This window comes from Pezoporus wallicus, unplaced genomic scaffold (assembly GCF_028554395.1).
Source record: "Pezoporus wallicus isolate ANWC-B61680 ecotype Strahan unplaced genomic scaffold, APGP_CSIRO_Pwel_v1 contig_14703, whole genome shotgun sequence".
Lineage (NCBI taxonomy): Eukaryota > Metazoa > Chordata > Aves > Psittaciformes > Psittacidae > Pezoporus > Pezoporus wallicus.
Window position 1 is genome coordinate 584,044 of NW_026635616.1, and position 70,301 is coordinate 654,344.

General features: G+C 48.5%; 1 protein-coding gene across 3 annotated transcripts; it reads left to right on the plus strand.

Moving 5' to 3' along the window:
* Positions 1-3,518: 3,518 nt before the first annotated feature.
* Positions 3,519-57,772, plus strand: LOC130592598 (uncharacterized). 3 transcript variants are annotated; one of them, XM_057397029.1, is made up of 5 exons: positions 3,519-3,869; positions 20,975-21,050; positions 22,187-22,677; positions 43,499-43,552; positions 55,396-57,772. In XM_057397029.1, the coding sequence occupies exons 1-5, from the start codon at positions 3,801-3,803 to the stop codon at positions 55,522-55,524; spliced, it is 819 nt and encodes a 272-aa protein (XP_057253012.1). In that variant the 5' UTR covers positions 3,519-3,800; the 3' UTR covers positions 55,525-57,772. The 3 variants fall into 3 exon arrangements, with proteins under 3 accessions (XP_057253012.1, XP_057253013.1, XP_057253014.1); XM_057397030.1 differs by having other exon boundaries at positions 43,502-43,552; XM_057397031.1 differs by lacking the exon at positions 43,499-43,552.
* The last annotated feature ends 12,529 nt before the right edge of the window (positions 57,773-70,301 follow it).

The window sequence follows — 70,301 nt, forward strand, 5'->3', positions numbered from 1 at the left end:
GCGGTACCTGCCACAGGTGATCAGTGGCTGGCTGAGGGGCAGAGCTCAGTGCCCTTTGCTTGTTTTGTCAGTCACACTGTTCTGGGAACAATTAGCATTGTTTCTGTGGACTGTCCTTCTCCTCTGCTTTTATCCACTGGACTGTGGCCGAGGCAGCTGGTGGATGGCCTTGCTCCGTGGCACCATTCAAAGCATGCCATGCTTTGGGCCCACATCTCCCTCCAAAGCAAGCTCTAGGCTCAGCTTTCATCCTGCCTCTGCCTTGCTATTCTCTTTTAGCGTTGCCCTTGGCAGATAGATGCCGCTTCCGTGCCTGGCGCTTGCTGTAGCTCCAGTGTCTATCTCAGACATCACCCAGTCAGGGCCATAAGCGAGACCGGTCTGAGAGGGATTTTCCTTCCCCTTCTTTGCTTACTTTGGTGTAATGAGGGGAGATCCCCAATAGATGGCACTTGAGCCTCTGCCTTGGATGGGTTTTTAATTGCTTCCAACATCGGGATGTCCGGAGCAACGTCCGCCCAGATGCAGCATGATCCAGCTATGGCAGAGTGTGAGGGAAAAGAGGGCCGAAGGGGGTTCATTGTGCAAGGTGAGCCCCGGGTGACTTCAAAAGGTGAAAATAGCTTCTCTTTCCTTATGAGAAGGCTTGGCCAGGCCTGCCTAATGGGCCCTTCTGCACCCACACACATTCCTGTTTTTGTGTCTTGCAATGTTAATGGTACACCCTGGGCAGAATAAACTGCAGAAGGTATTAGATTGTCCTCCAAGCACAAGAAATACAGCTCAGGGGGAATCTGAGTATTAAAGTAGTCCTCGCTGCACTGTCTTCACACCTCCTGCCTGTCTCCTTTATTATGCTGTTTGGCCAGAATTCCCACAGAGGTATGTCTTGGAAGGAAAATAAGATGTGGCACGCCATCAGCTGAGGCAGTTCTCCAGCAATCTCTTCTCCATGGCAGCAGCAGGCAGGCACATGTGGGTATTGTGGAAGTGAACCAGGATCCTGGCTCAGCTCACAGCCCTCTGCCCTCTCCCTGTCTCTGTAATGCCATGTGCTCTTGCAGGGGAAACTTGTCACCTGCCTCTCTTCTGCTTCTGGTGTGGCCATGGGGAATTTAAAGAGATCTTCAAGCAATGCTGGAGCAGGGGTCTGGGCTTACCCTCATGTTATGCAATGTATTTTTCAGGTTTTTATTGTGTGACCAGAGGAAACTTGGACGAGGTTTGAGATTTGGATTGAACCCAGTAGGCAGATCAAAACTCCAGGGGTGAGAAACCCACAGCAACCAAAACCAAAGCAAAGTGATCACATGAGATGCTTGGGCAGTGAAACCACTGAATTTTGCATAGCTTCACCAGTGTGATCTAGTAACAGGCTAGATTACAGCCTGGAGCATGCGGCGAGGGGCCAGGAGATACCACTTCTATTCTTGGATCTTCCACGGCTTTCCTCAGTGACCTTTAGAAACTTAAGTAACCTTCCTCTATCTTAGTTTTCTCCTTTGGGAATAATAGTGTTACTTAGGCCTGGAAAGTATGTTGCTATCCTTGGATAGAAGTTATTTGGCAGTGTTCTGCAACCTGTATGTGTGTGGAGGAGCAGCACATCTAGACCTCACAGGAAGCTTGCTTTCCAGTACATGATGCAGCAGTGTGACTTGTCATCTACTGGGAGGCCATCTAGCATGTCAAGCTTCATCCTCGGGGCAGGGATCACACAAGACAGGAGTCGCAGCAGTACGCTGCAACTCTGCTTTCTGCAAGGGTTTGCTAAATTGCTGGTTGTTGGTTATAGCAGTGTGTCCCTGTGCCTCATTCAGAGCTGCTGCTGGATGTTGTGAACCAATGGAGAGCTTGTGATCTGTCAATCAATTCCTCCTGGCATTGAGTTTGTGGAGCAGGAGAGAGGTCACAGTACTTTACCAGGGAGAGGTACAAGGTTAGCTGGGGAGGAAACTTGAGAGTGTGAGTTTCTTCTGAGCCTACTGGAACAGAGATGCTCATGGCTATGCAGTCTGAGACAACACTGGAGCAGGTGTGTACAGCCTGACCCCCAAAAGCTCCAGGTGTACCTGAAGGCGGTGTTCCTGGCTATTCTGCTTATATGGAATACAGAGCAAGAAAGAAATAGCTGCTCTGCAGGTGTCTGCTGGAATACATGCAGGTAAAGGTGGGAGGAGCAGAGTTAACACAAGGAATTACAGTATTAGTCTCTCTCACATCACAGGTGCCTCATGGGCACATGCTTTTGCCACTTGTCTTAAGCAGTACTGGCCCCAGAGCAGGTCAGGCAGCTGAGCACCACACTGCTGCTCTTTGCCTTAGTGGGGCAGTAACAGTTTGGGTACAGGGCTGTGAGGCGATGCAAGGGGGATGGCAGGTTCTGCTCTTCTCTGTTCCAGGGAGCTTTTTCAGCTTCATCTGCCCTGAGACAAAAAAAAAAATGGGCCCTGACGTGTGCCTGTCCCATTGCTTGAACCTGGAGAGTTCAGATATGGGAAAGCAGCCACATGGTGGTGGTTTATGGGTGATATTTTACAGACCATCGCGGGGAAAGCCAACGGCTCCAGCGCCAGAATAAGGAAAGAATAAAGGCTGGGGAACTGGGCTTTGTATGGAAAATAAAACCAAATCTTGTTAAGTGACATTCACTGGGGTAAGAAAATTGTAATAAGAGATTCTCAGATGTTGGGCTTAGGGATATACCGTGATTACCAGTCAGGGATCAGGAGCAGTTCTTACCTAGCATTAGGTATACTATTGCGTATCTACAGGGAGGATTTCTGCTTTCACCTGGCGTTTTACTCTTCCCCGTTGGAGGCAGGGTGTTCAGCTAGCGATCTGCTCATGTGAGCTGTCCCTGAGTTTTCTGTATTCCTGCAATAAGGAAACCAGAAGTACCTAGAACAACGCACGGTGGCTTAGAGCCCTAAGTGTGGATGGTGATTTCAATTTGGTGTGAACTGGGGGAAATCAGTTCACAGCGTGAATGCAGACTTTACAGAGCCAGGATGCTTTAACAGACGAGGTACTGCAGGCACCTCTAGGAGGGCACTGCCTGAAGAGCAGAGCTGTTTTCTGGCTCAGGCTCTACCTGCTGCACGCCTTTAAGAGAAGTTACTTTGCCACCTGGAGCCGAACCGAGGCCTTTCCTTGCGGGAAGCCGCTCTCCATCCTGCAGTCAGCGTCCCATGGGTGCTCTTCCCTCTCTCCTCACACCGTCCCTAAGGACCCACCCCAGCGGCGCCGCCGGCGGGGTCCCTTTAAGCGGAGGCCCCGCCCGTCCCGGCCCGTGCCGCCAATGGGTGCCGCGCCGTTCGTTACAAGTTGCGCGTCGCGGTGCGGGCGCGGGGCCGCGCGGCGCCCGGGGCTTCAAGCGGAGCGCGATGCGGTGCGGGGCGGTGCGGGACCCGCCGGGGGCGAGCGGAGCCCGGGGCCTCGGCCCGCAGTGAGCGCTGCCGCCCCATGCCGCCTGTCCCCTTCTGCACGCTGCCAGCTGAACCTCCCTCCTCAGCCGGGGAGGGGGCTGAACGCGGAGGAAGTTTGGTGTCTATCTGTAGGCTTTGAAAAGGGGTTCCCTCTCCCTGCCGCCGCCGAGGGCTGTAGGACGGAGTGCGGGGCGGAAGAGAGAGGGGCACAGCTGGAGCGGGCTGTCCCGAGCCTCACCTCGCCGCCGCGTACCTGGGGTGCTGGATGCGAGCTCTGCGGAGCTCCTCCGAGCGCAGCAGCGGCGGCGGCTCGGCAGATGTAAGAGGCGTGCGTGTGTACTTAACCCTTTCTTGGCTCCTCGGATTTGTACCATGCTGAAAATCCTCACCAAAAAGCTCAGGAACCAGAGTTTGAACGAAATTCAGCCTTTCCAGCTAAAGGTAAGAGCAGCCTGTTTTGTCACTGTTGGTTTTTCGTACCCCTCGTGTAACTAATAACGGGGCTTTGGGAAGCTAGTAACTTGCAGTGTTTATTATGCCAGGTCAGTTTCCTCTCAGCCAGTGTGCTATTGAGCTGGCCTAGGCTGTGTTCCTCTTACCGAAGTCCTGTTTCTTTGCTCTGAGGGTTATTCTGCACAATCCGATAGGTAATACAGAAAGGTTGATAAAGGTAGATGTATTTGTCCTTTAGAAGTATTTGCTTTTAACAGGGTTCATGTTTAACTTTTTGCCTGTCTGTCTAGTTACCTCTGTATGTGTGCAGCCTCCCAGCCCTTGCCAGGCTACAACCCCACTGTGCCAGGTACTATACAAACATGGTTTGCCTAAAATGCCTTTTGGCTCATTATTTGCATTTCTCTCTTCTGGCCCTAAAGGACAGATTCTGAGCTGGAGTTTACAGGCCGGCACACTGCACTGACCCCTGGCTTTCTGCACTCTGCTTACATCCTTTCTTAGTGCTCAAAAGAAAAATGAGGATCACAAATTCAGGATAAGGAATATCTAAGCCTTTCCTACCAAATGCAAGGAGGAATTTTTGAGCCATATGCAATGGGATAAAATGGAGTCCTGGGGAGTGAGTTACAAAAAAATACCAGATCCTGACTTGGCAGAAGTGTTGTGAACTCGGGGATACCCCCTGTAATCAGCAGAGCTGCTCTGGATTGGCATCAGTACTGTGGGAAGTGCAGTGTCTGGCCACAAATCAAAGAAGGGATCTGGGGAAAGTAGCAGCCCTTGTTGCGTGAGTTGGGGGCTGGGGATTCCTATACCAGGCTCTAGTGGTCTTTTGTATGTGTTGCACAGGGCGGATTGCTGTGTGGCTGCACTTCTGCACATTCACTGGACTGGCTGATGGAAACTTGGTTAGAAACAGTGCTGATGCTTCCTCAAAGTTTGCTGTGACTGTGAACTTCTTCCGTTGGGGAGTGCACGTTCTATGGTTCTTGGAGGAGGCAGGATTAGACTTTATTTTTGGAAATAAAGCCTGCGCTTTAGGCTGTAGTGGACCTATTCAGTGCAGTGAATCTCTGCAGAGACTGGGGGGGATTTCTCTTGAACACTGTGATTCACGGCCTTGTTTGTCTCTTGGAACCTTAGGCTGAGAAACCAGAAGAATCTTTGGAAAGAGCTCTGGGGGTGTATACAGCCCTAAGGATGCTTGGAGGCATGCAGGAAGACCTGCAGGAGTGGGTATCTGCAGCCATTTTGTCCATACTGGTGCCAGGGGTTTGTGCTGCAAACAGGTTGTCTGCATTTTTGCTGGCTCAATAGAGAACAGAGGTTTAATCTTGCACTGGTTCTTGCAAGGCTGATGCACAGAGCATCAGAGGTATCATTGCGACCTGCTCTGGGGAGTGGTACAATGGCTGGTATACATGTGTATGGGCAGAAAGCCAGACTTTCAGACTCTGGGTTTATGTATGGTTTGTGGGCCTTTGGGGATCTTGTGCAGCTGCTTGGTCTTGGTGGAGCCTTGTGTCAGCATCTATAATCACTTTACATTAACACCGTGCAGTGCTCTATCTTAGGCACTGGGCCAGATCTCCTTGCAGGTGTGGGCAGTGGGTAGGTGTCACAAGCAGCAAGTGCTGTGGGAGCTTCCCATGGCTCGCTGCATGGGCCTTCTGACAAGGCCAGGTGTCCTGTACCTTCTCCCTCTATTGCCCTCAGATAGCATGGACCCCACTTCTGCCTTCTCAACTTCCTCATGCCGGTCTGTGTTTCTACAGGTTTATGTACTTGCTGGCACGTGTTACGTGCATTATTTAAAAGGCTCAGTTTGTTGTCTTGAAACCTAGTGAAAAGTTAGGTGTGAGCATAAAATCAGGTCTATAGTAGTGTAAGTGGAGAATGAGCATCTAGTTTGGGTAGAATAAAAACTGCTCTGCATCCACCACCCAAACCAAGAGCTTCAAGAACAGTGTGCTTAGCTGCTCTTCTCCTTCATTACACATTTGCTTTTCTACTTTATGACCTTTGTTGGAAGTTCCCGAATTCAAGGAAAAGCAAGCTGCTGTTTTGTTTCCAGCTTGCAACAGTATTACCATGAGGCAAAGTCCCAGGAGACTGTCCTTGGATAAAATGTCAACTCATTCTTGTAAGCTTAGGAGATTTGACCAGCCTTGGATTGTCAGCCAAGCTTTGGAAATCTTTTCAGGATGAAATCTCTGCCCACTCTAAGGGCTTCACTTTGGTACCATGTGTGCTGAACAGGTTTAATGTTGCTGTGACCGGTCTTCCTAGTCTTCCCCTCCTTGGAGGAGCTGAGAGGCTGCGTTGCCTCCTGTAAGTGAAACGAGGAAATACACAAGGTTTGGGTGTTGATACAATGAACTTTTCTTTTCGTTCCCTATTAAAGTCGGCCTTTAGGCAGTTGACAGCTAACAATGCTCAGAGGGCTTTGACTCAAGAGGCCTGATGATTGGTGTTGCTGAGGTTAGTGTCTCTTTTATTGCCCTTTCACCAGAAGTCACCATAAGGGGAAGGGAGGGATTGACAGACTGATGTTTCACCTGCTGTTGGGTTAGTGCTGCCGGCAGTTTGTGGTAGGGGTGGCTGGGCTGTGAACTGTGGTAGTTAGGGTTCAAATCTGAACCCTTGGAAGTCAGGTCCTGCTGACCTTGCTGCCTGCCCACTGGGCACTTGCACCACTGTAGCAGAGGTGGGTAAGTGGCAGCATGTCTGTTCCTGAGCTGTTACGGTTCATAGTCCAGCCAAGTGGCTTAGAGTCCTTCAGCTGCTGTGGCTAAAGCATGAATTGTTATAGAACAGTTTGGGTTGGAAGGGACCTTAGAGCTCATCTAGTTCCAGCCCCCTACCATGGGCAGTGACACTTTCCACTAGACCAGGTTGCTGTCCAGCGTGGCCTTCAGAACTGCCAGAGTTGGAGCAGCCACAGCTTCTTGTGGCAACCTGTGCCAGTGTCTTTCCACCCTCACAGGAAAGAACTTCCTAATACCTAAATCTCCCCTCTGTCAGTTTAAAGCCATTGCCCCTTGTCTTATCCCTACAGGCCCTGTAAAAAGTCCCTTTCAAAATATCTTGTAGGTCCCTTTAGCCCCTGGAAGCTGCTCTAAGGTCTCCTCAGAGCCTCCTCTTCTCCAGGCTGAACAAGCCCAACTCTCTCAGCCTGTTTCCATAGGAGAGGTGCTCCATCCTTCTGATCTTTTGTGGCCTCCTCTGGACTTGCTCGAGCAGGTCCACATCCCTCTTGTCTTGTTGCCCCCAGAGCTTAACACAGTACTGTAGGTGAGGTCTCAGGAGAGTGAAGTACAGGGGGAGAATCACCTCCCTTGACCTGCTGGTCACGCTGCTTTTGATGCAGCCCAGGATACGGTTGGTTTCTGGGCTGTGAGCACACACTGCCAGGTCATTTTGAGCTTCTTGCCAACCAGCACCTCCAAGTCCTTCTCCCCAGGGCTGCTCAATCCATTCTCCTCCCAGCCTGTATTTGTGCTTGGGATTGTCCCAGCCAAGATGCAGGATCTTGTACTTGGCCTTGTTGAACTTCGTTTGGTTTGCACTGGCCCTCCTCTCCTGCCAGGCCTGTCCAGGTCCCTCTGGATGGCTGTGTGTTGACCGCAACACACAGCTTGATGTAGTCAGTGAACTTGCTCGGGGTGCATTGCTGTTGAGTACCGAGTCCTTAAGGAGTATTCTCCTCTGACACAGTAAGCTTTCTACTAATGAAATGTCTTGTTCATCCCTGCACCTTGGGTTAGGGTTTTCTCATACAAATGCGTTTCTTCCAAATCCCTCTTCAGCTCTTGTGCCCTTGCACATTTGTGTAGTAGCTAAAGTGTAGGCGTCTATTTTCTAAGCTTTGCTTGCAAGCAGGCTCCTTGGGGCAGGGAGCATCTCGTTGGAACAAGTCTGTGCATTGCCAGTCAAACTAAGCCCTTAATTTGTGGCCCTAGGTGTTATCAGAATGAAGTACTTGGATTGTGGGGTGTTAAAAAAGTAGCTGGCTGGAACATGCAGCTGAAGAAAACTGAGCACTTTAAGGGTGGCAATTCCATTCCAACTTTGCTGTCGACACAGACAGCTTTGGAGGTGATACAATTGATGTTCTAATCCAGAAAAGCTGTTAAATTGCTTATGTGCTTAGCATGTTGCTTTTTGTCCTGGGCAGAGGTGAGACAGACATGTTTGTCATTTCGTTAATGTTCATCAATGAAATGAAGTCATAGGTGAGTCTGTTCTGGTGACATGGGAACTGTGGGTGACATGGAACATGGGTGTCTGTTGCACCAGGGGATTGTGGATGAGGCGTTAACAAAGCTCTGCGCGCATGTGTGCGTGCACAGCACTGGGGACCAGCAAGTCATGTTGGTTATTCTCTACTGGCACCTGTATCTGGAATCAGCTGCAAGACTCCAGTCTGGCCAGCCTGGGAATCATCCTGATCCTTCCTATATGAAAGGGTTTGCTTGGCTGTGGAAAGTGAACATCAGGCTTTTGCAGGCAGTGACTTGAGTCACTGTCCTGGTGGCAGCTGGTTATTCTGCAGAGCCAGGAGCGTGTGATTCAAGTTTTTTTCCTCCTCAGACCAAAGGAAGAGTGAAGTAGAGTCATTATTCTTGGTGCACAGTGGGTGTGCTTTCAAAGATCTGTGTAAGGGCTCATGCTTCGTATGAATGAGGACAGATTAATTTCCTTCTTTCTTTGGGCTGATTGCTTGTCACGTGCTCAGCCAGCCTCTGCTCTTCAGGCTTGCTGAAGACAGGCTGGCGCAGTGAAAATGTACCTTTGTCTGTCTCCTGTGGTGTATGAAGGTTTTGTCTCCTTCACGGGTTTTTCAGCACATCTCACCAAACAGGTTCATTCCTCCAGCTTTGCTTTTCCTCCTGTTAGCACCCGGTAACGTTAGAGCCTTCTGGTTTGTCTTGCTTTGCTCAGGAGGGACACAAGCACTTGCATAAACGTGTGTAAGTACAGTTTTGGCTATTGGAGTATCTGTGAATATGCCTAAAGTTAGGCTTGTGGTATTTTGAACTAGAATTATGTTAATGAGTTAGAAATGCTGTGATAGACCCTTAGCCAAGGGAAAGGATAGGAAAGGCAATCCCAGCCACTCAGAAACCTTGAGTTTTTGAGATTAATGCCTGAGGCATTGTAAAATAATAAGTTGGCAAATCTTTCTACTTGGCTTCTAATGTCTTAATCCTTAGGGGTTGTCATCTTTCCTGTGCTGACATCCAGTGCTGATAACCTCCTGTAATGACTTAATTCCAGAGAGCTGGACTTTAGACAAATTGCAGATATTGCAGATACAGCATAACAGGCAGTTCACTGATGCTGGGATAGGTCAGTGGACATCCTCTCAGCTGCCTTCTCTCTGACTGATAGGAAAGTATGGGCTAAATTAAAAGAAGAAAAAACCTACTCACCAGTGTAATGAGGAAATGTCATTAGTTTTTCTTCTATTTCTAAATTCTTGATTTTTACTTGAATGCAAAATGAATTCTGAAGAGGTAATACTGTGTATTGAACTTTTGCATGAAGTTAAACAGATAAATCCATTCCGCTTTGCTGGACTTTGCGCTTAATTTCCTGCTGTCATGCACTGTCTTATAATTCCTGAATTTATGTTGCACTATTTGGGATGCTAGAAGTTTTCCTCATCAGGAAAACAGCTTATAGCTTAAGTGAAAATAGAAAGCAGACCCAGGTCATAACTTACTTTAATTATGTCTTGCAGAACAGTGAGTTCACCTTTTTTAAACTAAAAGGCAAGGCTTGCATCCTCTGAGGACATCTCTGAGGAGCGGTGGGTGGCAGGGCCAGTCTGGCCAGCTCCTTTGGCTGTTTCTCAAGCATGCTGGGGCTACAAAAGTGTTGTTGGGATGCCTCAGTATGGGAATCGGGGGCTGTATTCCCTTTTCAGTGAGAAATACACTACCACCCACAGTGTAGGCAGTGTCAACCTCTCCTACCCCCATGCATTTCTGTAGCCCCTGTTCTCCTGTTCAGTGGGACTCGGGTTGCCTGGTGACCCAACTCTTCCTAGCAACCAGCATCACAGGTATGTGTGCACTCAGGGCTGTTTTCTCTGCAGTAACTGTTGTACGTGGCCGTGGGCAGAGCCTGTTTGTCCTCTTGCCATCGTTGACCAGCAGAGTAAGCCAGCTAAGCTGTTTTTGAATAGGCACCAGTACCACCCACAACTACTCAGCATGAACCACCCAGGCAAGGATTTAGAGAAAAGCCAATTAGTTCTGACCTTTATCTGCACAGAAAGGATTCCCTGCGTGGTGCAAACTCTGCTCTGACCCAGGCCTAAAAGTCAATGTAAAGGACATATGGCCCAGTGTGACCTTGCAGAGCTGTCTCCATCCTACTCTGGACACAGGCCTGCTCAAGCTGTGGGAACATGGCACACAGATGAAGCACAGTTCAAAAAAGGCTTCTTCCGGACCAACTGGGTGAGCCTGGGCATTTCTCCCCTCTCTTGCTGTGTTCTTGCTTTTCAGACTCATTATCCCTGCCATGGACTGGTCTGTTTGAACATTGACCTGGCCTCCACATGTACCTCAGTATATACAGCATTATGAATCGTTCAGTTGTTGTAGGACAGGCGTTTTGAGGCTGGAGCATCTCAGGAGCTGGCTGAGGCAGTGGGAGTGGATCTTGCATGGTAAGAAGTCTCTCTTCCTCCTCCTTAAATTACTGCAGCACACCAAGTCCTTGGCCAGGTGAATGTCTGCTGTTCTCTCTGAGACACCCCTAGCAGAACGGGAATGCTACAACAAAATACATCATGTGAAGAGCTCATCTGGTTGCCTCCATAGTCTAGCCTTTATGGAGTGTGAAATACTGTGGACACTTAGGAAAGCTTCCTCGTGGGCCTGCTTGTGGGAAAGTATCTTGCTTGGAAGGTTTACGTCAAAGCTGTCACATAGCTGCACCTACAGTAATCCAGATCCTGGGTCTTCCTTAGCTGTTGCGGGTTAGCATGGCAGGAGCTAAGAGCCTGAGTAAGGTTATGTGAGTGACTATCAGCCTTGCAAGCAGCTGGTGTAGGCAGTCTGTTTTCAGCCCTCTCCTCCCCCAGCACTCTTGGCTCACCATCCAGGCTCACTGTAGAGATGAAGTCCTGCTGCAGAGCCCTTTCAGCTTGCCAAGGTTTGAGCTGTGGTGCTGAGAACAGAAGTCAGTGCTTGTGCCCCACTGGCACGCACCTTCTAAATGAGTGCTGTCAGCGAGATGTGGTGGAACCTGGGGAGGTGTCCCTCAGGCATGGTAGTCTATGAGGCTATGGATTGGCTTCCTCAGATGAGCTGCCTTGTGTGGGACTGGCATGACAACATGGGTAGGTTGGTCGTTGTACCCAGTGAACTCACCTCAGGAAAGCCCTTTACAGCTTTGCCTGGGATCACCTCTTGGCCCTTGTTCCAGCATCAGCCCGTATGAGAAGACCTAAGAGTTCAGGACTAGAAGTACCTTCTGAGGAAAAGAGGCAACTAGTGCCTAAGCCTAGGTAGCCTAAGGAGGTCTTTATGTGTACCATTTCAGGGATGGGTTGACCTGAGGCTTGTTGCCTGACTGCAAGGCAGGTCCTTATCTGAGTTTAGGTTTCTGAAAGGGCAGGAGATTCCTGCATGAAGTACTCCCAAATACCTTAATATTCATTAATGTCCACAATGAGAGTAGGCAGACCTTGGTTTCTGACACTTCTAGGGAACACAGTATTGACTGGTCTTGGTTAGCTGATTGGTTGACTAGGTTACATCCCTGGTTTTCAGCCACTGATTGCAAGCTGATCACAGAATCCAAGTTGCTGATGGCATACAGATCCCATTCCCTCGCACTCATTTTGTCCAGAAATCTGCCTTATTTTACTCCTTCCTAATGGGCCCACATTGTTTCCATGGTGCAGGCTATTTTCTAACTGATGTCCTTCTTGGCATCAGAGGCCATAATCTGCCAAGCTCTATATGGGCGTAAGATGAGAAGAAACTTTTCTTTGGTTGAAGAGGGAATTTCCCATCCTGCCGAAAGGTGCCAGACAGGCATCTAGATCCATCCTCCAGTGTGCTGAGAGTGTGTCTGGATGTAAGCTGGGAAAATACAAAATAACCCTTCCATATCCTGTCACCCAGTTGCTACACACAAGCCAAGTGGTTGTTCCAGCCGGTTGTCTGCACCCAGACTGGTTTGTGTGGGGGTTCCTTTTTTCATTTCTATTCCTAGGACTTGGTTATTCCAAAGAAATAAAAGTTCTTTGGCCAAAGGCCCTTTAACAGGGGAGAACAGTGCTATTTGGTGAAATAATCTAGAGGCTTAAAAAATCAGCAGCTTCTGTGTATACATTTTTGTTCATAGAAACCCTTTATCCCGGCTTGGACAAAACAGGTCACTCTTGGGAAACCCCTCAGTGGTATTCTGCAATGCAACTTTTCCTTTCATGTTCCTGAAATGGTACATGGGGGTGCTGATTTTTGTGGTGCTTGGGCACTGGCTCAGTAGCTGTGGCGAGTTGGATCTGTAAGAACACCTTTGTGTTTTGCGGTCATTCCCTTGTTGTGACATTGCAAGTCAATGCATGTGCTGCACGGCCTGCTTGCATGAATGGGGCTTGAGAGCATCCATCCTGTCGTAGACCCATAGTCTGTTTCCCCTGGTATCCTATCTCCTGCAGGCACCAGAAATGGGCACGTAGGGGGGACCATGAGAACAGCACATATTTTGGTCTGTGAGACTTCTCAGGAAGAGCTGCTGTCTGTACATTAGTAGCCCAATGAACTTCTTTTACGCAAACCTGTCCACTTCCCCCCACCAAATGTCTGCATCCAGACCAGCTTGTGGCAAAAAATATCACACCATTACCTCCGTGTTGCTGAAGGATCCCCATTGTTTGCTTAGGCCTTACCTCTTTACTGATTTAATTTCATGGAGGAGACAGTAAACACTCAAATTCTTTCTTTGTGTCGCTCATCTCTAGCCCATCCCTCATGTGCGGGGTGAAGAGACCACCACTTTGGCCAGATTGTCCGAACTAGGAACCACTTGGAATCCCACAAGGAGAGGATTTGGTGCTGCAAGAGCTACTGCAAGCTCTTACATAGTTCTAACTCTTACTTTAAAAGATGCCTGATGGGATGATTCAAAGATCTGCTCTTGAAGGGTTATCCTGCATTACTGCCTTGCTCCATGCTAAAATGCAAGTTTGATGTCAATCCACAGAGGTGAAACAGCTCCTGTCTGCTTGTACTCAGAAGGGTTAATGTGGGATTTTTAGAGGAGGAGAAGCCTGAAATGTCTCATGTGCTCCAAATGCATTTTCCAGCCTGACTGTAAGGCATTGTTCCTTGTGTTTGCAAATCTGGCTAATGTAGTTCTCTGTGGCTGAGCAGAGGTGAGTGTTGAGTGAGGTCTCCCAACACCGACAGCTTCTCCTCAGCTAATGAGGTATCTTGGGGCGATGGCAGTTGCCCTTTCTGGGCCTTTTGAGAAGGGAATGGAACAACCATTACCAGATGTGCTGTTTATGGCAGCTGCTGCCAGCTCTACCACCCTGGTGGAGGGGACCCATGCAGTGCTGGGGACTCGCTGTGAACCGTCAGAGAAGCTGGTCTGTGCGAAGGCATCTCTTCTCATCACAGCAATGTAATAACTGAGTTATGCCAGTGGGGAGGGCGCGTATTTAAATCCCCATGGCCAAAGCAGGAATGGTTGGCACTGGTGAGCATCCATCTCCCATTCTCCCCTCTCAGTACATGTGTTACAGATAAAATTAGCTATGCTATAGGTGCCTCTCCAGTTCTAGGTGTCCCTTGTACTGTCTTCCCCTTATGTCTGCAAGGGTTGTCAGCCTGTGACAAATAGTGCTGCTTTTAATCTGACTGTGTTTGGAGCTGGGGTTCAGCAGCAAATGGGCTATAAATTACAGTTGGAGCTAAACTGCTGTATCTTAATGCAGGTTGGACGAGGCCCCATAATGAAGGTCTTTAATCCTTCAGGCTCCTTCTTGTCTTTCTGGACTGCTGTGCTTTGTGGTGTCAACACTGCTGAGTAACGCTGCTCCTGCAGAGTGCGAGCCAGGGGAATGCCAGGGCTCCATGCTGTGAGCTGTCAGAACAGTTGACCTCCTTTGCAAAGGGATCTCTTTGCAGCACAACTGTTTTGTAGGTCACTGCTTCTTTCTGATGGGTGTTTCCCAACATTTTACACTGTTTTTCTTGCTGATTCCTTTCTGGATGTATGTAAAATGCTATCTCCCCGCACAGGATGAGTAAGTTAACAGGTGAACGTTACTGTTCCAAGAATCTCTGCTGTGTAGAACCGAGTGTGTTCTAGTCTCTTTGCAAACACTGTCTTTTGGATGTTTATCTTGAATGGAATTAAAAAGGATGATTTTGGTTTTGCTCTTCTAACAGTATTTGCCCAGAGCTTTTGAGAACAGAGCCAGGGTGGATGTAGAAGTGTTGGCTGTAAGCATCAGCTGCATTCAGTTCCCTGGGATCAGAGAACATCAGACGTCTGTTGTTTCTGGTTGACTATGCAGTCCACATGTCCACGCACCATAGGATTACTGGTGCTGTGTACCATACTGATCTGGAGTGATGTTGAAGCATTGGGATTTGCTGGTTGTTTGGGTTTGTGCGTGCTTTAATTTGTTATTTTTTACTTTGGGAAAGCCCCCTGTGTGCTCATCTTTAGTCTCATCTCAGCTTTGCCCTGCGAAGAGCAAGGGGAAGTCTAGAAGAGGAGGCTTGATGCAGATTGACTGCTGCAGGAGAACTAATATGGAGCAGACAAGAGAGTACAAGGAGCCCAGCTTGCTCTGTGGGTTTGGCCTGTTTCTTGGTACCCCTTCACAGTGCTGGAGCCAGCCCCACTGCAGCTGCCTCTGTAATGAGTCCTCTTCTGCACCCCACTTCCAAGTGGGGATTCCCAAGCCTAAGCCAGTGCCCTTGTCGCCTCTGTACTTCTGGTCAGATTTGGCCACAGTTATAACTTTTTTGCAGGACCTGTAGAGAGTAGCTAAACATAATCTTGCCATGTGAACTAGGCTGAAAACACGCATATTTGTTCTTGGAATTGCAGAAGCATGAGGAAGAGGATTTAAAACAGCAAGAGGACCACAAATGCACCTCCTCCTGCCCATCGCTCACGTCCTCACTGTTGTGTGTAAGCATAGTGCTTTCCTCTCAAGGTCTAGGTAATCCAACTGAAACCCATGCTTCTGGAAACCAAGTTCAGCAGTTGTTCCTCAGACCAGAGGCTCAGTTTCTATGTTCTCTGCTTAATGACTCCCACCAGTTGCACCCTGATTGTTGCCAGTCCCCATGTTTGCCTGTGTTTGTGTAAGGCAAGCATTCAACAGAAATGACATTTATATTGGTAACACATTGTGGGCTCTGCTGCCTGGAGTGACCCTCTGCTTCTCAAATCTGTGAGACCACTGATGGTTAAGTGGGCTCTGGGCCCGTGCAGAAGCTGATGTGTCTGACTAAATGTGCAGCCTTCCTACAAAACCATGAATTTTGCTGTTTTCAGCATAGAGCAAGCCTGGGAAACGAGGACCTTGGGGTGCAGTGTCCCACTGGCCTGTTCTGCTTTCAGGACTCAGCCAGACAGCTCCTCTGTCAAGCAGGACAGGTTATGAACCATGGGTTTGAATTGTAACCATTTGCAAGGAAATGGGAAAAGGTGTTTGAAGGCAGAGCTGCTATGAAAATTAAAAAGGAAAATAATAGTAACAATGGAAAGAGACTTTAGAAAGTGTTTCCAGAGACTGTTCTGGCTGGAAGTTTAGCTGTTGAAGGACCCCATATCTAGTCTGGGTAGTCATATCTCACGGATACTTAAACACTGAATTAAATCTCTAACTCTTCTTGAGGAGAAAGCAGGCATTAAAGCTTGTTTTACTAACATAAATTGTCCCTGTAATATCTCTAAAATAGAAGTTGAAGAAGAACTTGTGAGAGGAATTAGATGTTAATTTGGAGGTCTGTTTGACTCATTCCTTCCTTCTTCCTCATGTTGTTCCATGGCTCAAAACTGCCTTTCAGTGTCTCATCAGTCCTGTTTCTCACTTGTTTAATTGAATGTTTCTTATACTTGGGAGGCTGGCACCTCCCTCGTTGAGGATGAGGCAGTGTCCCATAGCAACTGCAGTGATTGTTGACCTGGCAAAATAACACGGGGGAAATCTAGTAAAATGCTTTTACTAAAGCCAAGCAGTGGGGATGGAGAAGAGCCAGGAGCAGAGCCCTGTGCTTTAGGATGCCCATGTCTCTAGCAGGTGTTCCGAAGGCTGTGTGGCAGGGACAATGTAAGCGAGCACTGGTTTCATTTCTCTGATCTGAAGAAATGGAAATTGGTTCCCCATGGCAGAGATACCAGTAGTCATTGGTGAGCTCATCAGCCCTTTGTGCTTTTGTGCCAGGAGCCAGTGGGCGAGACCAACTGAGCAAAGTCTCTTTGCTGGACTCTTGGAAGGGGCTTTACTCAGTTGCAGAGACTCCCTGGAGTACCAGGGCTCAAGTGAATGAGCCTGTGTGAAAACCTTGTATGTAGCAGCGCAGGCAGTATTTGCCTCTTCTGGGGCAGCCACCTGGCTGGACGTAAATTCTCTCCCTCCCAGAGGGAGATTGGGAACATGCCCTCCAGCCCGTGTGTATTCTTGATTCAAACTGGGAATGAGGGCTTACCTGTGCTCAGCTGTATCTTTGTCTTATCTGCTCCTCAGGCAAACACCCTCCACTGCACCAAACCACATTGTTGATGTTTATGGTTTTAGGACCATACAGACATTAAGTGAAGTCTGTTGGGAGAGATTTATTTTGCCATGTAAGTGAGATTCCCTTCTATTTTGTAAGCTCCCAGATGATTCTTGATGCAGTTACTTTTGATCCTGTTATAGCAGGTTGTTTTCTGTAAGCAAAGCCAAGAGGGGCTCCACTTTACCAGGGTGGGTGGGGGGGTTTGTTGTCTGGTGTGTTTTGGGGCTTTAGGCTTCAAGGGTGATGGGACCCTTTAGGACCTGGCCAATTTTGGCTGCAGCTAGTTACCATTCCTCAGTTGATACACAGCAGTGTGGTGAGAAAGGGATGTTTCTCTGTCTCTAGCTTTTTCTTGTATCTGCTAATTTCTTTCATGTTAACTCTCCCTCAGAGTTATAAGTTTGACATTTGGTTCCTCTTAAACTCCATCTGGTTATTCTATACAAGCCCATCTTTCCTTGCTGGAGACTGCAAAATCAAATCTGTGGGGAAGTTTGTCCATGTTTCCATTTGTCACAGTAGTCCTTAGCCTGGCAGAAGGCATGTCTGGTGCTGGAGCTGTAGAACCCAGGTGTAAGATTGAGAACCTCATCAACAGGAGGCTGCTGTCTTTGCCCTTGGGATCTGGTGTGTTTCCTGAAGAAAGCCTGGAGGATGGATGGGCACCTGTCCTTTTTCTGGCTTGTTTTTCTTGCTGTGGCTTGTAAACATTTGCAGATCTCTGTGAACTGGAGATTTCTTCTTTTCACTTTTGTGTGTTAAGGTACAGAGTGTCCTTGGCACGGTCCTGGGCAACCTGTTCTAGTTGATCAGGGGCTTGGATGAGATGATAACAAGAGGTGTCTTTTTAATATAAACAGTTCTAAGACTTGTATGCTGTGACTGAAGCCATGACCTGGTAGGAGGAGATCAAGTTTTCTGCTGTAGCAGTGCCACAATTCTGAGTTTGTGAGGAAAACAAGGCTGTGCTTCCTTGGATGAAAGTAAAGCTGTGGCTGCTATAAGACAGGGACTTATACAGGGAGGCTGGAGACCTGAACACAACACTGCTGTGTTTAGTGGGATGCTTTTGAAAAGAGAAAAGTGTGAAAGCCTTGAGAGAGCGTTAATTTCCAGCTAGTTGGAGCGTTAGTCTTTGAGTCCTTATATCTTTATCATTTCTAGGAGTTCTTGTTATCCGTACAGAGACAAAATCTTTCTTTTTTTTTAACTTCCATTAGTCTTCATCTGCGTGCTGTATTATGGCAAGGAGTTTCATGTGTAAAATAGCAACTCTGCAAGATTCATGAGCAATGAGTTAGTCTGCCATGAGTGATGGTTCTCTGTTAGGGAACACGGGAGTGAGGGTCTCATACACAGGAGCTTGGGAGACTTCAGTTCCCACAGCTAGCATGTAATTTGTGGGAGGGTTTACTAATAGAAAGTACTAAAACAGAAGAACTTGCTAAATAACAAATGGGAAGAAAATGATGATGTTCCTGATCGGAAGATGCGAAGATGAAGCAGGAGGGTATTTGCATGTAACGCACACAAAATAAGAGATGCGAGGCAGTCTGAAAGCCAGTACAGGTCGTGGGACATAAGAGGCAATGTGACTTCTGAGACTTAGCATCTGTCATGCATGAAATACACAATCGCTGGATTTTAATGCTTTTTTTGCTTAGCCTGTGATGTACATCATGAAAATATTCTAATTTTTGAGGGTATTGTCCAGAACAAAGGTATGGTCTAGAACAAAGGTATGATGGCACCAGTGGGAATAATGGGAGAACCCAAGTGTGACTGTGTAGAGAAATGGGCCACTGGTATGCTCTTCCAAAAGGTGTCTCTGATTGTCTTCATTCTGAAAAGCACTTGATATGTTACTTGTAAAAACTCTAGGTGGTTAAAGAGCCGGTGCTTATGTTTCCATGACTAGTGTCAGGATGCAAGACTGGAGGATGCCCTTTTCTCCATGAAGCCTTTCATATTGTCCCACCACTTACATTTCTTTGGGATCTACTATGAGACCAAATCCACAGAGCCAGTATCTTCTTGTTTGAAAGAGATTTCTCTCACAGGTGCTCTGAACAAAGCCTCCAGAGAAGTGATGGAGGTAACTCACAGGGGTTAGTATTAGGCTGCCTGTGGGACTGGTCAAGACTTAACAGAGGGGCGTTATCCCTATGAGACCAGAGGGCAGCAAGATTGCACTTCTACAGGGAAGAGTGAGTATTTTGGAAGCCCAGGACCAATAGACACAAAGACCTTCAAAGTGTCGATCATTGACTGAAATCCAACTCCTATGTTAAGCATCTCAAGCCAGTGATGTTGTGCAGTAGCTCTCTGACCTGCATGTGCTAGATGTCGTTGCCTCTTTTTTGAAGCAGGGCCATGCCATGTATTGACATTTACATGGTACAAAACAATGGCTGATGGGTTTCCCAGGCAGAGCTGTTAAACTTCACTGAAAGCCCTGCCACATCCAAATGAAAGGGTTTTATGTGGGAATGAGCCACAGACTAAGGTCAGTACCTCTCGGGTTAGAATTGGAGCCTTGGCTTTTGTAAGGAAGACAGGACCCTGCTGTCTGTCTGTACAGCAGCTAGCACAATGGCACCTCAGTGTCAGCTGTCCCCTCTGTGAACTGCTGTGGCACAAACAAGGTATTATACCTGTTCTGGGGACAAGCAGAGGTCTGTTAACTTGGCAGGGCTCCTCAGTGCCAGCTGCCTTTCTTAAATGACACGTGTGTGTGAATGCATCCAAGAAAATTGTGGTTGCAGTGGGAAAAACAACGCCCTGCGTTTACTTCAGGAATATCAGCAATGGGGGTAAAGCTGTGCCACTTTCACCATTCGTCATTTAACACTTGGGAAAGTAGTTTAAAGACTAGCTAGGAGGGAAAGTAGTTCTGATTTCTTAAAGTGCAATGTAAATAGAGAAGGGCAAAAGGTAGCTTTAAAAAAGGAGGAGAAAAAAGGTGGCAACAGGCTTGGGGCAGGGGGGAACAGAATCTGCAAAGCCAGTCATATTGTGATGATCACAAAATAGGTGTGTTGACTTGCTAGCTGTGTCAGTCAGAATTTCTCCACTGTTCCTGTTTCTCTGCACCAGCTGTATGTGTCTTTTGTAGGCACCTAGTGAAGTGCAGTTGCTCTTCTGGGTCTCTGAGAGGATGAAGCACTCCCGGGATGCTTCTCTAGAACAGTGGTGGAGGCAAAACAGGTCCCCATCAGTGTGGCGGCTGCATGCTGCCTTATCTATAAAAGCCAAGCACAGCACATCAGGCCTTTTTCAAAGGAAACACAGCATGTAACCTTTTGAAACCTGTTGTCACAGAGTTCTGTTGTGGGCAAGTAGCTTGAGAGACTTGGCTAAGAATGATGGGAATGCTTGTTGTTCTGAATAAAAAGCTGTAAGGAATCACAAAACTGCTCTTGTAGTGATCATGTTATTCCAGAACTGTCTCTATGAAGGTTTCTTTTGAAGTATTGCATTTTCCTTTGACTTACTTGCTTTTGGCCGCTGCCAGAGACACATGCTAAGGTAGAGTTTCCTCTACACAGGAAACTGCAGCAATGGGATCTATCTGACCTACAAAAGCTTTGGTTTCAGATATCCCAACCCTTCTCAAGAGGCAACTACCAAGTTTGTTCAGTGTTAGAACTGAACTTTAATTGGGTATTTGGGTATACAGTAAGTGGTGTGGAGAAGTCCATTGGCTGACCCAGAGCAAATGTTCCTGAAAATTCCTGGTAGAATATGTGAATTATCGTTACTCTTAGAGCATTTACAGGTGTTCAGTGGGACTGTAAGATTCTGTGCTGGCAGGGACAGCATAGTGTGTGCTGTGGAGGGGAAGTGTGGGCACATACATAGGATGGCTGAAGTTAACATACCACTTCCATTTGTGGGTACCTTGCAAGATGATAGTGCTGTTGACAGGATGTGTCTTTATTTCGGCGGTGGCTTTTGGAGATTCAGTTGTCCACGTGATGTGGATGTGGTAGGCCATGATGGTTACAAGCTGCATGCCTGGCAAGCTCAGGGCAGGGCATATTCGTTGTGCTTGGGAAAGAGCCGGCGGTGCAGTAAGGTGGAAATAGCAGTGGGCTGTGTGTTTTGTGTTGCTGCAAGTAAGAGGGTATGATGGGAGTTTGAGGCTGGAGATGAGGATGTGTAAACAGGGAGGTGGTATGGTTGGGTGTGTGCGGTTAGGTGGGGTGATGCCTGCAGGGTATGAGAGTGGGAGGGTGGGAGAAGCTGCTTGGGCAGCAGCAGGGCAATATTCAGTGTTCATGATGAAGCCTTTTATTTCTCTTTGCCCCCTAGATCTCCTACCCCCAAAGTGATGAGGACAGCGATGACTCTGAGGGAGAGAACCAGGAACTTGCTCAGATTGATAGAGGTAAAGGGATGTGCTCATATTCTTGGAAGTGCCTCCTCTGTCCCCAGTGTACCACAACCAAATACATTGAATCAGTCACCCTGTAGTCTTTGGAACCTCACAGGTAGAAGCTGGTGTTATCAGAAACTGCAGTCACACTTTTCGTACCAGAGGTAGATGTGTTAAAGCATCAGTGCTGCAGAGATGGGGCAGCAAAGACTTCAAAGACTTCCAACTGAGCCAGCAGCAGAACTGGGACTAAAAACTTATCTTCTATTCCATTCTTGTGGACCTGCACCATCTTTGTTCTAGGTTTCCTTTTCCTTGAGTTCTGACCTTTACTTCCCTCATTCGCCTGGGCTCCTTTTCTACTTAGCTTGCTCCGTTCCTCCTGTACTGTTGGTGTTAGGCAGCCCTATTGACAGAGGACAGACAGGTGCTCTGCTGCTGTTTTTGAATCTGGTATAAAGCAGCTTAGAGCATCTGTTGAGCTGTGCTAAGTCTCTGTGTATGCTCTGTGTTTTATTGCTGTTTAGCCAAATTCAAGTGGGCCCTCATGCAAAGGCAGAACTAAAATTCCTGACCCACAGGACATGTCCTATCAAAATTGAAATCCCTGCCCCATATGCTTAACATAGAAAGAGCTCAGCAGAACAGGTAAAGTGTGCCCAGCTTATGGCTGAAGGCAGGCTTTCTTGTATGGCAAGCCTTGTAATAGAAAGAGGACTTTCGCCTCCAGAAACCAGATCTCTATTATCTGAGCCACAGACGTGCTGCTAAGGGCAATGTAACTTATTTGCCTCCTGTGCCCTGAGAACTGGTCATTGGAACTTAGTGGTTTTAGTTGGAAGCAAGTTCCTCAGGGAAGCTCCTCATCCAGGGGATGAGGTGGGCAGCAGATCCACGTTCTTGCTCTGCAACTAGACTTCCAAGTGACAGTTTGTGAGGGGATGTCTAGCAGCCTGGTCTAGGCAAAAGTCTGGAAACTTCCAAAGGGAAGCATTCGGCCAGAGTGGGTGTCTTCTGGGGAAGAAAAGGTGGGAAAACAGCTCAGTTTACTTGGGAGGAGGTGAAAAACACAGGTCAGGAACAGGCAGGCCCAGGGCATGGGACACAGAAATGCTCTGCCACTACTCTCTCTCCCCTCTTCCCACCAGAGAGAAGACGGAATTGTACCTTGACCCCTCTGGCCCCCAACCAGCTCCAGAACCAGGAGAACCAATGCTGCAAGGTCCGTGCCCTCCTGCACGCCAGCCTTGACCGCCACAGCTCGGAAGAGGAGCTCGAGCGCATCCACCGGGAGTTTGCGGCTGAGAAGCGGAAGTGGTCGCAGGTGAGCAGGCTTGCCTGCTGCAGTGACAGCAACAACACCTCCTCCAGCGACGACGAGGTGAAGAACCTGTGCGCCATGTCCTTCCGGCCTGTGGCAGAGCCCGCCGACGGCCTGCACGCCAGCCCCAGCCCCGTGCTCTTCAGTGCCTCCCCTCCCAAGAGACTCCAGCCCTTGGTGCGGAGCACAGCCTCCAGACCTTTAATCTTCACAAGCGTCGGGGCGGGCCTTGAGCAAGTCATGCCTTGTAAGAGACATCGACAAGGGTATGGGGATAAGGTCAGCAGGCCCAGCCTTGACCTGGAAAAAATGCAACAGGTAAGAACTTCGCAAGAGGAAGGCAGCATCGCTTGAGAGAAGGTGGTGTAAGGAAAGACAAAAACGAGTTATTGGGGCAGGGGTCAGTAAACTCATAGGGCTGCCTCTTGTGAATACATCTTCTTGTGAATGCCCCCTTTAAGCCTACTTCTGCTCTCTGTCTAGGATAAGCTAGGCCTAAGTGTAGATACTTAAGCAGCTGCTGCTACTTGAGTTGCTCTTACTACAGTTGGGCTGTTCTCTTGCTAACCCCTATACTGCCCGGTTGATCGCGTGACGCAGGAACAAAATCACTGGAGTTGACTTGAGTCAAGTTACCCTGCGGCCATGATCTGACCCTTACCAGTTACTCCAAAAGAAATGAATTGCTTAGGGGTGTATAAGGAGACACCTTTGTGATGAAAGCGATTGTAGACTTGATGGGGATAGGTGTTTTCACACTTGTTGATCTCCTTGGAGCCAGGTCTCTCTATATCTCCTAGGAGTTTCACAGCAATGTAATGCAGTGTGTTTCACCTTTTCAACACTCTACAAAGGATTACAGTTTGCTCTAGGTGCAGTTACTCTTGGTTTTGCAGGACCTGTGTAGGGGCCTGGGGTTAAGGTGTGTAAATGCCAGGAGGTTGCCTTATTTCTGTAGTGGCTGGGAAATGGAGTGTGGCTGGTACTGGTGTGCTGGGCTGCCCTGCGTAGTGCCCATCTGGCATCTCTTTTCCGCGAGGCATTACTGCAGAGCTAGTGTTCCAGCTCCCTCTTGATCACTTGTTTTTCTTGCACTGGTGTAGAACAACTGTTTGAAAGAGTACCTGCAGGCATCTGCTGACCCTGGTAAACTGCAGTAAGTTAAAGACAGTTAATTCTGAATTTCCTCTTGCTAGGGAAGAATTTTACAGCCTCTGGTTGGTTGGAAGTACTAGTTTTAACCTCACTAACAACACCCCCTTTAAGCCTACAAGATGAACCCACTGAAAGAAAGGACTATATATTCATTTTCCAAGATGTATGCAAGTAAGACCCCTCCATTTCCCCATTACATTGCTGCTTGTTCTCAGTCCTGCTGGCAGCATACATCTCATGAATACATAATTCAGGGACTTGTGGTTTCAGTACAGTTTTCATCACTCCCTCTTTGCTCTTGTAGCCAAGTTTCTGCTCACAGAACATTCAAAAGGCCCAGTCTTGCATTTCACATCACCCAAATCTTCTACTGATACTGACAGACTTTAATTAGTCTCACATCCTAATGAGATGAGAGGAAAGCTGGTGAGCCGGTGCCCAGCTGCCTGTTCTTTTGGAGTGCATGTGAGTAAATGTCGAAATGTTCCTTTAGAGCAGGTGCTTGCTCTCATTTGGATCCCAGGCATAGCATCTACCTACTTTGCCTACAGTTCTTCTCAGCAGTGTGTTTGGGATTGTGTTGGTGAAGGTTAGGGTATAATGAAGTAAGCTTTACGAACTGTTGTGCTTTCTCTGGGCAGCCTTGTGAGGCCAATTTGCTCCCTGGTCTATCTGCTCTCCACACTTCTCTATCAGTTGAAGCGAAGAGTATTGCAAAAGATGCTGGAAGCTGGTGTGGAGTTGTGTAGTTTTTAAAGTACTTCTACGCTTGTAGGTTGTGGAATCCCTGTGATAAAGAGAGGCTATTCACCTGGTGGCTTTAATTTAAGAGTGTACTTTGGTGAGAGATAGGGGTGACAGAACACATGCAAAACAAGATGTAGCCTGAATATTGGAACAGTGTGTGGTCATTTGCATCATTTTTATAGTTCCAATTGGTTACTTGTCAACCAGTAAATCTTGAAGCTTTATGATGACTACTTACTTGCTATCTGTACTTGTTTCTGCTACAAAAATAGCAATAGAATTGTGTTGTAGATTCCATCTTCTGACATTTGGATTCCCATCAGCTTAGCTAAACTCAGCAATCTTATTTCTTATGAGAATGATCTGAAATCTGGGGTTTGAGTTCTGCCACAAATCCTTGGGCAAATCTCATTCCATACCTCTATTCCCCACCTGTAAAATGGGACCAAGGTGTTTCTTGATCTGTTTTCATTCTCCAACAAAACTGGTATTAACTCCCTGGGCAGCACTTGGCATCATGTGTTTTTCAGCCAGGTAAACAATGTAAGCGAGGAACGACAATATTAAACTGGCTACTGTAAGGCTTCATCTGGGCTCTTACTTTCCATTCCTGCAGCTTTGTGGAGCTGTCAGATGACAAAGAGGATCAGGCAAGGTTAATGTGTACCAGAAGCAAATGTCTTCTAAGACCGAACGGCACTTTTGGGTGCATGATGGGGTATGGGTTACTCAAGGGTTGAAGAAGAGATGTTGAGTGCTTTGCCTTTGCATCAAATTCTGTTTATATTGGATGGTGACAGAAAATTAGTCCAGAGAGCGGCTCTGTGGGATGTCTTGGGGATGCTCATTGATGAAAAGCTCAACAGGAGCTGGCAGTATGTTCTTGCAGCCCAGGAAGCCAACTGTATGCTGGGCTGCACCAAAAGGAGTGTGGCTAGCAGTTTGAGGGAGGTGATTCTCCCCCTCTACTCTGCTCTTGTGAGACCCACCTGCAGTACTGCATTCAGCTCTGGGGGCAATGCCACAAGAGGGACTTTGACCTGTTGGATTGGGTCCAAAGAAGGGCCACAAAAATGCTCACAGGGCTGGAGTACCTCTCCTATGAAGACCAGCTGAGAGAGCTGGGCTCGTTCAGCCTGGAGAAGAGAAGGCTCTGAGGAGACCCTATAGGAAAAGGGGAAATGGTTTTAAACTGACAGAGGGTAGATTTAGATTAGATATTTGGGGAAAAATCTTCAGTATTAGGGTGTTGAGACCCTGGCGCAGGTTGTCCAGAGAAGCTGTGTTCAAGGCCAGGTTGGATGGAGCTTGGAGCAACCTGGCCTAGTGGAAGGTGTCCATGGCAGGGGGTTGGAACCGGATGAGCTATAAGGTCCCTTCCTACCCAGGCCATTCTCCAATTCTAGGAAGTGTGGGAGAAACCAAGTGGGTTAGGGGCAATCTGAGCACATTTAAGGTGTTAGGGATTTGCTGTGCTTCTGCCTTCATGGCCTCTGGGTAAATGGAAATCTCGATCATCTGGGCATTTCAGTTCAGCCTCCCTCGGCAGGGAAGGCTGCACAGGAGCAGGCTTAAAAAGTCCTTTTCTGATGAGGTGCCAGGCCGTGCAGACACCCATGCCACAGCAGTGAATGACCTCTCCAGCCACCCCTTGATCATGGTCCTTGGACAGCAGTGTCTTTACATGCAGGCTCTGCTGCCATCCACTTGCTGTGGGATGAACACGGTGCATGTCCTAGAAAGCCTGTGGTTGCTTCCACTCTATTACCTTGGACAGCCCTGGCTTTTACAGCAATGCTGAGAGCATGAGGTCAAGGAGAGGAGGGACATTCTTGAGGTGAAGGCACGGAGGGACGCAAGGGTCAGCTGAGGTGTAAGGAAGTCCAGGGTGTCACAAAGACTCTATGGAGTTGCTGAACTTATTCCCCCGGTCTTGGCACGTTGTGTAAATGGAGAGGAAGTAAAGGGTCCTTCCTCCAGTGCTGTTTAGTGGGACTGCCTGGAGCTCCTTTGAAATCTTTCAGCACTTGAAAAGCCAGAGTGTAGCATTTCAGGGAGAGAGAACATAAGACATCTCTCTTGGAGGAGAGCAGCTTTGGGTTGGCATGGTGAGCAATCCAAATTGTCCTCATTTGTGTGTGGGTAGGTGGCTAGTAAGGAAAGCATTGTTTTAAAGTACAAGGCAGAGAGTTTGGCTACAAGGGTGTATTTCCAGTTACACTAAAAAGTCACTAGGTAGTTCTGAGCAAGTTGTGAAACCTTCCTGCTATGGTTTGCCTGCATGTATGATTAGATAATATCAATACTCTTGTCTCATGGAGGCTTAATGCTAGGATGAAAAAGGCCATCACAAGAAGAGAAAAATGCATCCTGTGCTAACATTTGGATTTCTCCCTGCAGACAATGCACCCCTTTGGTGGGTGGATAGTTGCAGTGCACAGCAGGTAAGTGGAACTTCATCTTGGCTTGACACTGAAAGTGGCCTGAATACAGTGTGAACTCTGATCTGGGCTTAGCTGTGTAATACCAAGCCCAGCAGTGCTTCTGCTCAATGTTTGAGTGCTGGTTCTTTGGTTGGACTGGGCCTGGTAGGGAGATTGTCACTTGGAAGCTTTCTTGGGGCCAATATTGGTTGCACAGAGGCTGCAGGGCAGCATTCAACACCCATGACCAAGGACCAGTGTATGACCCTTGGCTCACTGGGGTCCAGCCTTTGGGCTGCTAATGGCTCCAGGGTGAGATTTCCATATCCTTACCACAGCTGGGCTTTGCCCTTGTCTATCTCTCCAGGACTTGACAAATAGCTTCCAGATAGAGAACGTGTGAGCTCGTGAGTCCTTTTCACCCCTTGGCCTCCCCTTTGAATCCAGACCTTGTCAGCTCCTGAAAATTGTTATCATCTGTTTGCCTGCCTGAGCCTGCCTCTGTGCCGATGGAGAGCTGGAAACCCCCACTGCTGGTGCTGTCTCTGCCCTGAGCCTCACTCTCCAGAGGGACTGAGTGGGTTTGAGGGGCTTGTGCTTAGTGTAATGGCTTACACCATTTCCCAAGCAGCCCCATGCCAGAACTTGTCTCTCCCAGGTGTGAGAAACTGGGCCATAGCAGCTCCTTGTCCCGGGGTGCAGCAGGGTGCTTGCTGAAGCAATGCAGTAAGGAAACTGTTGCAGAAGCTGATTGCGCCATTACAGAATGAGAAATCCTGCTTCTGGTAACCTCCTGCAATTTTGCTTGTATTTGTCACCCCCAGAAATATTCTACACCAGCTGTTCCTCCAGCACAGAAGCTCTGGTCCATGTCACCCCTACCAGCATTTGGCACCAAAGCAGACAGCAAAACAAAGGCTGTGCCTGGCTGCTGCAAGGCAGTCCGAACCACGAGAAAGTTTGGAGCTGAAAATGACTGGTGGTCCAGGCTACTCGCCTGCAGGGATGTAGCTCTGGGACTGTAGGCATGGACCTCATGAGTGCACAATGGGGCATGGTAGAGGTGTTTTGTTCTTCGTATGTTTGGAGGAGCTGAGTTGATGTTCTCTTCTGGTTTGATGTTTGCTGCAAGGACTCTGGCTCAGTGCCACCCAGCTGATGTCTGGTTTGCTGATTAAGGCACTCCTAGTTTGACAGTGGTGGAGAGGGGGGAGTGGGAAGGAAGGGTGCTGTCTGGAAGGTAGAGAGACTCAATAACAAGGGAAGGCATGAGGAACCCCACCCTGCCCCCAGGGGGTGATTATGACTCTGCCAGGCAGCAGATACCTCTTTCTGTGTGTTCCCTAAGTGTTCCCTGGATGGTTATCTAATCCATGCAAAAACATGCTGTAGTGGAAGTGCCTGTGTGCTGCTGGGCTGGATGAATCAGAGCATCAGAGAGCAGTAACCCATGTAGAACTTGGCCTAGCTGCTTCCTAGAAAGGGTAATGATTTTCGTTTCTTTCCTGAAGGAGGCAATTGGGCTATGTTTTCACTTCACTGACAGTAAGGTTCACCTGCTGCCACAGTGCCAGGTTGTAAATGCCAAGGGCAAAGCAAGTAGGATAATGTAGCCCTATTCCTAAACTCTTGGCATCAGTCAGTATGACAGAGGTTAGAGAATTCTCACAGAACGGTTGAGGTTGGAAGGGACCTCTGGAGATTATCCTGTCCAACCGCTGTGCTCAGCGATGGTCACCTACAGCCAGTGGTCTAGGGCTGCATCCAGACAGCTTTTGAGTATTTCCAAGGATGGAAACTCCATAACTTCCCTTGTGCCAGTGCTTAGTTACCCTCACAGTAATTGTGATTCCTGCCATTCAGAGGGAACCTCTTCCTGTGTTTCAGTTTGTGCCCATTGCCCCTGGTCCTGGGCACCAGTGAAAAGCACAGGCTCCATCCTCCCTTCAGATATTGGTGCACAATATAAGAACAATCCAAGCTCTCTCAGCCACTCCTCATAGGAGGGATGCTTCAGTCCCTTAATCACCTTTGTGGCCCTCTGTTGGACTTTCTCCAGTAGCTCCTCATCTCTCCTGTCCAGAATTGGACCCAGCACTCCAGATGTGGCCTCAGCCCATGAGATCTGTTGATGCTGTGTTCACCTTTCAGGTGTGCTACTTGCAAACCTTCATTCTGATCATGCATCTCTCCTTGGACCTCTTCTATCATTGTGTTAGCCCTATGACAGTGTGTTAGCTTGTCTGTTCCTAGTGCCAAACACTTCAGCTCTTCTCCCTTAATCCCTTCCTTCCCTGTTTTGCCTGAGTGCATTTTTCACCTGGTTTTGTAGCACATGCAAAGGGGCATCAGTTCAAGGGGGAGATGGACAACTGAGCTACTAAATGTGCTTCTTTCTGGAAATATTTATCTGTCCCTGAGTAGATACCCATGTAACTTTGCCTTCTTTTCCTAGGAGCTTGTATGTTGGTGAATATAGCTACCATGAGACCTAAGTACCATTTGAGCTGTCTCCAAGCATAAGCCAGCAGCATGAACATCTGCTGAAACCTGGTTCCTTGAGGTGCTGCTTTGAATTATGAGAGAGTGGGGATTAGGTTGGTCAGAGCAATTTGGAGTGCACCAGAGAGCTTGAGTGAAGGAAAAGGAAGACTAGGGAAGGAAAATAGATGTGGCTGAAGCTTGGAAAAGTATGTGTTGAAGGCAAGAAAAGAGCTGTGGGGAAGAGGAGATTAAGAATGGGTAGAGACAGAGCTAGAGAAAGTAATTTTGTTGTATTAAGATTCCCAAAGGGACAATAATAGCACCCTGGCACCAGTGGCAGTAAATTACGAGCCTAAGGCTAAAGCTGATGGCTTATCATTTAGATTGGCGAGCTTGCTGGCTACCTTCCCAACCCTGTTGTCCTTTTTTCTCTAAGCTCTAAAGCTTGGTAAGAAGGTATTAGGCTAAAGCCAGTTCTTTGGCTGCAGACCAGAGAGAAAGGAGATCAAATGGGCATATGGGCACCACTGGCATGTGTCCTTGAGATGTGACTTAGGGAGCAAGTCTTTTGTGAGGGTGGTGATACTGTGTGAGGCTTGAACTCCTGGTGTGACTGAGGGTAGGTAGGCCTGAAGGGAGTAAATTTGGGGGTGGGAGGGGAGAGTGTTCCCACCTGAAAGTGACTGCCAGAATATCTGCATATGAATGGACAGGGCTGGGGTCTTGACCTCTGTCCTTTTTCTCTCAAAGAACCACAGAGAATAATGTCTGCTGAAGGAGCAGAAGGAAAGCCCAGTCCCCCATATTTCCTGCAGTGGTTCATGGCTGGCTGGTGTCAGGCCACAAAAATCATCACTCAGCAAACCCTAGAGATCCTAACTGCAGGGGGGGTGAATGGCAGTCACAGAGTGGCTGCTGGGTTGGCTACCCAGTTGTGTCCATCTTGCAGCATATTCCTCTTCTTTCTCTTGGCAGGTGGCTGTTGTGGATGCTTTTTGAAGAAGGTTTTCCAAAGGGTGTTTTGTTTCTTGTTTTGACACAATACAGTGCAGAAGGATAATGCTGGCACATTTTCTTCCCCACTGTCTCAATTCAGCCCAAGTAGCCTTGAGGGCCTGGCAGATTAAGAAGTTTTGCTGTAACCTGTTTGTACTTTCCAGCAAGACGAGTTAATAGATGTTGCTTGGAAATGAAGGCCAGAACCTTCTCTATAGTGCTTTCTTCTGGAATAGGGCTGGATTGTCTTCACACAGCCTTGGTGTGTCTGGACTAGAAGTGCTGCTTGGGTTGGGTCCCCATGTGGCTGTTGATACCTCTCCTTTCCCACTCCTCCTGCAGCATGTGGCTCATTGTGATACAAATATCTCATCCTTGCCTGGGGAGAAAAGGAGTTTGCAGGTGGCTTCACCATATGCTGTCACTGCCCATGTTGTATTTGGCTTGCGGATGAATGGATCTCTCTTCAGGCGTGGTAAGTTACATCTTTTGCTTATGCTAGCAGCCTCTGAAAAGGAGAAAGCCTTACGTTTACCTCTTCAGAGGAGCAGTGAGGTGAGCTTGAGGAGACTGGAGAGGGTAAATTGCTATTTAGAGCCAAGCTGGTTATTCCTCATGTAGCTCAGAAAGTGCCTGATGGCAGTTTTCGGCTTGCTTTTCTTGCTGTTACATAGATCAAGAAACTGAAATGAGCAGAAGAGATAGGTTAGGCTTTTTCTCTTGTTCCTACCCTACCACCACCACTAAGTGTTGAATTCCCACCTTGAGCACTTATGCAAATGGCCAGTCTCTTAAAAGTCAGCACCTATGAGACAACAGGGCCTGCTGCTCCTTAAAAATCGAATAGTAAGAGGCTTGTTCAAAGCACTACAATGGCATCAAGGAACGGAAAGTAAGAGCTTGTTTTTCCCTTTGTTTTCCACTGGCACTGCTTAGCCCTGTATCTCTGAAGCAGGACACTGTCCTCATCCAGCACGGCTTGGCAGCGGTGCTCGAGAGGTGTGCTTTCCACCCTGCAGTCTCCCCTGGGGCACCGCCTGTGAGTGAGAAGGAAGGAGGGAGGTGGTAGTGCGGGTTTGGAATCAACAGAAGCAGGGCGGTCCTGTGATGGTGCGTATTAACTATTAATGGCAGGCGTTTGTGCTCCGGGTCTGCCATGGCACACTGAAAGCAAGCAGCTTGTGCCAGGGCAGGTCTGACACATGGAAATATAGCAGCCATTGCTGTTCAAGAGGCAGAAGCTGGCTGGGCTTTTAAGGCTAAGCCTGCAACTAGAGTAAACACTCTAGGAAATACTCTTTTTGGACAAGCTTTGGCATAGTAGAATAGCCAGCCTGGCTGTCAACAACACAGCTGTCCTTGGCATGGGCTGGGGTTTAGCTCTGATTTTCTGCCTTAGCTCTGAATAGCCTCTCCATTGTTGGCTCACATGAGAACCGCACTGCTGGGCTCTGCTCGCACTTTCTTTCAGCCTGTTGATGTCAATGGGAGTTTTGGGCATTGGTCCACAGCTCATCTCGCAGGAGGCACTCAATAGAGGCATCTACTTCTCATGTAGATGGAGACTGAGTTAAACCAGAGCATATTCTCTTCTAAACTTTCTTGCCCTTCTCCAGAGCTCTGTTCCCAGACACCCAGTTCTTGCTGAGCTGCAGTTGGTTTTGAGATGACCGGTATGTCAGAGGTGAACCTTTCCTCTCCAAGACACCAACATAGGATTATGTTCTTTTCTGAATTCAAGGCTTCAAAAGCATAGGAGTCCTGGAGGCTCCAGGTACATTAAAAGAAAGCACAAATTAAGATACTTAAGAGAAGCCCTATTAAGTTTGATGGTTTTCCTTATTGAAAATAATCTTTTCAATCTCCTGGTGGACTTTGCTTATTCATAGTATCATAGAATAGTTAGGTTTGGAAAGGACCTTAAGATCATCCAGTTCCAACCCCCCTGCCATGGGCAGGGGCACCTCGCACTAAACCATGTCACCCAAGGCTCTGCCCAACCTGGCCTTGAACACTGCCAGGGATGAAGCATTCACAACTTCCCTGGGCAACCCGTTCCAGTGCCTCACAGTAATGAACTTCTTCCTTATATCCAATCTAAACTTCCCCTGCTTCAGTCTGAACCCGTTACCCCTTGTCCTACCACTACAGTCCCTAACGAAGAGTCCCTCCCCAGCATCCCTATAGCCCCCCTTCAGATACTGGAAAGCTGCTATGAGGTCATGGAAAGCGATTTCCTAAGAATGGATTTACAACACTGAGGATCTTCTGGAGTGTGAGGAACTTAATATAAATGAAGTCTGTGGTCATATCTATGCTAGGCAAACTGTATTTTTAAATCTAAGAATGTGCTTGTGTTTCAAGACCCTGGCATATCCGTGTAAGCTATAATTTCACCTTCATGCCTTTGATTATGGAAAAAGTAGGTTACACAAAGCATAAAACCCTGAATCACTCTGCAATCTTGTTGTAAACATGTTCATTTTTGAAAGCATTTTTTCTGCCTGTGGAAACTTCAGGACCCTCCCTATCTTGCATATCACTTCAGAGGCTCATCGGACACTCCTCTAGGCTCTGGTGTGATGGTGTGTGGGCATCATACGTGATTAAGAAACAGAGGACAGTTTAACACATCCTTTCCCAAGCTCCAAAGCCAGTGGATCTGTGCAGTTCCTTTAAAATGCAGCCAGTCACATGTCTGGTTTTCTCACTGCTGTTAAACCCATTAGATGTTATGTTACAGGCGATGTGGTCTGCAGCTGGGGAAACCACCATAGGGAATGCCCTGGGTTTGCTCAGGAAAGTCTGTTACTGCCATTGTTTCCTGTCTGTGCAGGAAAGACGGGCAAACCTCACACAAGAACGTGCTGTACCTGGCTAGGTGATAAGATGCTATATTGAGCACACCTTAATGTAAGTCTCAGCCTAAGATGTGTCACTTTGGTCAGAGCTCTGGTGGAAATAGCTCAGTGAGTTCATGATATATGTGTTTTCGTTGTAGTTCTGAATCTGGTGTATCATCAGATCAGGCTCTTAGCTTGTCTTCAACTCAATAGAATGTCATGGCATCCTCTGAAGAACATGGCCAGCTCTAAGTATTGTTAGTGGTAAGAGTGTAATTATGAGCAGTGGAAGTTGGAAAATGTGATTTGAAGGTGTGTTTTTGAGCAGAGGGACTTCTAGTAGGACATCTTTATAGTGTTCCTGTATCTTTCATCATACAGGCAATGTAGCAGTCAGCCTTGAGAAGAATAAGTGTGAAAAGGCATTTTTGTGCTAATTCTTCCTGTCTGCATTTTGCAGGCGCTCACTATGGGCAGTTGTGCTAAACAGCCTATGGGAAGACCCTAAAGATTAGTGCAACAGTAAACCACAAGAAGCTGAAACAAATCAGATTGCTATCTCATGATGGCGCTGCTGGTAGGGTTTGAAGTGTAAAGCAGTGGTAACTACTGCTGCAGCTGTGAGACTTGCCTGTGCTTGGTCCACTGTATAAAACTGTACTGAGTGGAGACACTGGTTTGTTTGCTTTCCAGATGCAACTACCCAAATCATGCAAACTACCTCAAAACTATTCATGTAAATGTGGTATCAATGTTTGTTTTGATTATCAACTTTCTGTGCACAGGGGATCTTAATAACCTCGGCCTTGAGACATTCAGGTCTCTCTTTGGACTCTTTCTTCTTTTAATGAGATGACATGAGCTTTTGCTCTTCTCCAGTGTGGTGGGTGAATGAGCCCTCTTGGTCCTAGGACATGACTGTTTTGTAAGCATCAGATGAGCCAAAATCCTGAACTGAAAAAAGGAAACAACAAATTGATTTGTGTGTTAAAATTGATGCACGTGTTATGAGCGCTGGCACGTGTTATACAGGCTCTGATGTGGATCTTGCAGCCTTTTGAGTTGAAGGCATATTGCCAATGATTTGGAAAGTGGATCCTGATGCACACAATTGAGAACAATACAAGAGGGCAGCAGTTCTCCTATTAGTGCTTTGGGCACAGCTATAAGGGTTGCCATGCTCTGCTAACAAGGGCTGGGGAGGTGGTGGCCTGCTTCTGGCACTGTTTGCCGGGTTGTTTTGTGTCTTGCACTGGGGAGGCATCCCTGGACCAGCTTCTGGGCCATCTGGAGTCACATGCAGCCATGAGGATGTGAACAAAGAGGGTGCAATAGGGTACTAGAATCCACGAGTGCTGATTTCCAGTGCTGAAGGGGACCGTATACCTACTGAAGAGGAAGGACAGAGCACCAGGTGGGGGATACTGGTGCCTCTGAAATCCTTGCGAGCTGTTCACATGGGTACAGGCCTAGGTCAGCCCTTTTAAAGTTGGTGGTCAAACCCCATCAAAAGCTCTCAGCTTCAACCTACAAATCCACTTCATGGACACCTATTTGAAGGCAAACAAATGGTCTCTCAGGTTTGTTAATAATCTTCTGGCATGTAATTTCTATACATTACTTGTTTATGTAAAATTATTTTCATGTGCCCATGGAAACAAATGAGATCTCAAAACCAGAGTCATATGAAAGGAAAGATGCTGTGGGGCTGTGCAGACGTGGCATGTGCCTGTGTGTGTCTCGGGAAGAGGAGTGGGATTCTGTGCCCTGTTTTCAACTTTGTGGAGCCTGAGCAAGCCCCATGGCGCAAGGATGCTTGCTTGTTTGACAGGCTTGTTTTGGCTTCCCAGAGCTCTTTATGCAGTCAGCTTGCATTTCACTTTTCTTCAGAGCTTCTCCACTGTCCACACATCCAAGTTCTCATCGGAAGATGTGACCTTGTGTGTGTTCTGCTGAAAGCTGCCTTTGTGAGTGCTCCCAGCAGCGCCAGCTGAGCCCAAGGCAGGGGTTCCCATAGGGTAGTGTCTCTGGCACTCAGCTGGAGAGAGGATGGGAGGCGATTCAGTCATGTTCTGAGGTTTCTATTGTAAAGGACAGGCCATGCCTGCCTCCTCTGCCACTGAAAAGTCCTTCCCTCCTTGAGTCCGATGAGTATACCCCATGTTGCCCTGTTTGTGGGAAGCTCCACTAACACCAACCCTCTAGCTAAGAATCTGCTGAAAGGGTGCATACTCCAGGTTCTCCCCAGACCAACACACTGATCTCCATTGTACAGTTACTGGGATGGATTAGATAGGTACAGTGTGGGGTTTCTACCTCCTGAAAAGTCCCTTTTCTAACTATACTCTTTAGAGCAGGCTTTTGGGCTCACAAACAGGCATTCCAGGCCAAGAACTTATACTTTAAAACATAAATAGATGAGATCAACATCTAAATCATTCACGTTGGCTCAAAACCATGAAGAAATTGGCTTAAAAATCCAGACTTGAAAGAATTTTGATCTTTTTCTTTTACCTTCTCTGCGTACAGCTATTCTTTCCTCTGCCAGGCTGAACCTGTATGAGCGTGGAGTCTCCTTCTGGAAATGTGGTGTCCCAGACGCCTAAGCTGTGCACTCTCTGGCTGGTATGCACCAGAAGCTGGGGCTTGCCCAGAGCCTTTGGAATGTCTTGTAGGGTTTTCAGTTAGTGGATGGTGTACAGGTAACCTGGCCCTCTCCCTGGTAGTGCCTGTGTGCTTTGGGATTAGGAGCAGCCATCTGTGGCTTCTCTCCCTCTCTGTGTCCCTGCAGTGTCACAGCTGACAAGAGCCTGCACCTTTCATTGATTTGAATTCTTTCACTTGTAATGCAGCCATGTGGCTTACAGAGCCCTCTCTTGTCTTCCTGCTTGGAGGAAACCATTTATTGCCTGACTTGGGCTAATGTCTTCACCCCTTCTTGGTGTGCTCAGGGACAGTGGTGAAGCAGCATTTCCCATGCGCTGACAAGGGGAACAGGATAAAGCTGCAAGCAGCAACGTGCCTTCTGCCCTCACTCTGCCTATGGCAAAAGTCCGTGGGGAGGGAGGGCTTTGGACTTGCATCCGAGCCAAGGCTTCAGTTAACAGTCACAAGCTGGAACTGCACAAGTAACATACACTACAGAGACATAAGATGGTGAGTTAGACCAGACTGGGTGTTCCCTGTGGACAGCTTTGGTATCAAGGCCAGGAACGAAGCGAGGAAACGGTCACGTTGGCAGCCCTGAATTAAAAGCCTTGTCAGCTTTTCCTCAAGAGCTGCTACCATGCCTGCCAGCTGTGAAACTAGAGCCTTCTGTCCCTTCACGCCCCTCCCTCCTCCATTCCCAGGCTCTAGTGAGCAGGAGGGGCAAGCGCAGCATTTGAACTTTGATAACTTTGGCAAGTGCAGCCGAGTGATGGGGAATTAATGAATCTTGCTCCTTCTTTGTATTTGTGCTACTCCACAGGTGCTGGAGGTTTTGGTCATGTCTGCTTGCTACGCAAATGGAGCTTTGCATTCTTTCCAGGCCTCAAAGAAAACCAGTGAGGGATTTGGGGTTGGCGAGGAGTGAATAGATGAACCATCTGATGCACCCTGCAGACCAGCAGACTCAGACCCTGCCAGGCAAACCAGCAGGGGAAGTGGCTGCTGAGCCAGAGATGCACCGTGCAGTGTTCACTTCCTCCATCCCCAAATTCACATCAAAGGGCTAGTGGTAAAAGTGCCAGGGCAAATCTGGCCTCTTCTCTGTGCCTAGGGGGACAGGGCTTCTGTACAGATCCAGAGCATATCTGGAGACCATATGCCACAAAGGTGACAGAGGAGCAGTAGAAAACCAGTCACCTGGCCAGTCTGTTTGCTTAGACCATAACTGTGTAAACTGGTAGCTGTGTTTGCATTAGCTATGGCAGTAGTGTAATAGTCAGAACTTCAAAAAGCAGCCTGTAATTTAATAACCTTATCTGCTTCCTGCTCCCTGGGAGAGGTGGGAATTCAGATGCCCTGCCAGGTGGCAGACCTTCCTGGCCAGGCTTGGGCTCACACTCTCTTGTAGTGGGCATTGCAACTGGGTTGTGCTTATTTAGAGAGCAATCACCTGTGGGATAGACTTGCTGTTCTGCCAGGTAAGACTCACCCCTGGTTCAGGGCCATTTTGTGTTTGCTGTAGGCTTTCACCCATGTCTCTTAAGCAGTGACAGCTGAACCGCTCCTAGTAGTGTACAAAATAGGGTGATGAATGGGACCATGATTAGAAGGGATTTTGCTAACCACAGAAGTTAGTTTATTGTGCCTTTCATGGTCCACCGTTTGCCATGTGTGGTCTCGGGCAGGTCCCTGCAGTGCTCTGTTTTGTAAAGCCTTGTCTGGTTTTTTGTTTCGCTTCTAGTTTGAATTTGTTCTCAGTGATCACTTTAGTAATCAGCATTTCCTCTGCTGCCCTGCCCAGAGATGCTAAGTGGTCAGTGTTTGCACTATATGAAGGCCATGGATTCGTGCCACTTGCTGGCAGAGGTGCTGCCTGGAAAACTGGGGCTCCTGTGTCTGATAGAGATGGGGTCCCTTTATGATAGTGTTGAAAGACCAAATGTATTGATGTTTTGAAGGCAGATTGAGGGTAAATGTTGCAAAAGAAGCGTTGATGACTAATTCAACTGAATATGAAATAGAAAGGACTTGCTAAAGAACTCCAAAGCTTTTCAGGATATTCCATGGCATTACCACAGCTTACAGTCTTTGGATGCTGGAGTTTGTTTTCCTAGGAGGAGCCTGTTGGCCAAAGCACTGTATTTTAAAGTGCTGTGAGGCTGTTTAACTTCTGGTGGAGCAGTCTGCAGACTGACAGATGATAACCATGATTTAAGGCTGTGGGTGAAGTGCAGCCCTCGTGGTGCTGTGCTGATGTAGGGGCTGGGCAGGGAGCTGGGAAGGCCTGCCCCTCTTGTTTCTCTGCTGATTATAGTCATGTGTGCCTGTGAGCCTGAGCCTGGCTGGGGGGTAAGGTCAGCTGGAGTTGCCTTAGCTTTACAGCAGCAAGGAGGAGCCTGTGATGTTCTTCTTCCATACAGTTTTTGTACTGCAGAGCTAAAAGGTGATGCCAGTGTCCTAGCAGCACTGCTCAGTGCCAAGGAATTTAAAGATCCAGTCCAAAATCAACCTACAAAATAGATTTGAAAGGTTTTTTCCTTGTTATCCTCCTAAACCGACTGGGAGGGCAGAGCCAGCTTTGCCCCTTGCAGAGCACCCATAACTGCGTTGGCAGAAGGACAGGAGCCGTGGTCTGGCTCCCTTGTGCTCTGCTGCATGGGCATGGAGCACTGTGCTCCTGGATAGGAGATGTCTGTGAAAGCAGAGAGCACTGGGCTCTGATGTTTAAGCCCAGAGGCACCGGTGCTGTGTGAGGGAGGGACTGATAACTTCAGCATCCCCACTGAGCTCTGGCTGGGGCCTCTCTTGTGGGAGCATTGCCTTTGGAGGTAGTCGATCCCCTTCCTTTAATTCACCCTGCTGCAATGCTCCACTCGGTACCAGGCGGGTGCTGCTGCTGCTTTGCTTGCCTGCGTGTGTCCCCTTTCTCTGGTGTCCAGCAGCCGTGAGCCTCCTGCCCCTGCGGACCCCTGGGCCACCCACCCCATGCCCCGCGGTGGGCCGGAGTTGGGTCTTGGTCAAGCAGAAGCCTGCAGCAGCAGTGTGCTGCACAATAGCCACTTTGTGCGGGGCCCTGACCTCATCTGCCCACTGCCCGCAGCTGCGCTCCTGCCCTGCGCCTTAACCCTCCGTGCGCTCTCCCTGCCTCGGCAGCGGTGGGCTGGGACAGGCCGTGTTCAGCAGCGGGCTGGTGCGGAAGGCTGCGTCTCATGGCCCAAACCAGGCTCCAGGGGCCAGCAGGAAATGAGTCGGGCAGGCTCCTTGCGCTCCAGTGCCTTCCCAGGAGAGAAGAGCCATGGGGCTGTGCTCCCCTGGCCAGCTCTGTGCGTGCACCAGGAGTGGCATTGGGCTGGAGCTCACACACTGGCACTGCCTCTGCACTGGCGTCTGCTTCACTTCCCCCTCACAAGAGGCATCTTGTTGAGGGCTTTTCAGCCCTCTGCTTGTTGGGCCATAGAGCTGCTTCACTGCCTTGCTGTCGTTTTTTTTCTCTTTATGGCCATCACATCACCGGGCATGGTTTTTCCTTCACATCAGCCTTCTGCTATGACTTAGAGCACAGTTTCTACTCATGTCGCAATGTTTCTTTCAGTTCTTTCTGAACAACGAAGCATCATCAGTCTGTTTCTACATACGTGTTTTCTGTGATGGACATTCAAGCTTGATCTACCTTGTTTCTGGAAGACTCCAGACACCTGGGAAGCAGAGTGGTAGGGTTAACAGCGTGGAAGTAAAACAAGAGTTATGGAGCTGAAGAGACTTCCTAAAACTTGGTCTGCTTTAACCTTCGTATCCTGTCAAGAGCTTTAAGATGCCAACAAGTGACAGACACATCAGTGTCTTCAAAGTGCTGTGGAGGGTCCTCAGGAAAACTAATGAAAGGCAGACTTCTGGCCTGCTTGATGTTCTTCTGAAAGTCTGGTTTTTGAATCAAGTGGCAGCACAGTTACTGAAACAAATTCTTCACTTTTGAAATCTTTTCCATTAAACAAGTGAAAATAGGTGCAAAATTATTCAGTCAAAGCAAAGCAGATTGTGTATCAGTATGGACCATTTGATGAAGTGCACTGATTTGTTGTCAATTACATGGGTTAAGTTGAACTGAGAGTTCCTGTGCTCTCTTGCATGACATAGACTAAACTGCTCTGAAAAAAAGTGGTAGCAGTTAAACAGCATCCAGCTCTTAGGTTTAAAACTGCAACCAGATAATGAAGTTAAGATAATAACCCCCCACCAGTAGACAGAAGAGCTGTTGCTTTGTCCTATGGAGGTAGTGAAAATGAAATCACTCTAAAACTGTGCACATACAAAGCAGATGCAAGATGAAAGGTGTTTATTAACATATAAGCTGGTCCTTTGCATTGTACAGTGATTTAAGAGATTGTTCAAACTCTTAAATATTCTAATGTTTAGCTGTGATGCCCGTCTTTAAGCCATTCATTGGCACAGTGGTAAGTACTTAGTTTTGAGCTGCAGTAGTGTGACATAGATTCATCCCTCTTGAGAGTTTCACTATTCCTAGAATGACTTTCTGTTAAGAATACCTGTATTTTGTTAGTATCTGTTACAATCATCTAGGTAATACAGTTTGTATGCAGTAGATCTGGGTACAGGAGCTTGTGTACATAAGCAAATACATGTGTGCAACACTTAACACCCTTAGTTAGTTAGGGTGTTAGTTCATTAGTTAGTAGGGTTAGTTCATTACTGCTTAAGTTAGTGGTAGAGGACTTGGAGCTTAATCGGAGATCTCTGCTAAAACAAGGCTGCACTAGAGAGCTGTGCTCTGGGGGAAGCAGGGGTGGTGGTTCATCTCTGCTCTTAATGTGGTATCTTGATGAGGCAGCGATGTGCAGCAAAGCCACACGTGCCTGTTCAGAGGTTCATTACCACATCTTACTCGGTAAATATGTAACTCTCCAAGTGGTCGTTTCCAGTCCCTGCAGCTTTCTTTTGAATCCAGAGCACAGTCACTGGCTTTATAAACAGAAAGTATTTGTGTAACAGGAGGTGAGACTGGTGGGAGGGTTTTTAGGCTGACCAGATTCTGCTGTTTCCTGGGAGTTTAACCCAAACCATTCCAATTTAGTCTTATTTTTAGAGAGAGACATAACTCTTGTGCCCTTAAAAAGACTTTCCATGTTTCCTTAGTCATGTCATTTCCTCTTTTTAAGTAGAGGATCATAAAACAAACTTTCCTTGGTGCACATAAGAGTGCTCCCAATCTGTAGGTTTCAGCTCTGATGCCAGCAGTTCTGTCAGAGACCAACAGGAGGGCCTTTTTAATTGAAATTAAAAACTGGACACAGACGCTGCCTCTTCTTCATTTCCTTTTCTGCAGGTGGAAGAAAGAATCTCAGAAACCAAACCCTACCGTTTATTCTCAGCTCTGCAACTTTTTCTATGACCTTCAGCAAATCTCCTTGTCATAGCTCCCAAAAAATAACTCGGAAACAAAACTGCACTTCCAGGTTGGCTTAGTAGTTAGGAACAATCACATAATTACTAAACTGAATGTGTCACCTTTCTTATATGCCATTTCTCCTGCTTTTAGGCTACTGCAAGTCATGTAGCCAAATAAATGTTATTTCAGCTCTACCCTGTATCTGTGTAAATAGGAGTTAATGTGTTGCTGCATCTCCTGGCTGACTTGTGACGTGGAGGTCTCCAGAGGGAGGATGAGGAGGAGAGGCTGCCGTGGAAAGTCCCTGGTTGTTGCTAGGCATCACTGCATTTTAGCTTCCCCGACTGGAAGTCTGCACTCAGGTTTGGCAAGGAAAGGGAAAACCAAGGAATGGAAAACCACACAAAGATGCTCAACTTACTTTTTGTAAAGCATGGCTTTACTGTGCTGGGTGCAGCGAGTGTGTGGCTGCAAGTGAGGTGGAAGCAATTTGATTAAATAGAATAACATTTGATAACTGGCCTTCTGTTTATTCATTTTTAGCTGCAGGATCATGTGGCTGGCTTGCTCGCTGTCTGCCCCCCCCCCCCCCGTTTTGTCTGCTATGATGTTCTTGGGATCTTGCAGTGAAGTTGGAAGAGTACAGCACAAATGGTCTTGCTCCACTTCCACTTTAAACGGAAGGAGGAAAATCCAGCAGTTCCAGAGACTTCCCTCTGAGGCTTATGCTCCAGTTTTACAGCCTGTGGATAAGGGGATGTCATGTCCCCATTTTACTTCTAAGCTCATCAAGAGGCACACCAAAGATCTCTATTAACTAACAAAAATTGTTATGTAGGGCATCGTGCTCTTGCTGCACGTTGTAGCAACAGTGCAAATAGTGGTAAGATCCTCATGTGGTTAAAACTCATCACAACAGCACTGCTAAAAGAGCACCTGATTTTTCTGCCAGAAATACAGGGTTTGGGATATAGCTGAGCACTTGAATTCCTCTTGGTAGAGTTGCTGTATTGACCATCCGTCCATCCATCCACCCATGGGCTAGTTCAAGCTTTTCAGACAGTCTTAATTGTTGCCTTGTAATTGCTGTCTCTGTTTTTCCTCCCTGTGCGTTTTAGTAGAAGGTCAGGATGAGTAAATTTAAGGTCTTGCTGCCTCAGCTAACTGATACATGGGAAATAATGTCTTTTGTTGCACTGTGATGGAGTCACTGGGGGATGGATCTGTGGATGCGACCTCATTAGGCACTGGACCCTTCTGGACTGCACTGGAAAGTGGTTTGCTTGCTCCCTGGCTGACAGGGTTGTGTTTAAAGATACTTTTCCCCTTTCAGCTGAGGATCCTGTGGTGCTACTGAGGCACTGTGGAGTTAGGTGTCACAGCCTTGCTCCATCCTTGAGGGTTCAGCCAAGTACCATTGCAAAGCTCATGTTACAGGAGCTTAGAGAACCTTGCTTAGAGAACTTTGAGAGTCTTGCCCAAAGTCATGCAGCTTGTAGTCAAATGGGATGCAGCAGGATATGTTCTGCTGCAACAGTGCTCTTCCCCTCAAGGATGGGCCTTGAAAACTGAGAATCAGGACTCTTTTACAACCTGATTCTTTGAAAACAAGCAGGAGCTAGGAAAATCTATTCTTTATTTCAAAAGCTGGTGGAGAAGCTTCTTCCTGATGCGCCTCCATCACCAAGCTTTTTGTCATAAAAATGTAGTTGAAGTATTTATGGGAAAAACTGTTCTCTTAAAGCCTTGTTTTTCCACTCTGAGTCACTTTTTGGAGGTTTTTTGAGGGGAAGGAATGATTTTATTCACTTGCCAACTTTCAAAGCACTGCCTCGGAACTGGGATAAAGCTGTAACTCACCTGTTTATTTCTGTAGTTACGCACAGTAATTGCTGGTTGAAGGATATCCTGTTTGCTAAGTTGTGCAGTTCATGTGTTATGGCAACTTTAATGGCCCTTGCAGTATATAGCAAGGGGATTTAGGTCTGTGGGCAGGTGCTTTTTACCTTGTTTTTTAATTCTAAATAAACATAATGAAAATAGCTATTAAATAATGAGAACATCCACATTTACATTAAATACACTATTCTTTTCTTCACGAAAGGAAGATAAATTCACCTGCATCAGGGCAAAGTCTAACTGCTAATGGACAGAAGAAACTTCCTTTTAGGCAGTTGTTCCATCTCTTTCTCCCTGGAATTTCTTGTATGTTCTTTCAGATCCCAGGGTGTCAGTCACTGCCAAGGGACTGTGCAGGGTGGGTGGGACAGTCTCAGGTCAGGCCACCTCTAGTAATTCTTAGCCTTTCATATCTCACCTACCCATCCATCCATCTTGTTTGCTAATTAAATGTTGATGAAAAGAGATTCCCTGCAACCTCCCTCTTTCTGTTCCCTCGTGCTACTGCTACTAATCCCTGGATTCTACTTCTCTTTCAGAAGATGCTGCTTAAGAAGAATTGTGGAGCGAAGACTAGAGTAATTAAAATTCGTGTAAGTTGCCCTTTTCTGGTCCAGTTCCTGCATCTTTCCACATGTATCTGAATGTGGTGATTCTTTGTGAACATCTATACCCAGAAGATTATTTGTGGAGGTTTCCTGTGGCTTGATCAGCTGCATAACAAAAGCTGCTACTTGTAATTTAGGTTAGGTGCTGATGAGGCTAATAATACACTGGCTTTTCTGTTTTGGAGGCTGTGGGCTCAAAGCTTTCTTGGAGTGAAACTACATTCCCTCCTGTGAGCTCATACAGCTATGCATATCTGTCCTGTAGGGTGTCATTTGGATCCTTCTTGGCTGAGGGAAGTGCTAATCTGAGGTAACAAGTGGTGGTTGGTAGAGGTGAGAGGTACTGAGTAGGCAGCTGCAGAAAATGGACTATACCTGCAGAACTGCATGGCATGTGAGACTGAATGATGGCAGACAAGAAGGCTAGATTGCTTGGGTGGCTTTGTAGCTGGGCTGACACTGCAGTGTCTGAGCATCTCCCATGCTTGAGCACACACATGCCTGGCAGGGCTAGGTCTGCCCAACTCTCCTGCTTGTAATTTATGCTGCCTGCACCTCTGAGTCTGTCTCTAGCACCCTATACCCTGACTTTTCATCCAGCCTGTCTCTTCCATGGGTACCTTGGCGTTCTTTTGGTCAGTACTGGATAGTGTTGTGGGAGATGTGTCTGTGACCTTGCACGCTGCAGCCAAAACAAGTGCCTTAGTCCACTGAGCCCCATCTGATGCTCCCCATGTTTGTGATACACAGGCAAAACCAGGTCAGGATGAAGAAAACAGACAGCCTTTGTGATAAAGCTGCTGCTTTCATTGCAGCAATTATAGTCTTGCAGGAGGGATGAATGACAGACCAGGATCCTTCAGGGTTTATAGCTTGTCCAGCAGGAAAAGGGACTGATGCCTTTGTGCACCCAGAAGTGCTTCTGTTTATGGGCATGCTTTTGAGTGCCCCTATGGTGAATTTGGTATTTGAGAGGAGGAGGAGCAGGTTGGCCTGGCTAGAACCTTGTGCAGAGCTGGACAGTGTTTCTCCAACTCCCTTACATGCCTTCTGCTAGGGCGCTTCAGTCCTGTCTTTCAGCATCCCCACAATGACCTGATACTTCTGATTGCACAATTAATCCTGATCTATTATCATCTCTTGTGCTCCTGCTTGGATTGTTTTAACTAGAGCTGTCTCCTCCTGTGCCCTGTGAGCTCTCCCATGCTGTGCCTGTCCTTCAGACCTACTGACAGTCTAATCCTGCTGCAGTGTTTTAGTGCGGCTTGATTATCACCTTCCTTTATGCCTGTCCATGTGCTTCTACTATTTTTCCTGGGTGTCCCTGGACCTGTAGCTATTTCCAGTGCTGCTTGATGTCAGTCCCTCAGTCCCTGGGGTTCCAGTGATGCCTCAGTGGCGCGGTTTCCTCTGACACCTTGAGTTCATTATTGCAACTACTCTTGTGTCCCTGGAGAATCTGAGAGGCAGAATTACCCCTTTGCTCCCTGCTGAGCCCATGTCAGCTCACACTAAAATAAACAGCAGAAACTGAGAGCACACCATTCTGACAGATGGCACAGAATCCATGCTTCTCTGGCCAGCCCTGCCAAGCTGTGGCAGCGCATCTCTATACCTGAGGTGCTCATGTGGTTTCCATGACAATAGCATATGATACTTCACTGTCTCTTGTTGGTCTGTCACAGTGGCAGAGTCATTAGGTAAAGGAGACCATTTTTGCTTCCATTTTTCAAGTGATTGCAAGTGCCCACTTTAGTATATCTAGCTTAGGAGGCAGCAGGTCCCTGGCAGAATACCTTGCTGAGGTGCCTCAGCTCTGGAAGCAGCTGAGAGAGGTCAGTACCTCTGAAGGATGGTGCTATGCTCTTGTCCTATGAAGGGAAATCTCAGTCCAGCCACTAAGGCATGATTGTTTTCTCCCTGTAGTTCTGCTGCCGGATAGAGTGAAGGAGAAAGGATTATGCTTATTGCCTCCTTTGTGAGGATGACAATGGCAGTGACCTGCTAGTAACATCAGTGAAGCATTTTTGTCCAGTCTTTGCTGAGGACAGTGTTTCACACGGTAGTGAGGTGGGGTTTTGCTTCTCCACGTGCTGTTTTAACACTAAAGTGTCACCTTATCACTGTTCCCTTCAGCTTCCCCAAGGGGCAGCTCAGGTGGTGTCAGGCTGCAACCTTTCTACTCATTCAGCAGTTCTTAAGAGGGATGATAGGACAGTGATGTGACAAGCCTAAGAACTTGAACAGATTAAGGCAGAGAGATTAATAAACTTCCCAAACGTCCAGCAGTGCAGTTGTGTTGAAATGTGTTTGGGAACAGCAGCTGTGCAAGGGGAGGGCCTATAGTGAAGGGAAAATAATGCTCAAAAAATCTTGCTTCTGTTTCCCCCCAGTAAAGGGTAATGGAACAGGAGAATCAGCCCCTCGGGCAGAGATCAGTTAGAGGTGACAGTGTGTGTATGAAGTATGGATCTGTACATAGTATATATGTGTAGCATAGCACATGTCACTGCAAGGGGAGCGGTTGGCATGAGCCTCCATGGGTGCTGCACAGTGAGGTGGGCAATGCGTGTGTGCAGACCTGCTCAGCTGGTGTAATGTGTGTAACTGAAAGCAAGGCTGTAGGTGTGGATGAGGGGTACAGCATGCGTGTGGGTATTTGAGCATCCAGAGCATGTTTGCATGGTTCAGCTGGGGGTTGCATGGAGACACTCCCTTTGCACTGGAAGGATGTGCTCGTGCTCACAGGTAACTGCCTCTGCCCTGGACCAGGCTTGGTCAGCTGTAGCCAGCTCTGGATGCAGAGACCCATCTTCCAAAGTCTTTCTGTAATACCACAAGTTTTCAGTTCTCCAAGCCCTTTTACAAGACACTCATCTAGTCCTATTCTTGTTCTTCCTTCACAAATTCCTACCTGCAATCTCTGAATGGGCTTATCTCAGCAGCAGGTGGGTGGAAGACCCAACTGGCAAGCCCCTGGGTATCTCAAGAGCTCTTGTTGGAGCAGGCAGAGAGGGAGTAAGGATTTCAAGGCCAATCTGATAACCTGGCCGATCAGAGAGATGTTTTCTGCTATGTAAAAACAAAATAGGAATTTTAAATCAGAATATAAACCTCTTGTGCTCTTGCCTTGATCTTATCAATGTTGAGAATGCCTTCTGCTTGGCCAGAGGCCAGATCCCTGGAAGGACTTCCCTCTCTTGTATCTCTTGCATCTGCATCCTATAAAAGGCCACTGCAGAAACATGCTAGGTTTTCTTCTCCTAAAATAAGGGACCTTTTCATGTTGGAGCTGAGCAGGAGATACCTTCTTGGCAGACACCTGAGCCATTCACAAATGTAAGGCAGGCTAGGTGACAGAGTAGTGCTGGTGAAACCTCTCGTTCTGGCCACGCAAGATGAGGTAAAGGTTTCTAAAAAGTCAGAAGACCTTGTGTACATACACACACATATGTTGCTCCTTCCATCACAGGCTCCCAGTGCGCTTTGCAAGCACTGCTAAATATAGCATCCCAGAGGCAGAGTTAAACTGAGAAACCAGCACTTGCCCAAAGAGAGACAGTGTGAGGAGACCTGAAGTCTGGACTTTGATCTTCAAACCACATACCTTGAGCTGTGTCTTTATTCGTACCCTATCATGCAATACAAATGGCTCTGACATCTCAGGCAGCAGAGATCCCAAACTGCAGCTAGCTAACAGTTTGTCAAACTGTCCTGGTTGTCCTTAGTGTGCCTAAACCTGAACCTGCCCTTTAGAAGCAATGAGAGAGACTCATCTCCCTCGCTGGTAGCATCCTTGGGTTACTTGCTGTGCAGAGGCTGCTCATTGAGGTTTTAACATTCCAGTTCCCCGTGTGGGCTCCTGTCTCCTGTGGATAGGCACATGTGTGCTGAGCAAAATCGAGAAGGTCCTCTGCTAAGTGAGAGTATGAATATCCATTAGCTTATTGAGGGAACCAGTTCCCCCCATGCTCCCAACCCAGCCCCTGAGCTGTCTGCTCCTGCTGAGGGTCTCTGTGCAGTGATAGCTGGCCCTGGAGAACCTCAGCCCTTAGTGTGAATAATTCCTGACAAAAGACTTTGTCCAGAGTTTCCTCTGGATTCAGTGTAGCCAAGGTGGGAATGCCTCTGTTAAAAACAATCCCAAGCATCTGGCTCTAGATGTTCTTCTACTTAGCATTGCTTTCATTAGGTTTCATGGCAAAGGCTAGCTAGCCTTCAGCCTGTCCATAGCAGCCAGAAGAGGGACTGTCATGTCTCTTTTCCTGCTTCCTTAAAGGATTTTTAGTGCTGCCTGCTTTTCATAAGTCCTGCTATGTGTGCCCTTGCACCCATTATATCATGTAAGTGCTTGCCGAAGGGATGTTGTGGAATCACCAAGAGCTGCATAATCCAGACATCATTATGAAAGTAGAGAGTGGCTGGTGAGTCAGGAGGCTGACATCCCTCCTATTCCTATTCGCAGCGCTGTCCTTGCTTTGTGGTCAGATGTGGCTTACGGGTCTGGTTTAAGAAGGGGGGTGTGGAAAAGGGGTAGAAAGGAGTTTAGGGCAGAGGTGCAGCCCTGGGTGGTGGCTGTGGCTGGCGGCACCATGGTGCAAGGGACTGGGGGACAGATTTGGTCACACCTGGGTGGTAGAGCAGAGGGAGAAGGGTAGGGGATGGCGGAGGGTCACGGTGGCTCTGCCACTGTTCTCCAGCAGAGCTTCGAGTCCAAGATGGCACATCAGGCATGTCTTTTGCCACCGCATCCAGTCCCACTGCAGTTGCTCCCCGCTCCCCTTTGTTTGTGGGAACCTGGCACCCATTCCCTCTCCCAGTCCCCAGAGCTGTAATCCTCTTTCCCCACACACCTCTCCCATAATACACCTACTTCCCGCACTTGGGGGCGGTTTGTCCAGAGGCAAGCGAGCTGTGTCAGCATGTGTTTGCAGCCTGCTCATGCCAGGGTAATTAATACTCGCTTTGCAGTTTTAATCTGCGTTCCCTTTAAGTTGCAAGCCACGTGCTGCTCTGTGCCAGCCTGCCTGGCCAGAGGCAGGCAGGTTGTCCTGGCCTCATCCAAACTGGAAGCTGCACGTGCACAAGTACGCACCACGCGCCTGCTGTGTCAGAAGCATGGTAGCTGGGGCTCCTGGCCTGAAGGGAGGAGGGCTGCGAGGGCAGTTGGCTCTGATCTCTCTGCAGGGACAATGTTCCTGCCACACAGGGAGGGAAGGGGAAGGTGGGGAAGGAGGAGAGGAAAAGGTGGTGTCACTTAGGTACAGACTTTAGACTTAGGGTCAGATTGTGCCTTGTGTGTGTCTTGTGGGTGCTTGGAGCTCCTCTCATGCCCGCTCGTCATCCCACTCAGGCACACACAGACCTTGTGGTGCGTGCAGGAGCTGCTGCAGGTGTGTTTAGGGAAGCACAGGCCGCTGTATCAGACAGAGAGAAAGTGGGGACAAGACACAGCTCATGAGTAGGGGCATGTGGGTACATTCACTTGTTCGTAAGAGATTTGTGTGGCCTTCGGAGCATGACCTTCACTGGGACCGGACCGTGGAGCAGTGAGTTCCTCAGGTTGGCCAGGGACCACTGACAGCCTGCCCCTCTGAATGACCCATCTGTCCCTTTTCAGCATGCAGCCTCCTTCCTTCAGGTTGTCAGGCTGGCAAATCAAAGCCTGCAAACAGCTTTCTCAAAGACACATCTCAAAGATGTGCGAGAGAGGAGAAGAAAGGCTTAGCTCACTGGTGCCAGCAGGGACCCGTAGCTGAAACTGGCTTATTTCTGCTTTTGGGCAAGTGACCAGCAAGCATCTGCTAGGTCCTTTGAAGCACCTTCCAAAGAAGTTTGGTGGTGTCTGTCTGGTTGCACCTCTCTTAGGTGTGGTAGTAGCCATCTGACAACTCTGCACACAGATGTGCAGATGTTTGATAGATTCTCAAGGGGTTTCCTTCTCTTCAGAGAAGAACAGTGATGTGTTTGTAAACTGCTGGACTGCTCTCTGCAGCGTGGTTGCACAGAAGGAAGTTGGTATTGGGCAGCCGTACGCTGGTGGAGGAAGACAGCCCTTTCAGCCTTGTAGGGAAGGGCAATGGAGAACCCAGGGAAACAAAGCTCACTGCAGAGTTTTGTTTTCCTTGTCAGAACAGTGTTTGGAGTTGACCCTTTCTTTTCTTGGAAGAGAAGGGAGGATAGTCTTGGAATGAAGTTCGGTTATGCTATATCTTTTAGTTGAAGTTAAACTGTATATGAACCTGGATGTGGAGGAGACTTCCAGGAGGAAAGGGGCTTGCCTTTGAAAAGCTACTCTTTTTGCTGCTCCAGGTCTGTGACTGGAATAAATTGTCAGAGGCCCTCCAGGAGTTAAGGAAGCAGCAGTTAAATGTGAATTGCTGCTCCACTGGAGGAGCTGGTCCTGCTTGTCAGCCACTATTTCTTGAAAACTGCCTGAAGCAAGACTGTAATTGAAAGGAAATCGCCTCTCATGGAAGGTCCCCACACCTAGATGGTAATTAGTTCATCCTGGCTGCCTGACTGTGGTGTATGTCACGGTTTAACCCCAGCTGGCAACTAGGCACCACACAGCCAGTGGGATCAGGAGGGTAAAAGCGAGAGAACTTGTGCATTGAGATGAAGACAGTTTAATAAGTAAAGCAAAAGCCACGCACAGAAGCAAAGCAAAACAAGGAGCTCATTCACCACTTCCCATCAGCAGGCAGATGTTCAGCCATCTCCTGGAGAGCAGGACTTAATCACACCTAGCAGTTACTCGGGAAGACAAACACCATCGCTCCAAACGTCCCCCTAGTTCATATGCTGAGCAGATATCATATGGTGTGGAATATCCCTTGGGGCAGTTGGGGCAGTTGTCCCAGCTGTGTCCCCTCCCAATTCCTTGTGCCACTCCAGCTTTCACACCGGCAGGGCATGAGAAGATCTAAGTCCTCGATTTGATATAAACACTACTGGGCAACAACTAAAAATCAGTGCGTTATCACCCTTACTCTCATACTCATACTAAATCCAAAACACAGCACTGTACCAGCTACTAGAAAGAACATTTCTCTATCCCAGCTGAAAGCAGGATAGGAGAAACTGAGGAAGTGGCTTGGTCAGGGCCATGTTTGGAATATAGCTAGGAGCAAGTATGAAGGTCCCCTTCCCTTGCTCACAGCTGATGGTTTCACCCATCAAGGTTGAAGTGTCATCAGTTTCTTTACTAACCACCTGGCAGGGGTGAGTGGAAGGAGAATGAAGAGTGGAATCAAAAGCAGTGTAACTATAAATGCTCCAGTATGGAGTCTGACAGCCTTTACTCTCTCTGTGCCTTGCCTGAGTTGAGTATCAGTACTACCTCTGGCTCTGTCTACTCCTGGGCAAGGCAGCTGTCTCAAGCACGCAGACATCTGTCTTTGCCAAGGCTCTTTTGGGAATTTATTCCTTTCCACATAGGGCAGTGGTGGGAATTGGATGCGCCTTTACAACTTGCAATTACATGGTGCCTTTCATCCCAAAGGACTTTTAACAAGTGAGTCTGCAGACTGCAAAGGGATCATTCGCCCACCACTGAGAGGCATCCACCACTGGAAGGCAGTATCCTTTAAACAGAGCTCGACAGCATTTCCCAATCAGCAGGGCCCAAGGGTAGGAAAAAGAAGGGACTCCTGTGCTGCGTTGGCCCTGAGTAAGGGATGGGTTGGCAGAGTGCACAAGCTGATCTGATTTTGAATCCCACCAGGATACTAGAGCACTTATGAAAGAGGACCAAAGAGTATTAAGCAGGGCTTAGTTTTGTATCACCCCTGGCACACCACTCCCTTCTAAGACACTGTTGTGTTAGGTAACTTCTTTTACCCCTCCTGTGGGGATTGTCATTCCCACAGCTGAAAGCATGCTTGGAGCTGTGCTTGCTTCTGCTTTGTCCAGAGAACCTCACTTCTGTGGGATCATGAGTCCAAAATAAAGTTGTTTCACAATCTGCATTTGGGATATTTTCCCAGACTTCACAGGGGTAAGGGATGGGTTTCTAGAAGGAATGTGTGTTTGTTTCAGTAGGCTTATGCTTTACCTGTTTTATCTGATTCCTATGCACTTCTTCCTTGCTGGTATGTACAATCATGTTACAGATGGATTTATGAAGCAGTTCCCATTTCTCTGCTTTCTGAGGGCTGCTAATATGATTGAAATCCTGCATTTCTTCTGTGGTGTTTAATCTTGCTGGTCTTCTTTGAGGCACCTGCATCCGGTCGCTATCTGTACCATCGTCTGTTGTGCTGCTTTGTTAATGTGCTTTAGATACGCTTCAAGCCTGGCTGCCTATTTACCACCTGTATTCAGTGGTGGTAATGCAGTTGGTGACAGGTTTGCAAGAGTGTGCGTGTAGGTGGGTGTATGTGGAGGAAGAAGCGTGTGCCTGTGTGCATGCTGACAAGTGTACGCGACCAAGGCGGTCTGCACATAGTTTAACCCAAGCTAGGTCCCTTAGGAGCTCCTCTAACTCAAATGAGGCGTGCAATGAGGCAGCACAGGTGTCTGCAGGTACTGAAACAACCTCCTGCTCGGGGCAGTTTTATAAGCAAGTGATGAGCTGTGCTGCCTTGGACTGTCCCCTGATGCCCGTGGAGTTCAAGCCCTGCTTGCCTTGAGTTACGATGTGAGCAGAGAAGAATTGTATGAGCAGGGACAGCTCTCCTTTCGGTTTCCAAGTCACGAGAAGGTCTGTGTGTGCACAGAGGGATGTGGACAAGTGCCTGTGTCCTGGGGAGAACCCGAGGCGTGTGAGAGCAGGTGAGCGTGTGCAAGTGAGCACGGGCACGTGTGATGGAGCGTGTGCCCCATCCTGCCTGCAGCTGAGTGCTCGTGTCTCAGGCCGTTCTCCAGCTGTGTAAATACATTGCCTAACAAATTGAGGGCCCTGGTTAATGATTGCCATTAGCACAGGGCCCATATTAGGCTCCATTTTGTGCGAGTTACCCAGCTGTCTGAATGCCATTAGAGTGAACGCACCGGCCTTTAATGTCGAGCGCGGACTGTTTGCGCTCTAAGGAGCCTCTGCAGGAGCTGGTCTGGGGTTGCTCAGCAGGGGCTGTCAGGCAGGTTTATAGCAAGCTCCCTGGAGCTGCTGCAGGGGCAGCAACCACTCTAACAGCCTTCTGTAGTCAGAGCGATATCCTAGGCATCCCAGGCTGGCACTGGGCACCCGAGGGGAAGAGCAGGCTAGCTAGGATGTGTGCCCACATTACAGAGAGGCAGCTGGCCCAAGTGATAGGGTGGGAGGAACATGTTTCCCTCTCTGGCAGCCAGCCCTATCCATCTTCTTTCTGGGAATACATCTACAGAGCTTTGCCTTGTGCTACTCATCAGAGCCAGACCACCACATGCTGTGATCCCAAATGGTGTAGTGGACTAAGCCAGATCAGGTCTGGTCATCCCCAGGGCAGGATAAGGCTCCAAAGAAAACATGCTCTTCTGCAAGAAGAGTGTGGAGTGATTTGGTGCCGGTGCTTGCTCTTCCTAGCGGAGTTGCTGCTCTATCAGTCACGGAATAGGTGCAAGACAGACCCATACTGCTCAGGGTTATAAATCACTGCAGATTGGTCCCAGGGTTGCCATGAATTAAGGTGGTTGCATTACAGCATCCTCCTGTTACTGCCTGCAGGGCTCTTCCCACCCTGCCTTTGCCTGCCATTGTGGTAGCTGTGCTGTTGAAAGCCAGACATCATCTTGTGGCTGCTTGAGAGGTTCCGTGATGAAGAGGCAGGATTGGTGCAGTTTGCGCCTTACTTGCAGCTCCCTGACCAACTGTGAATCTCTGCATCCTCCTGTCTTTTCACATCCCTGTCCTTCTCCTCAGCCTTTGTTATGTGCTGTGTTCCTTGCAGTACCTGGGAAAGCTCTTTGCCCCATACATTGACCCAGAAAAAGGTCCAGAGAGAAACCCCAGGGCACCTTCCCATCCAAAGCTTGATGGCTGTTGTGGATGACTTTTGCTTGTCCTCTGGATCCGTCTTTCCCCAGCCTCTTCTTCATCTGCTGTGTGCCAGAAATGAGCCGATTCAGCTGCCTTCCCTAATCCTGTCTGGCATTTCAAAATGGAGGGGACTGCCAGGTTCTTTGTTTGCATTCCCTTTTGGCACTGGCAGGGGACGTTCTCTGCTCTGGAGAAGGACAAATGTGCTGATTTATTCTGCCCCTTAGCTTTGAATAGGGGTTGCTATGTTACTCTCCAGCTCTGAGGCTTGCCAGAGCACACACCATATATAACCCCACAGCAGGTGGCTATTGAGTGAGGGCCCTTAAATCTGCCTCTCTTGTTTCTTATGCTGCTGGCCAAGGTGTCAGGGGGATGAAGCAGGGCATGATTTGCTGGCTGAAAATCCAGGCACAGATGAGGCCAAGCACCATGTTGGCATTTTCCATTCTCAAGTGCCCATCTTAATTGGCAGAGGAGGTACCAACTAGGCAGGAACATGCTGCCCATACTGGCTTTTAAAGAGGCCCTTTCTGACATGAAGGGCTTATGGGGCCCAGCTATGACCAAGATCCTAGAGGCAGAGGCTCCCAGATCTTTCAGCACCCAGGGCCTGGCTTGGACACTGCCACAGCTCCCTCTAATTTGAGGTGACTGTGTGAGCCCCACCGTTTGATAGCTGTCTGGGAAAAGCTGTGTGTGTCTGTGCTGTGATGACAAGTGACAACCCAGCCAGGACAGAAGCAGGTGGCATCAAAACATCACCTTGCCGTGCCATTTTGTGGTTGCAGCTGTCTGATAGACCTGACTTTGAAGAGCCAAAATGAACCTCTGTCTTAGAGGAGACAGCAGAGGTGGTAATTGTTCCTAAAAAGCCCTGTTATTTGAAGAGCAGTCCCCAAGTGCAGGCTGAGCAATGGAAACCATGGGGTTTGCTAGGAAAAGTCTGGAAGAGGGAGCAGGGGGGCACAGAACACCAGAGCCCAGGTCAGATCTCTTATGTAGCCTCCATGAAAGCAATAGTAAAGTCCTTCCCAGCAGTGATGGAAGTGAGATGAGGGTGCGGGACGTCTGCATGAGTTTCTAAGCTTCTGAACTTCCCAGTGTGTGGCACTCACAGTAGCTCATCCCTATCCCTGGGGAAAGAACTCTATGGGATTATGATTAAATACTCTGCTGGCCCATGAAGTGGTGAGACCTCATCTCCTGGCTAAAGAGTGCCTGTGAAGCAGCTGCCACACTGGTGCTTGTGCTTGCGGAAGAGAAGAAACAAAACGGTTCCCAAGAAGTAGAAGGAAAACACTTCTATTTAACAGAGCAGAATCACTTCTTTGGTGCTATAATTCCTCTGGGATCCACAGGTCCTGGCAGAGCCTGGGGAAGAACAGCATTTCCCTCCTGTCATGCACTCTGGGTCTGCTCTGAGCACTGGGAGCAAAAGAGAGAATGGTCTTTGGTGGCTGGTACGGTGGTACAAACCAGGCTGTAAGGCCTTCAAGTGGGATCTTTTCCTCTGAGAATCTCTCAGCCATTCCTCATTGAACCCTGCAGTCTGGAGCCATGCATCATGGATATCCTATTTCACTTACTGGCTGCAGGTGCAATGAAATGAGTCCTAGGCATGTGGATCCCAGGGATCTCAGTCCTGGAGGAGGTTGGGATATGCATGCTTTTTTCTCAGTGGGTAGGAGTAAGGACACAAGCAAAGAGCTTCACTGCTTATGTTGCACTTGCTGCAAGTACAAGCATGACCTCATTCAAGGAGGTGCAATTGTGCTGGAGAGGGATGTGACCAGCACTCAAGGCAGGACCTTTACCATTTGCAGCTTGTATGAGCACTGACTTAATCCCTCTTTTTATTCCCCGGCAGAGCATCAATGGAGGCTGCCCGCCACCCCACTTTGTGTATGATCCATCCACCTTTGCCTTCCGTTCCCTCAGCACCTTGAAGCCGCTGAGCCCGATAGCTCCAGTGGAAGAACCGTCATGTGCCTACTGAAGGAGTTTCTCCAAAAACCTCAGGAACTGTAATCCAGCCACCTGCCTGGCAGGGAGAAGGGGAGGTGGTGATACCCAAGGGGATGGGTGGGAGAAGAAGAGGACATTGACACTTCTTTGCAGTACAGCTTTTCTGGCAGCAGGAAGCGTATGGCTTTGCAGCAGTGCCTGTTTTCATACCAATGCCATATCTGAATAGTGGCAAAGGGAGAGATTTTGTCTTTCAGGGCAAAACAAACCAGTCAGGTCCACAAACTGGCAAGGGCAGCCACCAAGGCAGTGTCAAACCTGGGGATGGTGGTGGTTGATCTCTGGGAGGGGTTCAGGGGCTAGTATGGCCTATATGGGAGCAGGGACAAGTGGTCCACGGGTGTGAAACCAAGTCCAGTCAGTTTCCCAAGAGTGCCTGTGTCTGCAGTGCTTTGCTATAGATCTAATCCTTCTCTCGCTCAGAAGTGAGCTCAGGATTGGAGGCAGAGGCTATACAGGACTGCCTGCAAAGCAGGAAGATCCCTCTCTGATATTGCTATAATTGCATTCACTTCAAGCTCTTGTGAATGGAAGACCCTTGGAGGAGGGGTGCAGAGAGGTAGTAGGCACATCTAGCTGTGAGTTCCAGCTGGTCTGCTGGCAACTCAGTGATATCATCTAAAAGGGGATTGAAATGAGAGAGGCATGAGCCTCCCATGTGTAGAGTAAAACTCTAGAATGGCAGGTCTGTGTTCAGCCGTCTGAGAAAACAGCACCCACCCTCAGTCCTCAGCATTATCAGAGAGAATAGCTTGAGGGTGACTGTGTGCTATTGGGTTCCTCTCTGCTGAGGCTGTGTTCTGGAGTATGCAGCATTTCTTCACAGCATTGCCCTGCTGCCCTAGCATGATGCTAAAAGTAACGGCTATCACCAAACTCAACCAAATCTAATGCCTCCAGCAAGCTTTCCACTCCCCTGTTATGCTGGCTAGTAAATTCAGGTACACTTATACCAGTGGAACAAGTATTCCTAGATATAGCATAGAGTGGAAGAAAGAGTCTCCGTTTTGTGGCCACTTATTGGTAGAAGAAGTAGGAGGGGAGTTCCAGTGAAGCTATGGGACATTTCTCCATACAGTCCTAAGGCAGTTGGGACCATGCTGGCCTTACTGCCACTGGAATTTGACTGGGATCTGTCCTTGAGGCGTGCATGTGCCACAAGGCAACAGCTAATAGAACAAGGTTTTACCTCTTTTGGTGAGGCAGAGGAACAAGGCATTTCCCCTTGCTGCACTTGGCAGAGAGAGTAACCTCTTTGTCTAGGTGCTCCCCACCTTGAGCCTCTATCTTGCTGAGTGCAAGGGGGAGTGAGCAGTTTACTTCTTGCCTGGGTCAAGAGGAGCAACTGTGAGTAAAATATTTGGGTTTAACTCTGCTGCAGTGGGGAGGTCTTTGATGCCACTCTGTGGATGAGACCAGCGGTCAGTCCAGCTGCCGCTAAGAGGCTACACAGTGAACCAGCATTCACTGGTGCTTTCTGGGCCCTTCACTGGGACCCTTGGGGAAAGCCCAAAGGCCGTGGAGCCCTGGGGACCCAAATCCCCATCTCTATCCTCCTCCCTCCCCAGCCGCCTCTCACGCAGACAGGCAGAGCAGTTGGGCAAGGCGGTGAGGGAACATCTGTCCAGATGCTGACCCAGCTCTGCCTGCTCTTTGGCTCCAGGCCACCACAGCTGGGCCACCCCCCGCACCAGCATCACCTCCAAGGGTGTGCTTGCTTTTGTTGGTGAGGTACCTCTGGCAGAGCATCGTGGCTCCCTGCAGTAAGTCCCTTTTTCCAAGAAAGACCAATTTCTCTGCTGAATCCTCCTGCCCCTATAGAGACTCTGCTTGTCTTGTTCTGATGGCACACCTCTGCTTTTTAACTGCTGCCCATCAACCTGACCAGTGCAGGACAGGAAGCATTGGCCCTTCAGACCAAATCCCTGTGCTCGGGACGTGTGGTCCTTGTCTGAAGAGCCACGTTCCCCATGCAGATGGCTGGGACAGCAGCCCCTTTGTGGCCCCAGGCTTTGCTCAGCAAGAGCTGCTGAGGTGCTTGGCCCCAGAGCTGTGTTTCTGCCAACCCATGGGTGCTGCCAGCTGCCTTCCCCAGGTGGGAGCACAGGGATGTCCTGCCAATATCGATGCCTTTTAGTACTTTTGTAACTTTTCTTGTGTTTTTGAATTGGAAAAATAATTAAAAAAGCAATGAAATAAAGTGTAACGGCTGCTATATTAACACCTCTGGTGGGTCTCTTGTTTGCTACCATCTAGGTGTTTGTGGGCCAGGGGGCACAGGAGAGGATGGAGAAGAGTGAGCTATGACAGCACTGACAGCCCCAAGCACTTCCAAATCCCAGACCTGCAAGAGCATGGAAACAATCAGCTAGCAAGAGCTTTGAAAACATGAATACCCAATTCTTTGCATGTAAGAGATGCTCCCTGTGCAGCTGCTTCCTTTGAGGCTAGCCCTGATAGGATGGTATTGATTGGCTCTCAGTAGTGCTTCCCCCATCAAGAAGGTGCTTTGGCCATTGAGTGACCTGCCTAGTGCTCAGAGGTTGAATGTGACCTGGCTGGAGGTCTCCATCCCCCCAGAACAGAAGGGTGGGTGACCACACAGCTGGTCTTCAGCTTGCAATTTTAGCCTCAGTGCACCTTCCATCTCTATCCCAAGATTCTCAGCAGCCCTTTTGCTTACAGCCAGAGCACTTATGCTCCTCAGTGGCATGATTGTAGCCATCGCCTTCCTCTGGATCTTGCTCTGAAAACTCCATCTCAGGTACTTGTAATGTGCATTCCCCACCCCTTGCTATCTCCTTGAGCTAATTCCTGTCTCTCCCCCATACTCCTATCTCTGTATCTTAGCCAGCACCTCACAAAGCTGTTACCTATGTCCCCTTTTCCAAGGCCTCCTGAGAGATACTAGCTTAAATTCCCTTAGCAGTCCTACTTAGAGTCGTTCCCAGGAGGCCTTCTCTGCCCTCCTCTCCAAGCTCTGATCTCCTCTAGGCTTCCTGCTGTCTCTTGAAATCCTCCTCCCCTCTCTGTCAGCTGCAGCTCACAGTTAATTGGCCTTGGCCCATTTTGCAAGGGTTCTAAGGTGGTCCCGCTGCTCTCCCAAGCCCTTTGCTCTCATACCTCCTATACAGAATTACCTTTCTAAGTGATGTTTATTCCAAACCATCCTCACTGCTCAGCACCTGCCTTTGGGGACCTAGAGGCCATTCAGAAGCACGGTGGCTGCTGTGGCTCCACAAACACTGATCATCTGCAGCCTTCTGCCCGGAAAAGCTCGATCATAAGTATGTCAGTGCATAGAGAGGGATGCATTGATCTTGCATCAACCACACCATAGGTATGGGCACCTATTGTGCCAAAGCCTGGGTTCAGCAGGGAACGGCAGAAAGCTGACGTGAAGCGTTGCGATGTGCCGTCAGCTGAGTGAGCTGTCGCTGCTGCACCCAGGGCTGTAGTCTGGGTCCCCAGCATGTTAACCCAGCGTGGGTTAAGTTCAGTCACGGCCACCTCTATATCTCCCTGCAGCTAGCCCTTAATGTTAATGACAAAAGAGGGCAGGTTTTGTGGTAAAGTGTGGTGATAAACCTTGGTATCTCTAAAGCCAATAGCAGGCTAGTGGTATTTGCGAAGATTTTATGGGTACTTTTCAGCTGTAGTTACCAGTGTAGCTTCCAAAGGTGGCTCAGGACACTGATCTCTTCCCACCAGGTTTGGGTGATGGCTCGGTGAGGGAGCCTGTAACTGCTAAGCAGGTATCTTTGCTCTGAGTCTTTCCCTGCAGAGCAGAAAACAAGCCCTGTGAAGAGGAGGACTGCTGTGCCAAGGCACAGCCCGGGCTGCACTCAGCTGTGTTAACCAGCTGCAGGAGGGTGAGTGGGGACAGGCGGCTGTTTGAAGAGCTTGGCCACGGCTTCTCTGTGATTTAAGTGGGACCATTTAGGCTAATAATGTTCTCCAATTAAAGCAAATTAATTAGGTTAATGCTACGGCCTTATAAAAATAGCAGAGGGGGATCCAAGCTCACAGCAGTGGCAAAGTGAGTTGTATGTGTGCTCTAGGATTGGCAAGTCCCTTTGCAACCAGCCCACAAGACTGGCTCTTCTTGATGTGTTGTCCAAACATCCTCTTACACAGATGTCTGTACATATATGCACAAATATAATATATATGTGTGTCTTCATATGTTTTATTTATGCAGAAATCTCTGTACTCCTGCAGTCACCCATGAGCAGGGAGCCTGTGCTCACTGTTTGACAGGGCCTGATGTGAAGCCCGCCTGGGGCACACTCACCACCAGTGTGCTACAAAGCACGATGATGCTTGGAAAACACACCTACCCCGTTTCCATCTGCATGGAAAAAGATTCAAAAGGACTGGGGCTTTCCCTTGCTCTTTCTGAAGCTGCTTAGCCTGTTGTAGCAAGGTGTGGGGTGGAAGAATGAGTTCAAGGGTGTGTATCAGGTTAGGGTTGGATGGGGTATGTGCTGATGCCATGTGGGTGTATAGATACAGAGTGCATTGGCAGTGGCATTTATATGGTTATGGCATTTACATTTACAGCATGTTGTTTATATTTGAAGTGGAAAGGAAGTCGTGGAGGCAATGGGTATGCATGCAGGCAGGTGTGGGGCTGGCAGGGTGGCTGCTGGTGGATCCTAGGGCATGGGCAGAAGAGCTTGTGCTGGGGAGGGACATGAATGAGGCTGTATGTTTGCAGGTGGTGATGCACAGACAGAGGGTATACAAATAGGTTACGTGTGCCAAGGCAAGGGCAGTGAGTATCTCTTTGCTCTTTCTGCAGTCTTAGCCGCTTGTGGCAGCAACTGGCAGACTTTAGCAAAGCATCACACCAGTAATATTTAGGAAAAGTGAATTAAAAATTGCAAATGCCTGATCTATGTCCTTGAGGCACTTGGAAGCTTTTGCCATTGAATTAAAAAGAAGCAGGGACCCAGACAACAGTGACTCAAAAGAAAGCGACCTGGTTACAAAATAGAGAGTGATTGTACACTGTTCCTTCTCAGACAAGAACTTCAGGGACATCAAATAAAAGCAGCAGGTGGCAGGTTCAAAGCAAACAACTGGAAGCGGATCTGCACCAAGTGTGAGGTTGCCCTGGGGAACCCTGCACCACAGGAGGCGGAGGCTGCTCGCTATGTACATGGCTCCACATCTGAAAAGAAAGAATGACAACTGCTCCCCAGGAAACACTGCCTGCACAAATGCCACCTCTGGCTGAGGAAGGTGAGGAGGTGGGAAGGCTTTCTGGAGGTGGGAAGGTTGCTGTCTGCCACCCCCATCTCAGCCTCTCTGCTCTCACCCCAGTTTGTCAGCACTGCCTGGTATCCATCACATCACTTGCCACAGCCGGGTTGAGCCTGAACCATCCATGGTCAGTATGTGCAGAGTCTGGTCCCAAGGGCACAGCTTTGGTTTCTGAAGTGGGTCAGGTCTTTACCGGGTCACAGGCCGGTGTCCATGTGTCATAGGAGCAAAGTGAGTTTGGTTTGAGCACTGTCAGGCTTATGAGATGTATCCTACACATGTAATACATTTTGGGGATACAGGAACACCTGAGGAAAATAAGGACAAATGTCTTCCAGCAAGTGGTAACCCTCACATGGGAGTGAGCAAGCCAAAAAGGATGCAGCTGAAACAGCAGGGCTCTGCAGAATTAACATCAGCGACGAGGAGGACATTTAAGCATGTTGGTATCTTACCATTTCCTGAGCTAGATTTTAGTGAGCTTACTCAAGAAAGGGGACGAGGAAATAGAAGATGCAGATGCTTTGAGAGCTAGCTCTGGCTGTAGCTGCACACCAGCCTCGCAGCCTTGACCACATGTTTTCAGTTAACCCAGGACAGGATGTGCAGATAGCCCCAGACACATGAGGAGCCCCAAAATCTGTTTTCCTTTCTGTGGCTGCTCACATCAGTGCCTGCTGTAATAATAGCTCAGTCAGTTAGTGGGTTGGCCAGCATCGATTGCATGTTCCTGTCTGACATGTTCATAGCATAGTAGCTCCAAGGTCAGAGGAGTGGGGAACTGAAAGTGCCATGAGAGTGAGATGCCAAGTGGGGACATAAATGGAGACAACAATGCCCCTTTGATGAGGAAAGTGCTCACCATCCGCAATGGGAGGAAAGTTGCTTTCTATCAAAGGCTCCCCCAGGAGCTCTGCTCTTCTCACCATGGCTCATCCTGCAGATGCCCCAAGGTAGGCTAACCAGCACTTGTCCTCCATGTAGGGGAGCCTTGGAGCACACTGGCATACTACACCATTGGGTCCCACAGGGATGGTGAGCCTTTAGTGCCCTGTATTGCTGGTGGGAGATCTGTCCTTGTGTGCCCATAGCTCTCCTGTTTGTCCACCTGGGCCTACTTCTCTTTCCCCCTGGCCTCCATGAATGCCTTTCCTCTACCTAACCACGTATTTTTCCAGGCCTCCCATTTCTTCACCTCCTCTCCTGGTTTCAGGTTCCTCTAAGACCCTGCAGCGAGCCAGCCCAGAGGCTTTGGCACTGGGGTCTCGGTGCAATTTCTTTTCACTCACAAGTCTTGTCATACTCATTTCCTTCCTTGTCAATCTTGTTTCATCCTTTCCTCTCAGCAGCAGTAAGGTGTTAATGTAGACAAAACTACATTGACATTCCTGGAAATGCTTGAAGCATCTTTGCCAGATTTTCCCAAAAAGGGTAACCAGAGTGTTCCACCTTGGATGGTTTCACTGCCAATGGGTAACATTTGGCAAGATGTTGGTGAGGGTCTTGCCTAAGGGAAGGCTGCTCAGCAAACCTGGCCAGGGCAGTGCGACCAAGCCAAATACATAGGGCAAACCCTCAACCATGTTTTGAATCCTGAAAGCCTTTGTCAGATCTCAGTGCAGAGCCTGCACAGGCCCTGTTTTGAAGAGAGATGTTTTGTCCTTTCCTAGCTTTAAACAGTTCCCCAAAGTAAACCCTCTGCTATTTACCGGCACTGTTTTCTTCTTGAGTTGAATGCTGATAAATAATCAGACCCATTATGTTATATTCCTGTCTGCTCTGGTAGCAAATAATTACAACAATTACTCCCAAATCAGAATGCTTCTGTTTCTCCTGGTGTCATTAGCATGTCCCAAACATTTTGTTCTCATGGTTTAAAGTGCAGTAATAACAGAGGCCAAGTGCAGCACCCGGTTGAGCGGCGCTTCCCAGCACAGCAAGCTTCCCAGCCATGATTGCCTCTGAGGTGCTGCTGATTTTCAATCACAGTGTCAGATCCTCTCCTACCGCAGGGAGAGCAACTGCTTAGCCTGTGATTTACCCAATTTAGTCCAGTAATAACCGGGCTGGCTGTGTAGCCATCTGTCTGCTTTACATGCTCCTCCTGTCCTCCACCACCACACAGACTGAGCTGCGTCTGTTCTCATGAGAGCAGACAGAGAAGGCACCACTTTGCCCTGCCTATGAAGTGGGTCACCGTGTGCTCAGACTAGGTTACAAACGTTCCCCTCCTGCTCTGCCCAGAAGCAGCAAGAGATGCTGCCTCTATCTGCTGACCTCTGGATGCTAGGGCTGATGGCAGTCGTGGCTCCTGCTCTTTTCAATAGGGCACGGTGTGGTATTAAGGTTTTGACTGCACGCTGGCCAAAGCACAAGGAGCTACAGCAGTTTGTGAGGAGGAAACAGAGGCAGGGAGCAGCTAAGGCAAGGAATTGACACAAAGATAGTGGAAAGATACACATTAGCCTGAAATGAAAACCATCATGGTTACATGGCTGTGTCTGTGAAGAAAAGCACTGTATTGACTGGCTCATTCTAAAGCCTTTAATTGAAGAGTCGAGTCTTCTCTGCCCTGTCTAACGTTATTCAAACAGACCTGCATACAGCTCCTTCAAAGCAGATGTTAGCCAGGGTACAGCCCTAGATCAACAGTCATTTAGGATCAGTACTGCTTGAAACCACGGGTAAAATCAAACATAAATAGAGCAGAGAGCATTGGAAGCAATTAGGGTCTCGGGGAAGATTCATTCCCTGCAATGAAGCCAAGGAAAGGGGAGACAATGCATCATTTCTGTAATGCAGCAGGGACATGCAGAAGCTGGATTACTCAGAAACCCCTGAGCAGCACGTATGGTTCATATTAAATCACCTCCCCTTTCTATCTCCAGTGGTATTTCTGGGGCTTGCTTTACTGTGGTGCTCTACAAACTGTAGCCTTGTGATTGCCTCTGGGAGACAGTGCAAGATTCAAGGTAAATAGGATTTTACTTCTTGCACAAACCAAAATACTGAGTTTTCCTGCTGTATCTGAATAGGAAAAATCTGCACAGAGGAAAGATCCTCCCTTTGGAGCTGAAACTCAGAGCAGAGTAAGCAAATCATTTCAGTCCTTAGAGAAATTCTTGGTTGCATGAAGACTTTGCCCTGCATCTCCAGAGTCTGTCTTGATGGTCTCACTGAAAGGAGCATCTTCCCTCCAAGGTGCAAGGTGCCCTTCCCTAACTCCCAAGGCTGTTAGTCCATAAACCACGTGTTTGCTACAAATTTCCCAGTTTGTGGATGGGCTCGGTGCTGGGATGGGGAGGCTCTGACCGGCCAGGCTTGGCCGCGGGGCAGTTGTGGTGCAGCAGTGTCAGCCAGCCTCTGTCTAGCACTGTGCATGGGCTTCACCCAGAGCCTCAGCTCCTTCTCACCTTTCCCTGTCATCTCCTGCTTGTCACCAAGCCGGTCCCTTGCCCAGGAAAAGCAAACAGCTTTAATAAGACAAGAGGGAAGAGTGAGCTGCATCTGCAGCTCAGAGGCAGGTGGCAAAGCAGCGCCTGCAGCTGAAAGCAGAGCTGGCAGTGCAGGGAGGAAGAGGAGGCACTTTTCCTGCAGGGTTTATAAACTCTTGGCTTGCAAAGCGGGAGGGCAAAGTGCATCGCCAAAACAGCGTCGTGCTGGATGTCTGGGTCAGAGAAGCTCCAGCTGGGCCTGGGAGGTCCCTTCCACCTCCCCACCCCTTGAGAACTGGCCAGTAGCCGGGGGCCAGACTGGCACTTCCCACTGATGGGAAGGTGAAGGGATCGTGGGAAATCCCAGCTCTTGCTGGCTGTTGTCAGCTCGGCAGCAGTTGCAGTGCACAAAATATTTCATCCCCCCACTTTATGCCTTCCCCATGCCTGCCGTGCTCAGCCTCACTGCTATGAAGGCAGCAATAACTGGCTGCCCTGATGGAGCAGGACTGATGGATGAGTCAGCTACTCCGAGCCCCTGCTGGCTGGACATGGGGACTGACTACAGAGGAGATGATGGAAACTGCAGCTGGGTAAACTCAATGCCATGTTAACCCCATGGGGTCATGCAAAGCACCAGCTCTGTTCTGTCCTGCTCAAAGTTGGTGCCTGGCACTCCCAGGGCTGACCCTAATGCACCGATAATGCAGTACTGATAATGCAAAGCCTTCCCTCACCTTCTCCTCGGCTCTTCCGAGGCACCAGGCTCCTTACCGTAGAAGTGGTCTTTCCCCACGTGCCCCTGTGTGTTGTCATTTAGTACATTATAAGGGGAAAAGGTGGGCCGGCCACTATCAGGGATTTTGAGGTGTGATGCTGGCCAGTCACTGTCATGGGCTCAGAGGGAGACAGGACGAGGGAGACTGGAAATTGCTCATGGTACAATGCCCTACATGCAGTAAAAAGCCAACAGCCCATTTTAGCCAAAGGAAACAGAGCCTTTTGGGAAAGCCTGCCCTAAGAGGAGATGCTGCTTGCAGAGCATCCAGGTAATAACGCTGTGATCAGTGTCAGTGCACACAGTTAACTGCTGCAGTACTGTCAGCCCTGGAGAGTTCAAAGTCCCAAGAAAGGCCTCACATCTCGCAGCACTGGCTTAAAACCTGTGCGGTTTGAAGTCTGATTACTTAGCCTCTATTTGGGTTATTAAAACCTTTGGATACAGCTGGGCCACATTGGCATTGCAATTGCGAAGGCACCCTAATTACTGCAGAGAAGGGAGTTACAGGGCTGTTCATTTTATGAAGGAAGAGGAGATTCTCATACATTTACATTTACAGGCAGGAGGCTCTGAGAGTGTTAAATATTACAAGAGCCATGGATATGACAATAGATTAACCTCAGATCAGTTCATGTGTGTGGTTACTGCTCCCGTGCTCTAAAGGAGTTCATTTCAAGGAGGGGACTTGCCTTTTCAAGGAACTCTGCATGTTTGCAGATGTGCTGACCATGCCTCATTTCCACTGGAAGCATTGGCAAGGAGGGAAGAAGTGAACTGAATCTCATTGCCCAGGAAGGCATAAAGGCAGACTAATAAATAATCAGGGGGGAACCAGCTAATTGGCAGTAAATTGCAGTGTGATGAAGGCCAGTAAGAATATATGATGTCAGGCATGGCTCTGCTTTGCCAAAGCGTGCTGTTCCCTGCAGAAAATAGCAGGGAACTGGAAAAACAAACTACTTTCATGCTTCAGCTGGAGACTGGGGCAATAAGCTGCTCATTGAAGTAGCAAGAGAGGTTTTGGTTGGCCATCTCAGTGCCTCTCTCAAGGAAGACTCTACCATGCATTGGCCTCTGAGCTGCTGTGGGGCTGGAGTGAACCTATAAGGAGACCCTGAGGGTGGACCTGTTATGGTTCTGTCCTCCCTTTCTCCTCGCCCAGCTCCTCCATACCAGGGTGTAGGGTGAGCCATTTCAGAGGCTCAGCACAATAACTTCTTTGAAGGAAGTCAACAGATGAATTTGCTGGGTGTTTCTGGGCCCTAGACACCACTCTGGATTTGAACAGGGAGGAAGGGGCAGGAAGAAGTTAGAAAAAAACCAAAAAGGAGGAATATTTTGGATGGAATATTTGGATTCTGCATGTCACGTTGGTGCTAGCTGAAGGCAATGATCCATACCCTGTGTTGGCACCTCTAAACACCACCAAACAGGGAGATCCAGCTGTCATTCATCTAGGGGACTCCAGCTGAGCTAGTCGCTATCTTCTCTGAGCTTGCATCTCTCTACATGTGTCCAAGTGTTTGCTTGAGGAAGCCTTTGTTTTTTTTTCCCCTTTAAACGCACAATGCATTCCCTTAACCACAACCATAGGAGGAGGCAGCTGCTCTTGGCAAACGGAGGTACACACTAAGTGCAGTTGCTGGAAGTGTTTTGACTTGGTTTCTGAGCACAGCCCTAGGCACCAATGGTGTTTCTTGCTGGGCATCCTCAAAACCAAAGCCCCTCAAATTGCCAGCCTCTGGAGAGCTTCCACTTGTCCCTAGTGGAGCTGAGCTCCCCATAGGAGCTGATGGGCTCCACTCTCGAGACAGCCATCCTTGCCAGGATGGGGTCGTGTCTCATCAACACTTTGGGGTGAATTATAGAAATACAGTGATTCCTTCGCTTCCCAAAGGAAGCTCCTGACTGATCCAGTCCAACTTCACATCCCCCCTTCACTGCTTCTGTCTGGCAATCAGCACCATGCTGCTGGTGTTGGGGTGGCAGGGCTGACCCATGTCCCTCCCTCCAGCTTAAAAAAGGAAAATCAGACCCTCTAGGAAGTGAAAACATCCCTAAAAAAGAAGACAAACAACCCCCAAAAGGAAGAAAAGCAACGCATCCAGCAGCCCGTGTTTGAGATACTCTGAATTGCTTCTGAAAGCAGTCCTGTGCCCGCGTAAGGACAGAGGGACCTTCCTCTAACAAAGCTGCAGGAAAGAGCTCCCCGACCCCCATGCTCAGGGTGCTCTGGAGGGCAGCCACGCTGAAATGGTGATGAAGTGTTTTGGGCCATGCCTTTCACTGCAGCCTGCCAGATAAATATTTACAGCTGACCACGGAGAAGGGGAGGGGGGAAGGAGAGGAGAGGAGAGACATCTGTGAATTCTTTGGAGCCTTGCTGCGTTTTAGTTCTAATTTAGTTCTTTTTGTTGCTTTTCCATCCACACATCATTGTCTCTTCTTCTCCACTCACGGAGAGCTAAAGAAGAGGCTTTTCGAGAGGAAGAGGTTATTTATCAAACCTCAGGGGACAGATCCTGGTTTCAGTGGCTGTGGTATGAAATCTGGAGCTGTAATAAACCAGTGCTGTGGGGAGCAGACTGCAACCTTTGGTTTACTAACCAGCGTAAATCTGATGTAACGTTATTGATCTCTGTGGATTTACTCTGAGTCTTGTTGCCTCCTCCCTTGTTTTCCTCACAGTTGTCCTTATCCGTGCGAAGTCAGTGCCGATGTGGCTGTAATATGCCAGTAAATCACGGCGTTACACCCACTTCTCAATGGTGCAAATGACTCCCTCCGTTTGGCCTCTGTTCTCAGAAAGAAGCAACACTCCATGCCCAGTGGGAGAGCTGGTTGTCAGCAGCCAAGAGCATCTCTCATCACCCCCAGCCCACCAAGGTGCCCTCCAAAGAGGGGGCAACCAAGAAGGACTCATTTGTATGAGGGCCCTCAACCCTGACGCCTCTCTGCATCTTTATGTGTGAGTATATATGTCCTGCTCAGAAACATATGCAGGAATCTGTAGCTATAAAAACCACTGCACCACCCTGTTATCCAGTTGAGATGTGCCTCTCCTTTCATGGTGCACCCAAGGGACCCCTCCAAGCTGAGGCGGGCAGGGATGGAAAGCATCATTCAGATTTACTCACCCCAATGAAAAGACACCCACAGCAGACTGCTTGAAGAGGTCCAGAGCAAGAGAGCTGGTAGGAAGGAATGACTTTGGGAGGGGGAGTGGAGCATTAGGCAACTGCTGCTGGGCTGCGCTGTCATCAGATTGTTTCTGAGGCCATCAGCATGAGCCAGGAGCATGGCAAGCTCTGGGACTCTCTGACAGACAGGCGTTAATGCATGCTATGTGAGCCCTGGCCTTGCTTGAGCTCCCAAAGCTTGGTGCAAAGATCTGTGAGCCTCTGGTGTTAATACAGTGGGACTACTCACCTCCTTCAAGGCTTTAAACTCAGGAAACAGAGGCCAAGTAATGAGCCTCTGGAGTGGACTTTTATGCTGATCTGTTTGGGAGAACAGGGGAAAGACTTTATGGTTTGTTGTAGGTCATATTTGAAGCAAGCTATCAAGATCTCCTCCTCCCTGTGTGTAGTAGCTGGGGCGTGAGATTTATCCATGCTCTTATGGGTGACCTTCTAAGTAGCCAAAAAGTAGCATTTCAACAGACTTGGGCTTGGGCTGCAAAGTCTTCTGGGAAGTTCTATGATTCTGTGAGTCTATGAGGTTACTCTTTCTGTTAGTGTCATAAAGCTGCAAGGCTCTAAATAGAAAGCACAGAGGCAAAGGTCTCGTCCCCAGGGCTTTGCAGTCTCAGCTCAAAGAGTGCGGTCATAAAGCAAGTCATGGAGTCCAGGAAGGAAATTTATGGCTGGGAAGATGGATAAATAATACGCCAAGATCAACAGGAATGGTAATGTCCAAGTGTAGCGAGTGGAGTTGTGCTGCTATTACAGGGCTGTACCCGCTTGGAGCTGAAACAAGCCAATTGCAAGAGAGCTGCTGTGGTGTCAAGGCCCTGGCGTTGGCACCACCAGCATCTGTCAAACTAAAGAGGCTACTTTAATGGGAGGGAGCGGTGCCACATGCCAGTGACTGTGTTCCCAACGGTCTCTTATTCCTGGCTTGAGACAAAGACTCGGGTTTTACAGTCACACTCTCACGCATCACCTCCTGGTGGTGATGCGAGCTCATGGGGTGCTGACATGGCTCTGACTCTTCATTTGTAGACCATCTGGAAGCCTCTTGGGCCTCCAGATGGGATGAGAGGAGGATTGGGCTTTGTGCAGCTCTTGGAGGTTTGAAGGGGACACAAATCAAAATCTGTGCAGACTTTTTGTGGCTCCTCTCAGCTTTCCCATCCTTCTCCTGTTTAACTTTCTCCCCTTCTCTCAGCCTGGCAAGCAGTCACTGCGGTGTTTACTGCTTGCCTCTCCAAGCTGTTAAGCGTGTCTTAGGTCATCTTTGCTAATGGATCACATAGAAGAGTGGTGGAAATCCATTAGTGGAGGTGTCCCAAAGAAGAACTTGGACAAACATGTCAGGAGCAGTGTAGGGATAGCCAATACTGTCTTGCAAACTCCTGAAGGTATTTCCTAGCCCTAATTTCTGAGCTCCTCTGATCCTGAGCACAAAGAATGAAAGCCAGGACCTGGGAATGGCCTTAGGTGTGTCTAGTGTTATAAACCCACCCATACTTTGACATCTGCTTTGTGCTTATGGGCATTGTACCCTTGCTGTGAGACATCCAGTCACTGCTGTGCAATGCCTTGGTGTGCTGGGGTGGCATCTGGGCAGCAAAGTGTGATCAGGGAGAGTCAGAAGTGACATGCAAAATTCAGTGTTGGGACCCTGGAGACTGACGCTTCTCTGGGCCCTGAAAGCAAGATGGGAAAGCCTGAAATGTATTTCTTTAAGCCTTTGCTCTTTATAGCTCCTCTTCAAAGGATCAGAGGGCAATCCAGAGCCTGAATCACTTTTTGCTAATGCTCTGTCAAACCACAGTGTCCTCACTGGTGTCTGCTCTGTTACTACGGTGGGACTAGAGCTGTAGAGTGATGAGGACCTGAGAAGCAGCTGGAGAGGAAGTCCTTTTGAGATGGCTAAAAGGAGCCTGGAGAATTAGTATGGATGGACCCATAACAGGCAGCAGGGGATGCAGCGCTGCGCTCAGCCTTTCTGCCTGTGACACAGGCCTGCATCTGTCCAAACACCAGCGCTTCCCTCTGCTTACCATCTTGAACCACCGAAGGGGCAGCATGGTTCGCTTCC

Bases quoted from the DNA above. Each gene is read 5' to 3' on its own strand.
- LOC130592598 (XM_057397029.1), top strand. From the start codon at position 3,801: ATGCTGAAAATCCTCACCAAAAAGCTCAGGAACCAGAGTTTGAACGAA. The intron at 3,870-20,974 runs GTAAGAGCAGCC...TTTGCCCCCTAG, and splicing joins TTCAGCCTTTCCAGCTAAAG to ATCTCCTACCCCCAAAGTGA. The intron at 22,678-43,498 runs GTAAGAACTTCG...CTTCTCTTTCAG, and splicing joins ACCTGGAAAAAATGCAACAG to AAGATGCTGCTTAAGAAGAA.